Here is a 60,948-nt window from a genome sequence, read left to right on the forward strand (position 1 = left end):
CACGAAGCTTTGGGCAGCAGTTCCGCCTCCAGGCAGTCTCTTCATTCTGCCTCATTGCCTGTATCAGTGTTTCTCAAACATGACCTCTGGGGAATGAATCTTGCTAAAGTGCAAATTCTCATTCAGTAGGTATGGGGTAGGTAGGACTTGATATTGGGCCATTCTGATAAGCTCCCAGGTGATGTGGAAGTGGCTGGTCCACCCAACTCATGTCAGAGAAAAAGGCCCCACATCAAACCAGTCAGCACTGCTGTTGAGTGCCTTCTAATAGTTCACATTGAGAGTAGGTCTTACATTTCCCCTCTATCTGTTGGGAATCTTAGCTCAGGACTGTATCCATGAACACTGCTTCCTACATGTTTGGTAGGCACCATGGGAGCTCTCAGAAGAATCACAAAAATCTACCTGATTCTTCATGGACTTGAGCTAGGATCATGGGCCATTAACAGAAAACATCTTTGCCCCTCTATCAGCCCAGGCTGCCTCAGTTTTGATCCCTGTGTTGAAATCCCCTCTTCTTACCTGGTCTTTTTGCCCTTTAGTCTTAACTTCTGTAGAAGGATGGAAACTAACAACCTTTGATTTTAAGTGCTTAATTTCCTCCTTGCAGGTTTTGAGTTATCTGCATGACTCATCTCTCCCTCTACTTTTTGAAAGTCTGCATCTCCCTGTCCCCTGCTAACCTCTAAGCCCACTCACTCCTGGGATGTGTCACAGTTTGGTGTCAGTTTCCCTGAGAGACTCCCCACCTTGCTTTTGTCATATCCCCCTTCTCCCTGGGGTAGAGAGACTGCAGATGCCTCCCCCATCCACACCTTGTTTACCCCTTCTTGGTTGTCCCCACACACTCCCTCTGCTGTTACTCTTAGATGACCGTGCTTTCGGTAGAGGATCCACACAATCTCCAGAGTAAAGAGTGTGATTCACAGGTCATGGAGGCTGTACCCCTGGGCTGGGACCCAGAGGCAGTTCAGAAACTGGTGGGTTGTGGTCACCTTGTTGCTCTTCACCTCTGCCTAGGTCGCTGTGTCATAACCAACAATGTGGATGAGTGGGGACTCACCTAGAACAGGGGCAGGGGAGTGGCTGGACTGCTATTTTGCACCAGAAGAAGTGTCCCATGGTGCATCCTACACAGGCTCTAATGGAGTATCTTGACCCAGGTTCTGATTCCATCCAAACAGCTCAATCGGTGGGTGGGGCTTGGTGGTAAAGCTGCAGACAGCACCTAAATCTGCTTCCAAAAGCCAGGTGATGTGTCTTTCAGAGCCACACTACAGATCAGGAGTATAAAGAAGGCTGCAGCCATCCAGGGCCAGCAGAACTTCCTCTGCAGCTCGGCAGGATTTCAGGGCCAACATATGTGAACTAGAATTTACAGGGGTACTGTCAAGCTAGAGTCAGGAATCAGTGCTCCAGAGATTTAAATGGTGCCCATGTTTCTCTTTCATCCACAACCAAGGCAGCCTGATATGAGATGTAAGAGTAGCATTTGAGGGCATACGATTTTAGGTGGTGATGGTGCAAGGGGACTTTAAGGGAGGCTGTAATCTGATTGTCAATCTGACACAGTTTCCTTTGCTAGAAGCAACCATTTTGAGGGGAAGCTTGCTTTCTGCGGTATAAAGTTTAGTTCCTTATCTCATCAAGGTGTGACTTTCAACACTTGTTTATAGTGGGGTTGTTTGTCTTTTTCTTGCAAATGTGTAAGAATTCTGTATATTGTAGATATCAATACTTTATTGGTCTTCCAGTTATTTTTATATTGGGTTTGCTGTGGTCTATTCCAGTGGTCCTCAACCTTTTTGGCACCAGGAATCGGTTTTGTGGAAGACGGTTGGTTCTTCCACAGACCAGGGTGGCGGATGGTTTCTGTTTCGCCAGCTGTTTACCTTGTTCTGTGCAGCCCAGTTCCCAGGAGGGTGTTGACCGCGAGGTTAGGGACCCTTGGTCTCTTCTGTCCTACAAAAAGTGGAAAAGTGTATATGTTTACCTTTTCTTTTATAGCTTCTGAATTCTTATGCCATATCATTAATATAAGGAAACACTGTTGATTAGTATGTGTTCCAGAAGTTTCTTTCTCTTGAATTTTCTAGGTGTATGAATGTCCAGAGTTTTATCTGGACATTTATCTGGTGTTTGTTAGACCTTCTAAGGTAATACTGAATTATAATGAGGGTAGCAAACGTTGATAGATGGTGCCTGAGTTATTTGGCTAGTTTGGGGTGATACATTTTGAGGACTTTTGGTAACAGATTTCAGCACAGATAGTTTCATAATTTCCCCTATTTTGGAGATAATTGCTGAGCTTTTATCAAATAATTTTTTAGTATCTATTAATGTAGTTATGCGGTTTTTGTTCTTTAGTTTGTTAATCTAATGCATTAAGAGAAAAGAACTCCTAATCTGGATACCTTTTCATGTTTAGCTATCATCACTTGACCACAGTATATTATTTTTTTCCCCACAGTATATTATTATTTTGATGTACTACTAGATTTTATTCCCCAATGTTTTGACTTTTACTTATAAATTTATAAGTGAGATTGACATATAGTTGCACTTTCTCTCTTTAAAAATAGACTGACCTCACAAAATTAAATGGGAATTTTTCCGTAGTTTTCTATGAACTACAACAATTTAAATATCACAGAAATTGTCTCTTCTTTAAAAAGGTTAGATAGTACTTAGCTATGAGTATATCTGGTTCTGATATTTTTAAAAAGGAGATATTAATTTACCTTTCTAATTTTCTATGTTAATCAGCCCATTTATATTTTCCACTTCTTCTTGGGTGAATTTTGAAAATTAAAAAATTTCTAGTCATCCTCTCCTTTCTTCACAGTTTTCCAATGAGTTGCCATAGTGTTGCATGTATGTAGAATTCATCTATAATTGTTTATCCTTCCCATTTTTGTGTGTCTGTTTTTTTTATCTAATGAGTGGACAGCTCATGGAAGACCAAATCCAAGTGGCTAAAAAATATAAAATATGTTCAAACAAGCAAATTACATTCAAAGTGAAAATCACTCTATGTCCATCATACTGACCACATTAGGAAGAGTGGAAATCCCTGGTATAATGAGTTGGTGAAAGATAGGAAAAAGTGAGGGGTTTCTTCATATGCTGTCTGTGGAAAAGTAAATTATTATTATTGTTTTATAATATAATTTGCCAGATTCTTTAAACTTTAAAACATATATCCTGTGCCCCACCAACCCCATACCTGGGAAGCAGTGCCATAGAATTGAAAGTACCAGTGACTGGCATGTAAGGATATGTAAGTAAAAAAGAAGAATCTTGAAAAGTGACTAATGCTAAATACTAGAAAGGTTCGGGCTTCCCTGATGGCTCAGATGGTAAAGAATCCACCTGCAATGTGGGAGACCTGGGTTCATTCCCTGGGTTGGAAAGATCCCCTGGAGGAGGGCATGGCAACCCACTCCAGTATTCTTGCCTGGAGAATCCCCATGGACAGAGGAGCCTGGCAGGCTATAGTCCATGTTGTCACAAAGAGTCAGACACGACTGAGCGACTAAGCATACACACAGCACAGAAAAGTTCAATAAATTATGGCCCAGCCACACTCTAGAATATTATTATGCCATTAAGCAGAAAGAATTAGAGCCAAACCAGCTGATGAGGAAGAACTTCCACAAAGTATTGTTGTGTTCGAAAGTAAGATGCAAAGAACAGTGTCTTGTGTATTGTAAACAAGAAAAACAATGGCAAAAAAGAAAAACAAAACCCCAGACAACTGTGTATGGATGTGGTGCATTAGGACAGAAAACATGGGCCATTTGTGAGACTTGGGGATATTAGATAGGAGAGAGCAGAGAGGAGATGAAAGGACTGGTAGAAAAAAAGGAGAGAAACAAAAAAACTGTACTAAAAAGATACCCTCAGACATGCATGTATAATATCATTCTATAAAAGTAAAATTGTATACCTAATGTGTGTTTTGGAGGGTAGCCCAAAGTCATCAAGTGCTGCATCTAGAAATGAGTTCCTGAGTTCAGTTATCCAAGCCCATGCTCTCCCAGTGATGTTAGTTTCTTTTGGACTTTCACTTCAGCCCAGCTGATCATCTGTAACCTGTGAACCAAATGTTAAATTTAACCAGAGCCAGCATAACTCAAACACAATAATGGGAGAAGTAAAGAGGGATGAGAACTACAGGCAGAAACAATACTTATTTTTGCACCTGGATTTTAAGACCTCCATCCTCCACTACTATTTCAGGTTCCCCTTTTCTATGGCCACCACCTCCATGGATGGAGTCCTTTGAGGTGGCCCAGTCTATCATTCCTCAGTCACCTGAGACCATTCATAGATCTGTCTGTATAGGACTGGGGTTGTTTCTGTTAGTTCCTACTTTGGGGTATAAGGCAATGCACAAAACATTCCCCTATGTTTCATATATTATACGTACCCTTCCAGAATATATATATACACATGTATATGCATCTATATGTTTTTCTTTTTTCTGTTGTTCACCATTTCTCTGATTGTGTAAGGAAATGATAGTGGAGTCAGGTGGCATTCTCAGTTTCCAATTAAGAACTTTTTTGGGTCACTTGGGTTCTAAAACCTTGAAACTACTGGAGCTTAGAGGTGTGAAGACCGGAAACAGTATTTATGAGTGGATCATGAGGTAAAAACATGAGATGTGTCACAACCTCCTGTCTCTCCACCCATCTTCACCTTGTGGTTCGTGGCTCTGCTTCAGAGGCTAAATCATCTCAAGCTTCAAGATGCTGTCTCAGCTGGTAAATGAGTTAAATGTTTACATAATTTAAAAATCATTTGTTGACTTTCAGGCACAGTAAGAAAAAAGCATTACACCAATATATCTTTAGGATTCTTATAAGACTTCCTGAAATAGCTATGGTTCTGGAAATAACTACACAGATGTTCTGTCTTTTTTTCTCTTTTAACTTCTCATGAATCACAAGAGACAAAACATAGATTTTGACCAGTACCCAGTTTGGGTTTGGGCTTCCCCAGTGGTTGAGATGGTAAAGTGTCTGCCTGCAATGTGGGAGACCTGGGTTCTATCACTGGGTCCAGAAGATCCTCTGGAGAAGGAAATGGCAACCCACTTCAGTACTCGAAGGAACCTGGTAGGTTACAGTTCATGGGGGTGCAAAGAGTCAGACATGACTGAGCGACTTCACTTTCTTTCTTTCTTTCTTTTCAGTATGGATATAGTTGATGTAAGAATTAAATGCCATCCAAAAATATGGTTGAGGTAATATGAGGCAGGTAAAAAAAAATATGGCTTGAAAGAATCTAATTTGGGCTTCAGCTTTGACCTTAGTTTGGTAGGGCAAAAAGCTAGTTGCTGCATCAGTGTTATTTTTGGGATTTTGGAACTTTTGCGTGATCAATGGTCATATGATTATGCAGATCCACATCATATGAATATATGAAACACAAGCATAAGTTTATTATAAATAACTGAATTCAGTTCCAAAGATACATAAGCATTTAGAAGTAACTTAAGAGTGAAAAGTGACCTTATTTACTTTTATATGTTGAAATTCAGTCAACCAATTAAAATGTAAACATTGAATATTCCAAGGGTAAGATGGCTGCAAAAACTGATGGTAATAAGCTGTCAATTTTATGTACAAAAGTAAGATATTTCTATTGGTTAAATAAATAGGCAGACTTGTTCAGTCACTAAGCCATGTCCGATTCTTTGTGACCCCGTGGACTGTAGCACACAAGGCTCCTCTGTCCTCCACCATCTCCTGGGGTTTGCCCAAATTCATGTCCATTGAGTTAGTGACACTGTCTAACCATCTCATCCTCTACCATTCTCTTCTCTTTTTCTTTCAGTCTTTGCCAGCACCAGGATCTTTTCCAGTGAGTCAGCTCTTCACATCGGGTGGCCAAAGTATTGGAGCTTCAGTTTCAGCATCAGTCCTTCCAACGAATATTCAGAACTGATTTCCTTTAAGATTGACTGGTTTGATCTCCCTGCAGTCCAAGGGACTCTCAAGAGTCTTCTCCAGCACCACAATTCAAAAGCATCAATTCTTCGGCATTCAGCCTTCTTTATGGTCCAACTCTCACATCTGTATATGACTGCTGGAAAAACCATAGCTTTGACTAGACAGACCTTTATTGGCAAAATGATGTCTTTGCTTTTAATACACTGTCTAGGTTTATCATAACTTTTCTTCCAAGGAGCAAGTGTCTTTTAATTTTGTGGCTGCAGTCACCATCTGCAGTGATTTTGGAGTGCAAGAAAATAAAGTCTCTCACTGTTTCCATTGTTTCTCCATCTATTTGCCATGAAGTGATGGGACAGGGTGCATGATCTTGTTTTTTGAGTGTTGAGTTTTAAGCTAGCTTTTTCACCCCCCTCTTTCATCTTCATCAAGAGGCTTTTTAGTTCCTCTTCGATTTCTGCCGTAAGGGTGGTGTCATCTGCATATCTGAGGTTATTGATATTTCTCCTGGAAATCTTGATTCCAGCTTGTGCTTCATCCAGCTCAGCATTTTGCATGATGTACTCTGCGTATAACTTAAACAAGCAGGGTGACAATATACAGCCTTGGTGTATTCTTTTCCCAATTTGGAACCAGTCTGTTGTTCCATGTTGGTTCTAACTGTTGCTTCTTGATCTATGCATAGGTTTCTCAGGAGGCAGGTAAGATGGTCTGGTATTCCCATGTCTTTAAGAATTTTCCACAGTTTGTTGTGATCCATACAGTCAAAGGCTTTAGTGTAGCCAATGAAGCAGAAGTAGATGTTTTTCTGGAATTCTCTTGCTTTTTCTGTAATCCAACAGATGTGCAATTTGATCTCTGGTTCCTCTGCCTTTTCTAAATCCAGCTTGAACATCTGGGAGTTCTTGGTTCACAAACTTTTGAAGCGTGAGTTGGAGAATTTGAGCATTACTTTGCTATCATGTGAAATGAGTGCAGTTGTGCGGCATAGTCAGTTTTGTTGACTATGAGGGCTACTCCGTTTCTTTTAAGGGATTCTTCCCATAGTAGTGGATATAATATTGTCACCTGAATTAAATTCACCCATTCCCATCCATTTTGGGTTTCCCAGGTGGCTTGGTGGGTAGAGAATCCACCTGCAATGCAGGAGAGCAGGAGACGTGGGTTCGATTCCTGGGTCGGGAAGATTCCCTGGAGGAAGGCATGGCAACCCATCCAGCAGTCTTGCCTGGAGAGTCCCATGGACAGAGGAGCCTGGAGAGCTCGAGTCCATGGGGTCATAGGAGGCAAACATTTCTGAAGCAATTGAGCACAGCCCTCATTCCCATCCATTTTAGTTCACCGATTCCTAAGATGTTGATGTTCATTCTTGCCATCTCCTGCTTGACCATGTCCAGTTTACCTTGATTCATGGACCTAACATTCCAGGTTCCTATGTAACATTGTTCTCCACATCATTAGACTTTACTTTCACCCCCAGACACTTCCACAACTGAGTGTGATTTCTGCCTTGGCCCAGCCGCTTCATTCTTTCTGGAGCCATTCGTAATTGCCCCCCACTCTTCCTCAGTAGCATATTGGACACCTTGCGACCTGGGGAACTCATCTTCCTGTCCCATGTTTTTGCCTTCTCATACATTTCATGAGGGTCTTGAGGCAAGAATATGGAATGGGTTGCCATTTTCTCCTTCAGGGGATCGCGTTTCGTCGGAGCTCTTCACAGTAACCCGTTTGTCTTGGGTGGCGCCGCACAGCAGGGCTTACAGCCTCACTGAGTTACACGGGTCCCTTTGCCGTGACAGGGCTGTGATTCATTATGGGGAAGTGGACAAACAGACTGGCCTTAAAAGCAGGAAATAAGGATTTGTTTTATTTGTGTACTATAGCAAGTGTATTGTGTCAGTTTTAGCCTGAGAAATATTTATAAGCATATGAATAGCATTAAAAGATAGATTAGAAAAAAGAATAAAGATTTTGGAGAGTCAGTTATAATTTTGATATTTATAGTTGCTTGACCTGCTAGAATTATTTGTAAAATTAAACAAAATGACCTTTAAGAACTGTAATTGAGTCTTAGTCTAGTCAATTCAATTTTAGCCAGAAATCTTTGGATAAAGTTTTCTATTTGAGATTTCTTCTCATCCTATGAAGATGAATTAAAAGCAAAATGTGAAGATTTTCACCTTAAAATTTTCCAAAAGGATGTCAGAAGACTATATGAAAATTTTCATGATAAATTTTCTTTGATCCTGACATGAAAAAGAATATGAGGTATTTTTTAAAAAAGAAAATATTGGGGAGAGAAGGGAAACATTTTGCTTCATTAATCAAACTTTGAAATAGTCTGCTTCACGAGAGTGTTTTACTGGGAGGGAGATTCAAGAGGGAGGGGAAGATGAATACCGATGGCTGATTCATGTTGATTTTTGGCGGAAACCAGCACAACATTTTAAAGCAATTATCCTCCAACTGAAAAATAAAGAAGTTTAAAAAGGAATGTTTTGCAAAGGCAGAATCTTTGTTTTCAAAAGACAGTTGAAAACAGAGGCTAAAATTGAAACAAAAAGCTTGTCAAAAATATTTCTAGAAGTTCCCAAACATTTTCAGAAGTTGAAGAGTTTTGAAATTTGTCCAGGCTACGAATTCTAGATGCAAAGATTCTTCTAGAAAACATGGATTACTTACAGTCCTAAATGTGCTGGTTTTGTGTACAATGCACCTGCTATTTGGACATGCAGAGACAACCAGGTATCTTTTTTAAAAAACATTTTGGAATCACACAATTCTAGTATGCCTCTTATTTTGTTTGTCAAGAGATTTCTGGGTCTCATGCAGATAACAACTTAGTGAATCTGAAGGAAAGAAAAAACATGTATGGAATGGAAAATCAACAGAATGTTCTGTAATTGTCACTGATAATGGAAAACACATGGTGAGCCTGTGAGTGATTTAGGGATCACAAGCATGCAGTGTTTTGTTCACACCTTTCAGCTGTGTTTTCAGAAAGTACCTATGACACTGCATAATGTAGCAGATTGCTGGTCATAAGCAAAAAGGTAGACGGCCACTTGTATTATTCAGTGTTTAGCCAAAGATAAAATGTGTGACATATATGAGATAGTGAAACTGCTTTGATACATATTTCTCCAAAATGCTTAGACAAATGAAATAGCATCCTTGATGTGTTAGAAAGGCTGCTTGACCAAAGAAAGTGAACTAATACACCTTACAGTTAATGGTGCTATCACAGGAAAACTTGGTAACAATCAATAGTTGCTTGTGGAAAAATAACTGATATACTGGCACCTATTGAAGAAGCCATCTTGAAAGCACAAGTATTTCTGACCAGGTACGGCTGTGAAGATCCTGCTGTCCTTCCTCTCCATAGGTGTGCCTGTGATGACAGCTGAGATGCAGGTGGAATCTGAGCGAGTTTTTTAAAATGTTTGGTGCCATTTGGATTACTTATGGCATGTTATTAGATTCAAGACTTAAGTACAACCCTTTCTCAAGTGCTTGTATGAAACAAGCATGGGAAAATACTACATATTTAAAATGAAAGTGAAGAAAATAATTATCTCTTGTCTTCACTTGGGTTCCCAGAAGGCAGAGCCTAAGATCAAGATTTATGTTCCAGAACTTCATCAGTGCATGTGATTGCAGGCAGTGGAAGTGAGGGTTGGGGTAGTAGGCAGGGAAAGAGTAAGTGCATTGTGGCCACTGCCACATGCTGGATGCTATGAGATGCTTCTCAAGATTGTCCATCTCGAGGGGAGGAGGCAGACACATTTCCCTGTCAGCTTTTGTTTCCCATTGGACATAAAGTTACCTGCACTTCCAGCCTTCATGAACATGGTGCTGAGTGTCAGTGGAGGAGTCCTTTGGTAGGTGATGAGAGGCATTGTACCAGCCCAGACCAGGCGCCGTCAGGCTACACCTGTGCGAAGCTGACTGGAGCCCCAGAAGAAAAGGCTGAGAGGAATGGAAGTGACTCCTAAGAGGCATCCAGATAGTCAGCTTTTAAGAACACTCTTCAGAAGGCATCCTCTTGAAGCTGTGCACTAATATTGAGATTGCATTAGCAACCAGTGATGGTATCTTTAATTCCAGGAGTTAAAGAGGAGACAAACTGTTACTTTAGTTGATTACCATTAGAGATAAGGAAAGGAAAGCTTAGTAAGCCCACGACAACATCACTGTGAGCACTTTCCCACACTGGCATGATAAGCCCAAGCCCTTGCTCCTCAGCCACCCTCCGCAGGAAGCCATCTATGTAAGACTTTACATGTGGCACGTGGTGACCACAGGAGCTGCTGAATGTTGACAGTGCAGAGAAGTGATTATCTCTGCACCACAATGTCGGACTTTAAAGATGAGAACACTCACCTTTAATGATACAGTTGAAATTATAATTATATTTTAAAGTAAGGTTTCAGATTGTTTGTAAATCCCAGCAGTTTTTTTCTCTGATAGTGACCATCCATTTTGGCCTTAGCTATGGCCAGTTATTTTAAGTAACATTGGGCCATTCAGCGTTTACCCAAAATGTGTAATTGATTAGCCTCTAGTTTAATATAGTTCTGATACTCTAAACATGTTTTAGTTACTGTTTTGGACAGTGTTTTGTTAGTTAATCGGGTTACTATTAATAAGAAGCCAGCACACAGTCAAGTTTGAGCTTAGGTTTTCCAGTTGTCAGAACCATAGAGCATATGGAGTAAGGGATTCTGCTTATGGCTTAATCTTACTTTCCTATTCTTATTTTCTTTTTGCACTTATTTTCGCATATAGTGACATCAAAATTTTAAAATTTATTTTTATGAAAGTTGTAATAGCGCATAGTTAATAAAATTAGATGCTGGCCACAGAGGACAGAAGAAAAAGCAATTACAAATAGCATCTTTGGCTGCACTTCTCCCCACCTTCGCCCCACTCCTCCCAGGCAGCCGTTTTCATCTCTGCCGGTCATCCTCCTGCTGCTTACCTACATGTGGTTAAGTCATATGCTTCAGTTGCTGCCTCACAGTCTAACACCTTTAGGCATTACTTACTGATTTCCTGTTCTTGTAGGGGAGGACTAGCTCACTCACACTTCCTTCCCATCTCTACATCTTCTCAATATGGTTGTTGTCTGGTTTCTGGTTAAATCCGCGAGTTAGTGTTCACGCCATGATAACTGCATAAATAGTATTCACTGTGGAGCCAATGTATTGTGTTCCTGCAGTTGATTGGCTTCCTCCCATCTACTTTGTTTTATATCCGCATCACCGGTTTTCCAAAATGCTTCAGTTTGACCTATCAGTTATTGCCCAACAGTAATTTTTCAGAATGTCCAGACCCCACATCTTCTATGTTTTGTCTTCAGGACCTGTCTGGACTGTGTCTGAGGGTCCTTGAGTCCCCTTTGTAGCTTTCCTGCATTAAACTGTGTTTTTAGGATCCTGAGACCCCCTCTTTCTTGCTTAGTCCTCATTTTCCTGAAGCCTATCTTTTGTCTTCTTCCTGCTGCTGCTGCTAAGTCGCTGCAGTCGTGTCTGACTCTGTGAGACCCCATAGACGGCAGTCCACCAGGCTCTCCCGTCTCTGGGATTCTCCAGGCAAGACACCGGAGTGGGTTGCCATTTCCTTCTCCAATGCATGAAAGTGAAAAGTGAAAATGAAGTTGCTCAGTCGTGTCCGACTCTTAGCAACCCCATGGACTGCAGCCCACCAGGCTCCTCCATCCATGGGATTTGCCAGGCAAGAGTACTGGAGTGGGGGGCCATTGCCTTCTCTAGTCTCCTCTTGAGAGCAGGTAAATTGGAGGTAGATTTCAAAGTCCTTACATACCTAACAGTACCCATACACCACCTTCACACTTGACCGAAGCTCTGCCTCTGTACAGATCTCCAGACTGAATGTGGTGGTTTCTCAGAACGGCGCACCCACTGCCCCACTGTTGTTTATCAGTGTTGGGTCCTTACTCGGGCCATTTCTGTTCTTTCCTGCTACCCATTTTTCTCCTCCTTATAACTCCCAATATACTTATTTATTTCTTCTTATAGTTTATAAGGATGTGCTGTGGAGAGTATCTCTACATGAGAGAACTGTTATGAGAATTAAATGAGTTAATTTATAAAACCCTTCGACCAGGTCCTGGGAAAATAGTAAAAATTGTTACTATGGTCTATTTCCTATTAGTTTTTCTATTCTACTTTATCTTTCAACTTTGACTTCCCTGGTGGCTCAGATGGTAAAGCATCTGCCTACAATGCGGGAGACCCAGGTTCAATCCCTGGGTCGGGAAGATCTCCTGGAGAAGAAAATGGCAACCCATTCTGGTATTCTTGCCTGGAGAATTCCATGGACAGAGGAGCCTGGTAGGCTACAGTCCATGGGGTCTCAAAGAGTCGGACACGACTGAGTGACTTCACTTTCTACACTTTTATCTTTCAAACCTTCCATTAACTTTTCTTTAAAATTTATATTTTTAATTTCCTCTTCTCTGAATGTTCTTGCTCTCTTTTCCTTTTCTCCTTGCTTCCAGAAGCCATACTTTTTAATCTCTCTGAGAATTCAGAATGTATATTACATGTTTGGCGGGGTTTTTTTTCTTTTGTTTTCGTTTTTTTTTTTTCTCATTTTTTTCCATGTCCTCATGTTTCCCTTGCCTCTAAGTTCCTTTTCTCCTAGATTTTCATTCCAGATGCTGTCTTCCATGTAGGCTATTGTCCTCAATGTCTTGCAGTCCTTGGTATTCCATTTATACTTAAAAGTGAGACACCAAAGCTGGTGGGGAGCATTGAGTGGGCAGAGCTTGTCCACTGGTGGTGTTATCATAGATGTTTAGATAGTGAGCTCATCCTTCTGTTGAGGGACCCCTGAACTGTAGCACAACCTGTAGGTATCTTTCTCTGGGATCATTTGTTTCTGCAGAGGAGAATCTCATCTCCTGCTCTTCCTGGCTAGAGAGTTTTTAAAAGTTGGTGTTTTGAAGTGGGGCTAGCAGTCTCAATATTTGGCATGAGACGCTGTGCTCTGATCTCTTTGGTTTGAGTCCAGCACTCACCCCTGCCCTCCACTGTGTGCCTCTGAGTGTGGAGAACCTTGAGTTTATTTACTCTGGAGACACATGAGGGTCTCCTGTGGGGATGGGTAGGATAATCACCTGGTCTTTGAAGGGTGAAGAAGGGTGTGGGGACTCCTTTTGCAGATTTTTAACTTACTGCCCTGTTTTCAGCCTGGAGATTCAGTCCTAGCTTCCACAATACTTGATACCCCTGAGTCTCAAGAATGGCTGAAGTTCTAAAGGGCTCAAGTGGCTGCTTCTCGTTGTTCTTAGTAAATTCTTCAATAGGCCTTCCCACCATTCTGCAGGTTCAATTGATTCTAAGTAAATGTGAATTTATAACTAGAACCAAGACAAAGAGGCCACATTGGGCATCAGCCTAAACCCTCCACTTTATGCTGTGAAAAAACTCTTTGCCTTTGGTTAGGATACTATGATGATGTATAAGGCCTTCAGGAGGTATAAGGATAGACAGAGTTAGCAGAGGCATGAGTAAGGGAAACAGTCCAGTTACAGAATATTTAGCCCACTGAAGACAAATCCTATCCTGCTCCATAATGCAGCTGGAAGCTGACTGGTTTGCTCTGAACATGGTGCCATATTGGAGTTTAGGTTGATTTTTTCCTGAAGGATAATTGGCACACAGTCATGATAGAAACCAAGATAACCTCAACAAGTAGAAGTTCATGTTTTTAAGTACCATTGTTTACTTTGTTCATGAGCCCCATGATAAATTATCTGCATGTTACAGGAGGGCAACAAGCACACCATATTATCAGAGTCTCTTTTCCATTTGTTGAGCATTTATGTGAGATATGAATGTTTTTAGGTGTTCCCATTGTCCAAATTCCTGACTCTAAAATAATGAGTGCTGTTGTTCTAAGCCTTTGTGTTTGGGGTAATTTATTTTACAGCCCTAGATAACCAACACAATGCAACAACTTGTCCTTCAGAAATATTTGCCAACCCCTATTCTAGATGAATATCTACATGGTAATTACCAGGACTGTAATGATTTGCTTCAGCAGTGGAACCAAACTTAAAAGAACATATACAATTAAAGGCACTCTCTGATTTAGTTGTAATATTTTACTGTTCTTCTCTAAGACCAATCAGTTTTTTATGTCAGCCAACTGGAGAATTATAAGGAGGTACTATTATAGGAATCAGTGTGTCTGCATCTTTCTTATCTGTGATGGGGCACTGATTTCTGCTCTTTTCTTCATAGGATGGTGTTCTGGTCTTGATTGGGAGAACAGGAAGCCTGCGATTACTTCCACTTGAACCTTCCTTTCATAGTAACCATTGTCTACTGTCTGAAAGCCAGCGTGGGAATCCTGCCTTTTGTGTATATCTCTTCCTGCACAGCACTTGAGGTCTGGGGACAAAAATCACAAGGTAGACTCGGGGCCCTATCCAGTCCACAGTGATACAAAATCCATCAAAACTCTATCACCTGACTCTCATGAGCATTACTCTGAGGCTGACCTCGGTGATTCCTTGCTGCTGCTGCTGCTGCTAAGTCGCTGCCGTCATGTCCGACTCTGTGCAACCCCATAAACAGCAGCCCACCAGGCTTCCCCATCCCTGGGATTCCCCAGGCAAGAACACTGGAGTGGGTTGCCATTTCCTTCTCCAGTGCATGAAAGTGAAAAGTGAAATTCAAGTCGCTTAGTCGTGTCCGACTCTTAGCGACCCCATGAACTGCAGCCTACCAGGCTCCTCCATCCATGGGATTTTCCAGGCAAGAGTACTGGAGTGGGGTGCCATTGCCTTCTCTGAGTGATTCCTTGGGTCTTTTGAAATTACTGTACTCTACAACTGGCATCTACTAAAAAGTGTATTTCTTTTCCTGGTAGTGGTAGAGTTAGTCGCTCAGTTGTGTCCAACTGTTTGTGACCCCCATGGACTGTAGCCCACCAGGCTCTTCTGTCCATGGGATTCTTCAAGCAAGAATACTGGAGTGGATTGCCATTCCCTTCTCCAGAGGATCTTCTCAACCTAGAGATCAAATCCAGGTCTCCTGCATTGCAGGCAGAGTCTTTGCCATTTGAGCTACAGGGAAGACCTTGTTTGATTGTTTCTTTTCTTTTCCTAGTGCCTGTTATTCCAGAAAATTAGCTGAGGGTCCACTTGAGAAAGGTTAGGGTTAAGGTTTTCACAAGTGGCAATTTTTTAAAGCTTTTTCTCAAGGAAGTGTAGTTTTCTTATCATTCAGGCACCCCTGGTTTTATAAAATTACTCGCATCTGAGAATTTGGAGAGGATACATTCTCAGCTAAAGTAATCAGCTAAAGATCTGATTTTTGCCAGACTTGAAATTTTCTTGAGTAAGAGTTTTCTGGGTGTCAGATAGCTCCTTGGGCCCAGATCGCTATCCTTTGCTTATTGACTTTCATAATGACCACATATATTGTCTCTTTGGATGGTAAAACACCCACACTTAATATACTCCCTACCTCACTGAGATCAAGAATTGTATTATATTTTAATTATAGCCCATCCTACCACCAGTGCAGATGACCTTCTCTCTCTAATCTTGTCTTCCCTGCTCTAAAGAGAAAGGGAGTGAGGTAAACAAGTCAGAATGCACATGATAGAGGCAATATAAAGTACAGTCTTCCCCTGGGTTCTTCCAGGGGATCCCTGGCCTAACAAAACACTCACCTAGCATGGATGAGCATTTGGTCTAAGTCTGTATTTGCCCAGTCAACAAGCTCACAGAACCTCAGCCATTGAGTTTAGTATTTCTGATGAGTGCACATATAAGTAAATTCAGCCCAATTAAAATTCTACTCACTTTTGTTAAGTACTCTCAAAATCCAAACTCAGAGTTTTGATAATATGTATTGAAAATTTTCTGTAATTCCTTATGGAATTTTCTTCCCTACTCTGATTCTGCATTTTATCTTCTGGGTTGTGTTGAATTCAAACTCTATTTATTAGGTAAGCAACCTTAAAGCGTGGACATAGGGTGAACTGTTAACTTTGTCATGCTAAGGAAAAGTGGCTTTCTTTGGAAAGAAAGGTGTAGAATGAGGGTGTGCCAGAGGGCAGTGAGGGTCAGGGCTTCCCAGGACCTCTGCATCTGTCCAGGTAGTCTGATTCTTGGTCTGTCTCAATTACTGCCTTGACATTCATTCATGCTTTTTGGTAAGTGTGTGAATTCAATTTACATTAAGACACCTGCCAATTCCAGCTCTGAGTTGGTTTCCAACAGTTGTAACCTGGCGACTTCAAGTAACAAGATTCCCACCCCGCCTCTCCAACATGGTCACAGAAACGCTGTTTCACTCTAACTTGAAGGTGAAAACTTTTGTGTCCGAGTGTTTTTTTATTGCTCTAAGTTTCTCAGTGCCTTCAGAAGCAGCCATTCTACCCGCTGGTTCTGGCATCCCTCACCCTTCTAGGTTGTTGAATAGCATCACCTTCCTGCCACCTGCCCCATCCCTGGCCAAGCTGTGTCCTCCGTGGGCCCACAGTGCAAGGTGATAGCCTGACTCACTGTTCACTGCTCTGTCCCATGGGCTGCCATTTTCCCTTTCTGGGATATGGATGTGAGTCTCATCTCTCTGAAAGTCTTTGATGCGCCTGCAGCCTGCTTTCTAGCACTCATTTTTAAGTCACTTTGTCTTGATTTATAAATGACCCAACTTGAGTCAAGAATGACTGTATGCCTGTGGTTTGGACAGTTCGCGGAAGGTGAGAACAACCTCAGAAGAGGTCATGCAGCCCCACTCTAGGCCACAGCCACAGGAGCAGTCACTGCCACCCCTTTCTTTGTGTCTTCATTAGAGTTTTCAATTCTGATTGGCCTGGCTTAAGTCAGGCTAGGATCTATCACTCTTGGATCAAACAAATTAAGGAGAACCTGGGAGGAGCCTGGTGATGGTCACTGTAGGCGCCGTTATGAGCCAAGCCACCCCCACCCCAGTTTGAAACTGTAGCAGTGTCACTCCCCGTTGGCAGTAGGGTACACCCAGACCCTTAGCGTCAGCCTACCCTTGCTTCCTCACTTGTTGATTACTCCCATTCACGTTGACAGTTAGTCTCTATTCCTTGAACATCTGCTGTTCATTCTCAACTTTGCCTTTGCAAGGCTAACTCCTTCCTACAGCTCTCCTCAGAGGTGTAGTTTCCTGTACTTAGGGCCCAGCTTCACCCTCCTCTTTCAGGAGGTCTTCCCTGAACACTTAACCTGCATTTTCCTTTTTTTTTTCATTTTATTTATATTAGTTGGAGGCTAATTACTTTACAATATTGTAGTGGTTTTTGCCATACATTGATATGAATAAGCTGTCCATTTACGTGTGTTCCCCATCCTGAACCCCCCTCCCACCTCCCTTCCCATCCCATCCCTCTGGATCATCCTAGTGCACCAGCCCTGAGCACTTGTCTCATGCATCAAACATGGACTGGCGATCTGTTTCACAGTTGATAATATATATGTTTCAATGCTATTCTCTCAGATCATCCCACCCTCGCCTTCTCCCAGAGTCCAAAAGTCTGTTCCATACATCTGTGTCTCTTTTTCTGTCTTGCATATAGGGTTATCATTACCATCTTTCTAAATTCCATATATATGCGTTAGTATACTGTATTGGTGTTTTTCTTTCTGGCTTACTTCACTCTGTATAATGGACTCCAGTTTCATCCACCTCATTAAAACTGATTCAAATGTATTCTTTTTAATGGCTGAGTAATATTCCATGGTGTATATGTACCACAGCTTCCTTATCCATTCATCTGCTGATGGGCATCTAGGTTGCTTCCATGTCCTGGCTATTATAAACAGTGCTGCGATGAACATTGGGGTACATGTGTCTCTTTCAGTTCTGGTTTCCTCGGTGTGTATGCCCAGGAGTGGGATTGCTGGGTCATATGGCAGTTCTATTTCCAGTTTTTTAAGGAATCTCCACACTGTTCTTCATAGTGGCTGTACTAGTTTGCATTCCCACCAACAGTGTAAGAGGGTTCCCTTTTCACCACACCCTCTCCAGCATTTATTGCTTGTAGACTTTTGGATAGCAGCCCTTCTGACTGGCATGAAATGGTACCTCATTGTGGTTTTGATTTGCATTTCTCTGATAATGAGTGGTGTTGAGCATCTTTTCATGTGTTTGTTAGCCATCTGTATGTCTTCTTTGGAGAAATGTCTGTTTAGTTCTTTGCCCTGTTTTTTGATTGGGTTGTTTATTTTTCTGGAATTGAGCTGCAGGAGTTGCTTATATATTTTTGAGATTAATTCTTTGTCTGTTGCTTCGTTTGCTATTATTTTCTCCCAATCTGAGGGCTGTCTTTTCACCTTGCTTATAGTTTCCTTTGCTGTGCAAAAGCTTTTAGGTTTAATTTCTTTTGTTGCCAGCTTGTTTTCCTGTGCCATATATTGTCTTCTCATGTCACTCAGGGTCCCAGCACGAGATGACACACTCAAATTGGGCAGTTTGAGAGGAATTTAATTAAGGGACCATTTACAAGTTAGCAGGGTAGAGGGAGAATGCAGTCCCCTGAGATGGGTAAATTTGTTACCAGCTCTAGGTCAAATTGCCAACATCTGTTGAATCATAGAAAAAACAAGAGAATTCCAGAAAAACATCTGCTTCAGGGACTACACTAAAGCCTTTGACTATGTGGATCATAACAAATGGTAGAAAATTCTTAAAGAAATGGGAAGCCTACCTACCTCCTGCAAAGCCTGCATGCAGATCAGGAAGCAACAGTTAGAACTGGACATGGAACCATGGACTGGTTCCAGATTGGGAAAGGAGTACGTCAAGGCTGTATATTGTCACCCTGCTTATTTAACTTATATGCGGAGTACATCATGAGAAATGCTGAGCTGGATGAAGCACAAGCTGGAATCAAGATTACCGGGAGAAATATCAATAACCTCAGATATGCAGATGATACCACCCTTATGGCAGAAAGTGAAGAGGAATTAAAAAGCCTCTTGATGAAAGTGAAAGAGGAGAGTGAAAAAGTTGGCTTAAAGCTTAACATTCAGAAAACTAAGATCATGGCATCTGGTCCCATCACTTCATGGGAAATAGATGGGGAAACAGTGGAAGCAGTGTCAGACTTTATTTTTTGGGGCTCCAAAATTACTGCAGATGGTGACTGCAGCCATGAAATTAAAAGACGCTTACTCCTTGGAAGGAAAGTTATGCCCAACCTAGATAGCATATTAAAAAGCAGAGACATTACTTTGCCAACAAAGTCCGTCTAGTCAAGGCTATGGTTTTTCCAGTGGTCATGTTTGGATGTGATAGTTGGACCATAAAGAAGGCTGAACACAGAAGAATTGATGCTTTTGAATTGAACTGTGGTGTTGGAGAAGACTCTTGAGAGTCCCTTGGACTGCAAGGAGATCAAACCAGTCAATCCTAAAGGAAATAAATGCTGAATATTCATTGGAAGGACTGATGCTGAGGCTGAAGCTCCAGTACTTTGGCCACCTGATGCAAAGAGCCGACTCATTAGAAAAGACCCTGATGCTGGGAAAGATTGAAGGCAGGAGGAGAAGGGGACAACAGAGAGTGATATGGTTGGGTCGTATCATTGATTCAGTGGACATGAGTTTGAGCAGGCTCTCGGGGATGGTTAAGGACAGGGAAGCCATGCTGCGTGGACAGGCATGCTGCACTCCATGGGGTTGCAAAGAGTCAGGCACAACTGAGCTACTGAATAGGAGCAACAGGTCAAAAGGGGCGAGGGGTGGGAGGATCTGGCAAGGTCCAGAACTAAGACATGGATCTGCTGTGCCTCCAGCCTCCAGTGCTGCTGCAGGAAGGGGGTTGGGGGAATAAGTACTCTGATCTCACTCTTCTCCCATCTTCCAGCCTCCTGAAGGTATTCCCCATAGACCTAGTCCAGAGAGCAAGGGAGAAAACTGGTGTGGTCCATTCAAGGCAGCTTTTCAGGCACAGAACAGGGTGGAGAGTGGATCTGGATGGGGCAACAGAATATCCATGGACTCCCTAATTTGATAAATTCTCATCTTCTTGAGACAAGTTACCATGTTTTTTTGTTTTGTTTTGTTTTAGCCATCCCCTTTACCGCCTTGCATAAAGACTAGGACGATTATAGATGTTCAGTGAAGTGACCAGTTGAGGTTTGACTGATGAACAGCATCTTGATTGAACAACAGTAGGATGAGCAGAACATCTGTCCATCTCTCCCTTCTCACGTGTCCTGGGTTAGAGGAGTTGCTGTTCGACTTACAGATTTCAGAATATAGATTGGGCCACACTTACTAGCAGCTGGGGCTTTTGTATGTTAAAAGGTCCCATACGTGCCCTAGCAAGTCTAGTCTATTTCCATCCTCCAAGAGGTTGTATGTGGAATCAGGATGGGCCCCATGAAGGCAGATTTCTGCCATCCTGCTACTCTCTTCTGGCCGCACATGTTTTCAGCCTACCCGTTGCTTGCATGTGATCTTTGGAATTCGATCTGAATTTTTAAGAGGAGATAGTGTAATTTCTTAGAACTCAAATGATAACCAGCTTTATCAAAGCCCTACACCAGGGAACTGGGAATTAGCCCTGGTAATAACAAAGTGAAACTGTGTTTCTATCTGTCCTCTGTTTCTCCCTCTTATGGTCACTGCATTGCATAATTCCTAATGATATAAATGATATCTCCTAGAGTTTTGCAACTTCAGTCGAACAGGATCAGATATAGGCATTCCTGACTTTCATGCTGTGACATCATCAAAACCTCACCTCCCACCTAGCCATATGGGCGTTTTTTTTTCCGCTTCACTGTTTTCTTGAGTGACTGCATGGGGCTAGCAGCAGCTCTGGCGTTGACGAAGGCCCCCTAGTGCTCACATTTCCCACTGCGACTAAGTGAAGTGGGAGTTAGCAAGTAAGGGGCAACCTGAGACCAGGGGTCAATTTCCCGGGACCCAAACTAAGCCAGGAAGAATCTTGTCCTGTTTGCAAACTGAGAGGCTTTCCTCAATTCAGAAAGTCTAGATTACAAGAAGCAACCAGTCTTCTTCTTTTTTTTTATTGTTTTTAAAATTTATTTTTAAATTAGAAGATAATTGCTTTATAACATTGTGTTATTTCTGCCCTACAACCATGTGAGTGAATCATAACTATATATACACATTCCCTCCTTCTTGAGGCTCCCCCAGCCATTCCCACCCTTCTAGGTCATCGCAGAGCTCCATTGGGAAGTGTCCAGGGGATTAGCTCCTGCTTAGCCACGAGGCAAAAATCTAGGTGTATAGAACTGTAAAGGCATTATTAAGTATATCTCTACTTAAGCCTATATTAACATGTATTTATATCTGTCTATATGTATTAAGTATCATTGCTTTTTTCCTCTCTCTGCCTTATTTCTTAGCCAGGATCTGGGGGCTCTAACATCCATTTAAGTCCTGCAGATCAGTCCTGCAAATTCATGTAAGCCCTCTGTGGACCTCAAGAGCTGAAATTTGGGGTCCTTGAATTTACCGCCAGTATGTTGAACCAACAGGGCTTATGAGATAGAATCTACTTTCATGTCTCACATCCCTTTAATTAGAGGCTGAACTTCTTCCAGCCCCAGTGAAAACTTGCGCCTTCCCATGACTTCTGTCATCAAGCTTAGGTACAAAAAAATCCCATGATCATTTGAACTCACTAAAAGGAGAGGGTTCCAATTCAGAAATTGAATGGTTGATCCCCATATGAGTAGCAAAGGTCAATTTGATTTGACTTTTAAACCTTCCTCCACCTCCCAGCTGGCAAGGGATGAACCACGCACAAGGGCTGCCAGCCTACTTATCTCTCTCCTTCCTTGGCATTCCTCCTCCTTCACCTGCTTGCTAAACATGGTTTCTGGTCCTGCCACTGGTGGGCGCTGGGAGAGGAAGGAAAGTTCTTGCTTGACTGACCCTATCATCAGGTGATGACTTCACCCCCAGCTCCACCCGTGGGACTGGCAGATGTAAAGGTTGATTCTTTATCCCATGGACTGCTTTCATGGAGTCATTAAAGACATCCCTGGGAATATTCATCTTCAGCATAACAGGAGTATCCTGTTGTTTTGGCTGTCCACTATACACATATTTTTCTCATCCTCCAGACAAACTCCATCCAGGCAGTCTTCTTGGGCAAGATTAGAAATCCCCCAGTCAGCTTTTTCTCATTTGGTCTGTGGAAAACAATCCCATGCTCTTTGCCAGGATCAACTCTGAAAGCATAGATCTGTCCCAAAGTAGTGGCGGTTTTTCTCTACTCCAGCCCCAGAGCAGATGACTGGCCTGTCTCTGGTCTCCCCATTTCCTGAGTGAGAGTCAGATCTTCTTTAACCTGAGTGACTTGTGTCAGTCTCTTTGTGTGGCCCCATTGGCATAGCTCTTAGCAAGCTTCGGGTGAGAGATGGCACCCACCGTGCATTCCTTCCTCCCCGTCCCTGATAGAGAGGTGGTCCCAGCAGACTTCAACAGAGAGCTTCTTTCTAAGTGTCTCCCTAATTTTAATCAATTCAATTTCTTTGTCCCCAGTAGAGGTGAGGTGTCTCAAGAGTTGTGAAATATGTTTTAACAGTTCCTATGTCAATTCTGCATATAGCCTGCTTTAGAGTACCGCATCTGTGGGCTCTGGCTGCCCCAGTTGAAACTTTCAACTTGCTGTCTTGGTATAGACTGTTAGCATTTTTGCATTAGTGACCAGCATTTGGCTACTACACAATCTAACCCTATTTTGACTGTTTAGAACTGCATCCATGGTCAAGCTGGAACTAGCCTGGGGATCTCAGCAGCTTGTCTACAAACCTCACATGCTGAGTAACCCCCTGCCCTGCCCCAAATCTAGCCTCTCTTATCTTGGCTATGCATATCAGAGCCCCAGATCCTGTGGGACATGAATTAGCCAGGTTCAGGAAACTTCTTCTGTAGAGACAAAGTAAATGGTTTAGGATTTGTGGACTGTACGGTCTCTGTCACAGTCACTCAGCTCTCTTACGGTAGCACAGCAGCAGCCGTAGACAGTTTATAAACAAACGAGCATGGCTCTGCTCCAGCTCTACTCACGGAGCAGGCAATGAGCTGTGTTTGGCCCCTGGGTCACAGTTCACCGACTCCTGGATTGGATCAGTGAATTGAGAAGAGAGATGGCGACCTTAACTAAACTGGGGATTTATCTGGGCAGAAAGGGGCGAAAACCTCAGTGATTGAAAGCCCATAGACTACCAAGGACATAAACCTGCTTTGTTCAGAAGGTGTGAAGATTAGAAATTTGACTCTGGAATTTGAAGAAAACTTCAAAAACTCAAGCTGGAAAAGGATCGTCTTTTTTAAACCAGCAGGATATGATGCTCAGCAAAAGAAGAGGAGCGTCAGGAAAGTCAACACTGAGGTGTGTTCAAGGTCACCTGCCATTGTCAAGGTCACTCTAGTCTTCACCACAGTAGACTCTCTCTAGGGCACTTTTGTGTCATTGTGGCTGCCATCATATTGACCTACCTGCCTGGATATTACTCTTGTTTCCCCTCCTTTGGTTCGTGAAAAGTCGTTCAAATATGTAGCAAACTTTATCCCTTAAGCCTTGACTTGAGTGTGCCCAGCTGGCTTTCAGCATCCGTATCTGCATCTTGTTGCCGTGGAGCTTTTCCCAAAGCTGCAAGGGCTCTGAGAGCCCGGCAGGCTGGAAGTCCTGGAAGATTAGTGCCAGTCAGCCAGTGGCCAATGGGAGTGGAATGTTAATACCCCAATTTTCTTCCCCCTCACATGGGATAGTGGAGGACTGTGAGTTACACTGTTTCTCAACAGTTTTCTAGTAGTTTTGAGCTCCAGTTACCCCTCAGTGGAAGGTACTTTGTAATGTACCCTTTTTTGGCATCTTCCTCTCCTGTTGAACTTCCCCACCCACTCCTGGAGTTTCTTTTCAAATAAACTCTTTGTTCTCCACTTCCTGCTCAGGAATTGCTTTGGGGGGAACCCAGCCTAATCAGAATATCATTTGCTCTGTGTACTTTTCTTCAATGATTTCATTCTGTTTCTGCTGCAGGGGCTTTTGGGCACCCGTCACATTTCATTATAGTCACTTGAGTCTGTTCCATGGAATGGTGAGTTTTCCAGAAATGAATCTTATTCATCTTCGCATCACTGGCATTTTCCCTAGCCTGTCACACAGTGTTCAAGATGTGATTGCTGACTACAGGAGGCTTGATGTAGAGGCAGAGCAGAGATGAAGAGGCAAGTTTGAAGGGGCTAGGGCTGCACCACTAACCACATGAAGTAGCCACTAGCCGCATGTTGGCTATTTCAATTAAAGTGGAATGAAAATGAAAACTTCACTTCCTCAGTCTCACTAGCCACATTTCAGGTGCTCAATAACTGCATGTGATCGGTAGTGATTACATTGGACAACACAGATGTAGAACTTTTCTATCGTTGCAGTTGGTTCCACTGGACAGCATGGGGATGGGGAGCAGGGTGGAGCACACTGAATCTGTGATTTGGCTTTGTGCAACTTTGTATGGGTCACAGAACTGAAAGCTTTCAGGATCAAGGGAGTATGAACAAGCACCTATAGATCCTGCACTTGCGGTTACCTAAGGGCAGATACTTCACAGTGCAAGAGAGAATCAGAGGTGTATAGTTTTTAAATGATTGCTTCATTTACATTTTGGCTGAACCACAAAAAAGAGAAAAAGTAACTTCAAAGTTTCCTAGCCGAATTGAGATTCACGTTGTGCGGTTTAGTGTTCCAAAGTTCACATCCTGTGCTGTCCATTTAGGGTTGGACTGAGGTAAGACCTTTTAGACATGGTCACATGAAGGTAAGAAACCTCAAGGTCACTCACCAGCAGTTGAGGCTGGATTGCATGGATGGATAAGAGCACGTACATCATTTCTCCAAGCATTTGACTAGAATGTGAAATGTTCTGGAGTTGGAGTGTTTTCTGGTCTTGAAGGCAGGAGAAAGGGCTGACAGAGGATGAAATGGTTGGGTGGCATCACCAACTTGATGGACATGAGTTTGAGCTAGCTCCGGGAGTTGGTGATGGACAGGGAAGCCTGGTGTGCTGCAGTCCATGGGATTACAAAGAGTCGGACACGACTGAGCAACTGAACTGAACTGAACTGGTCTTACAGTGGAAGTCTCTGTCATTTGGATTGAATTTAGGCATTGGTAGTTTTTAAGACATGATTTTGAATGTCGACAGCGTAGGGCAAAGCAGTGTCTAATTCAGTCTGACAGTAGCTTCCTGAGGTGCTTAGTTAAGAACATGACGTGTGCTCAGCAAATGTTTATTGAATGGATGGATAAGTGACCAGATGAATGACTGTACATGTGAAACCTGAGTGTACCTTAGTGAGCACAGGGACTGCACTTGGTGTCATGGCCAGTAGGAGGTGATGCTGTAGAACTGTTCACTGCGTCACAACCTCCTTTTAAAACAACAACAACAACAATGTATTTTGTAGACTTTGAGCATCTACTTCCTAAAACTTCATCAAGATCAGTTTGCCTTGGCTATAAAGGATCTTAGGAATAATCTAACCAGGTCACAAGGTTCATTCATGGCAGAGGACATCTAATCTCTTTATGGATAGTAGAATGGATACCACATGTGAATAGTAGCCTAGTCTTTCATTTTTAAAATATAATTCTAAAATGTTTACTTTTTTTGAAAAACACGTTCCCATGTTTCAGAGTCCAAAAGATGCAGAAGAGTGTTCAGAGAAATATCCTTCTTCTCTTCTCTACACATGCCTCTCCCTAAAGACAACCATTGTTCCTCTTTTCTTTTATATCCTTTTAGGAGGATGGTCAGTGCATCTAAGCACAATGAAAAATGTGTGTGTCTCTCTTTCTTTTTTTAACATTCTGTTTTGCACCCCCCTTTTTTTTTCCGCATCAACCATATACTGCTCCTAGTGTTTTAACTCTTCCTTCATACTGTCTCTTGGCCAGATTCTCCTCAGGGTGCTCTTGGCACCTCTCTTGCTTGGTCGTTGATCTTTTCTTGCCTCCACACTTGCACTTGTCTCCTAACTTAGCTCCCTGCACAGTTCTGGGGCCTCTGCTCCATCCTCCATGTGATACCAGAATTATCCTCCTGACACCATTTTGATTGCCTTGCTCCCATGCCTTCCCAATAAAGCCTAAGGTGCTCTGCCTGAAAATCATCCCCATCCCAGCGTCCCCACCTCACTCTGCCATCCACCCACATTTGTGCCTTCCCCTCTCCTCACTGGCTTACAGTGCCTTCCCCTCAAACCTCCCCTTTCATCCTGCTGCTCCTTCAGAGACCTGCTCGAAAGCTACTTCCTCCATTAAGTCTTCCTTCCTCAGATTCCAGTAGAAATGGCCTTTCTTCCTGACCCAGGTGTAGCATTGAGTGTGTTCCTCTTTGCACTGGAGTTATTTGTTTCTGTCTTACATCCTCTACTATAGGGAAAGTTTCATGGGGGCAAGGATTGTGTTTGTCTAACACAGTTTGGCATCCTTCACTTAACCTAAGACAATGTTTATGCATCCTGCCTGTATCACCTAACACACACTTACTGGATAAACAGTGAGAGTGGTGTAAAATAAGACAGTGTCCACACATCTCACGGCTCTGAGAAGTTTCTATGAGCAGGACCTTTATTCTCTGTACTGCTGCTGCTGCTAAGTCGCTTCAGTCGTGTCCGACTCTGCGACCCCATAGACGGCAGCCCACCAGGCTCCCCCGTCCATGGGATTCTCCAGGCAAGAACACTGGAGTGGGTTGCCATTTCCTTCTCCAATGCATGAAAGTGAAAAGTGAAAGTGAAGTCACTCAGTGTGTCCGACTCTTCGCGACCCCGTGGACTGCAGCCCACCAGGCTCCTCCGTCCATGGGATTCTCCAGGCAAGAACCCTGGAGTGGGTTATTCTCTGTACTGAAAATGCCAAATTGCTCTTCTATTCTTCCCCCTGCCTTCAATCTTTCCCAGTGTCAGAGCCTTTTCCAATGAGTTGGCTCTTCGCATCAGGTGGCCAAAGTATTGGTGTTTCAGCTTGAGTATCAGTCCTTGCAATAAACTGATTTATTACATTTTAAGAAGAAGAAATGTAATTGATTTATTAATATTTCATTTATGTTTATTATGTTTCATTTATATCCATAACTGGCTGAAGTTAAGGTTTAAGATATAAAAAGCTTGACTAGTTTGTAGCTGCATATAGTAACCATCTAACATTCAGGTGCATTAAAATTTACATGACTCGAGTGAATCAAGCAAAGCTCTGCTTTTCAGGGTTCATAATAAGTCATTGCCCAGACGTTGACCTTTGGGGTGCATAGATTTTGGGGTGCATAGATATACCATCACCATTGTGTATATATTTTAATGGCTTCAAGGGCTTCAGCCATTGTGCTGATTTTGGGGTGCATAGTCATACCATCACCATTGTATATATATTTTAATGGCTTCAAGAGCTTCAGCCATTGTGCTGGAAGTTCAAAGGACTGGTGAAGAGGTCAATATGTTGGCTTCATCTGGTCTCTGCATCTTCTGTAGGCAATGTTCTGCCTCTGACCTAGAATACAGCAGAGAGTTCCTGCTCCCCTGTTGATGGGGAGACAGAGCTGGCTCTTTCCAGGTTCTCACTGGGAAGAAACGGCATGAATTTGCCCAGGTAGGTGGCCACGTGCCTGTAGAAGAAGTGGCGGAGGTGCTTCCGGAACCTCTCGCCAACGAAGGCGTAGATCACGGGGTTGACACAGCAGTGCGTGTAGGCAATCACCTCTGTCACCAGCATGGCCAGGTCCAGCTGTCTGCTCTGTTCACAGTCGGCCTCCAAGTGCATTTGAAAAGCAGAGAGTAGGACAACCAGATTGTAGGGTGTCCAGAAAATAAAGAAGACCACCATAATGACAAAAATGAGCCGAATGGCTTTGTATTTTTTTTTACTGGGGCATCTCAGCAGTGTTTTAATGATTCCTGAATAGCAGATGGCCATAACGAGAAGAGGCAGAGCGAGACCCAGGATATTCATTCTCAGAGCATGGAAACGCTTCCAGGCATTTTCATTATCCTCTGGGTAAAGAGGACTGCAGATAGTCTGTCCAGCCTCCTCTTGGGACTCATGAAAGAAAAATTCAGGGAGGGCTGCTAGCAGTGCCAGGCCCCAGGTGAAGATGCTAGTGATGATACCAAAAGTGACTGTACGGGCTCGAAGGGCAAACACGGCATGGACGATGGCCAGATACCGGTCTATGGTCAAGAGGATGATGAAGAAGATCTCACTGTACAGTCCCATGTAATAGAGCCCAGAGAGCAACTTACACATGGAGTGGCCAAAAACCCACTCGTTCCACCTAACATAATGAATCCAGAAAGGCAGTGTGAATAGGAAGAGCACATCAGAAATGGCCAGGTTGAGCAGGTAGATGTTGGTCATAATACGGAGCCTCTTGTATTTTGTGAGGATCACCACCACCACTACATTGCCCAGCAAACCAATCACGAACACCAGGGAATACAGTGGGGGCAGGAACTGGGCCCCCAGCTCCTTGACATTGCTTTTCTCGCATGGCAGTGCCCCCTCATAGTCGTAGGGTGTGGTCCCAGCAACTTCACCCACGGCTTCAATCCCATCAACTGAGGTCACCATTTTCCTTGTCCCTGTGATGGAAGAAGGCAGAAGTAACCCCACAGTTAACTATGATCACTCCTTGTGACCCACGCCAGTCAGTTTATTCACTTACCCACTAAAACCACATGGAATGAATAGCCTGTACATTCTTCAGCATATATTTCCAAAGGTGTATCAGATATGCCATGGGGCGGGGGGAAATGTTAGGAGTGAAAGATGCAATGTTTTGAGAGTCAGCATTACCCATCACGGGAAAATAAGCAAACATTGTGGATGGTAGTGAAGAGCGGAGATGTTGATCCTCAAAGCATTGGAGGAAGAAATACAAAACAGGAAGGGATAGGTTGGGTAATGATAACAATAATCTTATTATATTATCACTGTATTTTTAAATTTTGTATTTTATGTTTTATAGTTTATATATGACCTTCAAAATCATCCATTTAAAAACCAAATGCTAATAATAGTGATTATTATTCTAGAAATAACTACCCACCTCCATGGCTCCATAACATAAAATGCAAAAATTAAAAAATACAGTAATGGGGAAATTGAACCTTAAAGAAATTTAATAATGAGGCTAAAATCCTTCAGTAAGCAATTTCAAAAGTTCAGGTTAGATCTCCAGTATCTATGCTTAATGCTGTCATCACTGGATTCAAGTACAGTGATTTTTAACTTATAATAATTATTACAATTCGCTATTATAGTAGTTATGAATTGTTGTAACGATTATAAGCAGCGTCCCCTTTTCCTGTTCCTGACAATGCTGACATAAGCCAGTCACGTGCCTACAACAGACCCCTTAGAGCTTTTCCCTCATAAAGGCGCTGAGCATGCCCCAGTGGGACTACTTCTTAGATTTTGAATTTTTTAGACCAGGATCCCTAGGGTCAGTGACTGCTTTTCTTAGAATTACAGACTTGGCTGGAGAAGAAGGAAAAAGAGACAAGGGAGTAGTCCTTGAAAGGCAGCTAATCCCTACCCTGCTTCCTCAGGAGTCCTGCTAACTTTCTCTTTTCTGAGAAAGCACAAGTGTGAGGTCATGAACCTACGCCAGCAGGTATTTCTCAAGGCAGGCCTTAGAAATGCAGTCATTGGAGCCAATAGCAAGGATTGTCTTTGCTTTCCTAAGAAAATACTGGGATCCTAAAGTCGGCCCCTGTCAGGGTTCTGTGTAGTCCAAACGACTGTAGAGCGGGAAGACATAGGAGCTGTTCCTGGCCATTCTGCTTGCCAGTGAGAAGACTCAGACAAGCCTTTAACTGTGAGCCTTGTTTACTCATCTCCAAAATAAGGATCATGATAGCCATGCAAGGTTGTAGAAAGAAAGAAAGTAAAGTCGCCCAGTTGTGTCCGACTCTTTGCGACCCCATGGACTGTAGCCTGCCAGGTTCCTCCATCCATGGGATTTTCCAGGCAAGAATACTGGAGTGGGTTGCCATCAGAGAGTCTACATGAGATCATATTTTAAACTAGAAAAAGAAAAAACTGTAACTTGGTAGAAAGCAGAAATGAAAGAAAGGCAATGAGAAGTGGTTTCACATGAAATCAGGAAAAAGTAGAGGCTCTTGGATAGAACTTGATCTATTTTCATAGCTCTGGCCTGGTCCATCATCTACTGATCAGTGACACATTCAGGCTTTTGAGGTTAAAAATGGAATTGAGTAGCAACTGACTTATATGATCTTATCAGCTTTTTTTATTCCCAATGGCATAATACACAGCAGCTGAGAAAAAATACCCATCATTTGGTCTGTTAGGCATTTTCAGTCATGAGAGTATCTCTCTAAACCTTAATGTTTAAGGCAAGAGTGGAAAGAGCCTCTACTCATCATTAATTATTTATATTTTCTTTCCTTTTCTCACAGACTGATCTGAAAACAAGTCAAACTTTAAAAAAGAATTTCACTGAAGTGTTGTTCAACTTGAAGATCATCTTTAATTCATATGTTATTTCCATAAATCCAACATGATGAGTGTAAGATTATAGAATCTTGGGAGGGGGAAGGGGCCTAGACTGAAAAGCACTGGAAAACAAGTAGAGTTAGAAGTCAAGTTTTTGATCCCTAGTGAGATCAGAGACACAGAAGCAGATAGAGTTTTTACCTGTCTGCACTCCTAATCACAGTTCTTGCAGTTTGGAAAAATGAAATAGTATAGAAAACAAACAATATCAGTCATAAAGAAAAGGAAAAAAATAGTAAAAATCACCCCAGATCTCACCATGATGAGTTTACTACCATGAACATTTCTCTATTTATGCATACGTGGATACAAAGTTTTACATAATTTGAGATCATACTCCTTTAGCTGATTCACTAAAATTGCCCATAGTACAATTCAGTTGTGCAGTGTAAATGAAGTTTCTTTAGTTTCCAAAACTGTTTGACTCTCTTGTTACCAGCTTCCCACCTGCTGGGTAGAAGAAAAAAGTATTCACAAATTTTAGTCCTAAGTGGTTTAAATTTAGTCTTATCCTTCCATTCATTTGAATGATAACTTTAGGTTTTACTCATCCTCTGTTAATCAGCTTATAATTTCGGTTCCTTGTCTCCTCTCATTGGTCCTTTCTAGGATGGCAGTAGAGATATGGGGGAAGGGCCAGCATGACTCGATGCATGTGCAGAGGGAGAAGAGGGTACTCTAATCTCCTATTGGTTCTTGATTTACGTGACTGGTGTCTGCTAAGGTGGGGGTCGACCCAGTCCCAACCCTGAGTCTTTGTGCTGGCATCTGCTGCAGTGTTTGTAGTAATGACCTCAGGATCCATTCATTCTCAGTCCTCCCCAGGCACAGTGATCTCTCCAAGGTGGTGGAGCCTTCACTCAGCCCTGTAGAATGGAGAACTACACCGCCATCGAGTTCCTGGCCCAAGTTCCACTCTTTGTTCTGAGCCGGCAGGCGCCCGGCAGACATGCCCCTCCTTGACTCCATGCGTGTGTCCTGTACAAACCAAGGGACACGCAAGACTGCAAACCAGATGTTTTTCTGCCTGACCACCAACCTCACTGCTCTGGCCACCCCATGTGGGTAAGGAGGTGCTTTGCAGAGAGATATCCTCTTGAGAGCCCCCTAGTTTATCAAACAGCTCTCCAAACCCCCTAACTCTGGTCAAAGCCTGGATGGGAGAGATAGGGACACACAGCTGTGACTGCTTCCTTCCAGGGTCTCTTTTCTCGTAATTTCTGAAGTCAGAAGGAGGGTTGCCCTTTCCCTGCCATTCTTGTCTGGCCGACTCCAACAAATATATATGCAGCCTCCATCTATACTATGATAAATGGGATGAGGTGATGGATATCTCATAACTTCATAAATTCACATTCACCAGTGTAAAATTTTAGTGAGTGTTGCAAATTTGAATTGAAAAAAAAATATTTAGAATTGGAGATCCTTCTTTAGAAAATACATTCAAGTTTGAAATGTCATTTCAATTATATATAAAAAAAAATCTAATGGTGATGCTCAATGCTGGTGAATTTGCAGTGAACCTTATTCATCGCTGGAACACTTACTCATTGCTGGTGCTATGTAACTTGTTTTAATAAATTTTGTATCTAACATGAGCCATCAAGATACACATGGCTTTAATCCATTAGTTTTAGTCCTATGATTTTACCCTAAGGGGAAAAGGTTGAAAAGGTATTACCAATACATAATGTGCACAAAGATGTTCATTGTGGTGTTGTTCTCATAGTAGAAAACAAGAAATGGTAACAATATAAATGTTTGACACATGAAGGATGTTTTGAATAAATTGTAGTCCACTTAAAGAATAGATTATTATGTAGTCACTAAAACTACTTTTGGATACCGGATAAAATCACAGACAGATGTTTATAAGAATGAAGAGAATGTAAAATGTGTAAACAAAGATTGCAACAACGTGAAATTATATGTACATATAAAAGGCAACAGGCAAATAATCAAAATAGTTGTGAGAGGTAGGTGGATTATCATTTTTTTTTTTTGGATTATCATTTTTAAAACTGAAAATTTTTAATTTTTCTGTATTTCCTTATCAGTTAAACTGTCACTGAAAGCTAATGTTTTTAGGCAGGCACTGCTAGATTTGGCAGACCTTTTCTAGGGTGGAAACCTAGGCAAATTACAAGATGAAGGGTTTACTCATCAGAACTTGAAACCACAAACTGAAATCTAAGGAACTTGAAGAAGAGGGCACACTAGGCAAAGCATTTGCATTTTGTTTTCAGATTAAGAGATCTTAGGGGCTAGGTTCTCCCCTTTGATCCTGGGTCGAGCTGGCATACAACCACCCAGACTTGGGGAGGGGAGGCGTCTTTTCCCGTCTTGACACCTGTGTTGGCAGGGGCTCGGCCGGCCCCCACGGGAAGAGTGAGAAGGCCGTTCAGATGACCGCAGTGGGCAGCTGCGTGAGGACAGGTGGGCCACGGGGCACCAGCTACCTGGATGCCTCCAAGTTATTTGTGCCCACATTTTCTCTTCCTACTTCACGGTTCTTAGTGCCTTTGGCAAATTCTGAACCTGGATGATATTCGCAGGGCCCCTGCTCTCTTCTTGCTGGGCCAGTCCTTCAGCCTGTGTACTGGACTCTGCTTAAATATCCGGAGTGAATATCAGAAGGTCACCCCCTGGGATTTACAGTAACTCAGACCTTCCTGTCTTTGAAGACATGAAAACCAGTTCCCTGGACTCTCAAATACCTCCCCAAACGCAGGCCAGAGCCCCTCCTTTTGAGAACCCTCTCAAAAGAGTCTTATTAAACCCTAAGGCCATGCCAAATCAGACCAGTGCCCTGGACCTCCAGCTCCTTAGTCCTGAGTCCCAGCCAGCGCGGTGCCCCTGGATGGGAGAAATGTTTATTTCTCAGTATGGATCAAATAATGCAGGATATCATCGATTGTACGCTGTGGATGTTTTTCCTGCTTATTTTCAACAACCACCTGAGAAGGAAAAAATACTGAGAAGAAAATGGTCTGTGAGTTCAGAAAGTTTACATTCTTTACATATAACCAGTGTAAGATGAGTCAATACCAACCATGTCTTTCTTAGCCCAGCACTTTATACAGCCTTGCTTGTCCTCACAGGTTTGCAAGGTGGATTTCTATATCCCCATTTTATAGATGAGCAAATAGAGGCTTGGCAAGGCTCTGTCATTATTCCATTAGCACACAGCAGAGCTGAGGCTCTGTGTCTCCAAAGCTCACAGTTATTTCCTTAGGGTTCCATTTATAAGGGCCTCCACACTCCCAGATTACATGAGTGTTTATATATATTTTTGTATCTCCATGGTTCCATTTTTGTACATGCAGATCACTAATACATTTTAGTTTGGTTTGATATATGGTGCAAAGTGCACTTCTATTTTATTTCTCTCTAAATTGTTGACCAATTTGAAGATACCATATGTTTAATAATTACCCTCTCCCCCTTGAGCTGGAAACATCACCTTTGCCATATATTCCTTCATGTTCCTGATTCTGCTTGTGTCCTTTGCACATAGAAATCATTGATTTCTGTGCTAGAAACACTCTTTTAATTACTGTAGATTTATTAGATTATTTATGTATATTATCTAATTAAATAATTGCCTTTCAGTATTCATTTCCAGTATGTCTTATCTTTTAGAACCATTTGTCCTATTAGATAAACTTTTGGATCACGTGATCAGTTACTTACAAAGACATAATTTTGAGTGAACTTTTCTTACATTTGTAAATAAGTTTAGAAAGAATTGATAACGTTCCATGTCAAGCTTCTATACTTGGGAACACACTATGTCTCCTTACTCTGCTTACCATAGGGCTTTAAGTTATTGGTGTTGCATGTTTCTTTTTACATTTTTATCATCTGCCTTTATATTTCTCAGGTTATTGTGAATGAGATGCTTTCCCTAACCAATTTTCTAAACAATTGTTGGTAGTATGAAACAAAATCACATGTTTTAAGCTGATTACCTTACTGACTTTAAAAAATAAATACCTTTAGAACTACTGGATAGATTGGGCTTCCCTGGTGGCTCAGAGGGTAAAGTGTCTGCATGCAATGTGGGAGACCCGGGTTTGATCCCTGGGTCAGGAAGATCCCCTGGAGAAGGACATAGCAACCCCACTCCAGTATTCCTGCCTGGAGAATCCCATGGACGGAGGAGCCTGGTGGGCTATATATATAGTCCATGGGGTCGCAGAGAGTCGGACACGACTGAGTGACTTCACTTCCACTTTTCACTAGATAGATAGTCATATTATCTGTGAAGCACTGACAGAATTATATCCTCCTTTCTGGTATTTCTCATTTGTTTCTCTCACCTTATTGCTTTGGTGGGAACTTCCACAGTGATGTTAAATAATAGTGGTGTTTCTGGATCCTGACTGTAATTAGACATCCACCCTCCAACCTTTCAAAGTCCCCAAAGTACAAAAAAGATACTATTAATTTGAAATCTGTTTTATTCTAAAACTTTACTAAAGTGGAAAACTGCCATGCATATGATGAAGAGTGCTGATCCTTGACAATAGTGGGAATTTGGTTAAACCAGTCATGTCTGAAAGAGGGCCACGTGCTGAATGATATCCCAGCTTAGTAACATCACTAATCTGGTGTGTGTGTGTGCGTGTGTGTGAGTGTGTATTTAAGTGTTTAGTCTCTTTGGGGGGATCAGCCTCTCAGGTGAACTTGATGAATCATCTAAAGCATATAACAGGAGAGGGTGGGACGAATTGAGAGGGTAGCGTTGACTTATATACACTAGATGTGTGAAACGGAAAGCTAGTGGGAAGCATATGTATAGAACAGGGAACTCAACTTGGTGCTCTGTGATGACCTGGAGGGCTGGGATGGGGTGGGGGAGGCTCAGGAGAGAGGGGACGAATGTACACTTAGAGCTGACTCACGTTGTACAGCACACACCAATACAACATTGTAAAGCAGTTGTACTCCAATTAAAAAAATTTAAAACAAAGAACATAGAGAAGAGAGCAGGTTGTGAAGTCACTGCCTACCATCCTGGATCTGCATGTCCATCTAGAAGAGCTCTGCCCACAGACTCCAAGTGGTCAGCATTCCTGCAGGACCACCTGCTGTTAAGATCAGATTCCATGCTTAAGGCCCTAGATCCTTTTGGTTTCATGGGTATTGGTGCCAGGGAATCATAGTCATTAGATTTTCTTGCTTATATATCCTTGGTCCTCTTCAGTATAGGATAATGATTCAGTTCCTGAATTTGAAGAAATGTCTGTGTGACATAGAGCAAGTAAGTTACCTTCCCTGTGCCTCAGAATCTTTATGTGTAACCTAGTGAAAGAAGAGTTACTGCCTCGTGGGGCTCTCCAGTCGTTTATTCAGCAAATAGTTAATGGCAACCTATGACATGCCAGCCACTGTTCCAGCGATACGGCACATCAATGAATGGAATAGACAAAACTCTTTGACCTCATGAAGCTTATATTCCAGTCAGGGAATAATAGATAGCCAGAAGCTACAGTGTCTCAGATGGTCATGAGTGCTACAGAGAAAGGTAAAGAGATGAGAGAAGGCAACAGTAGGGTGGCATTGGAGAGGTGAAGTTTAAACTGGAGAGGGTCAACAAGAAACTCATGAGATGACATTTGAGAAAAGTCTGGAGGGAGGTGAGAGAGTGAGTTGAACAGGTTTCTGGGGGATAAGAGGAACACCAACTGCAAATATCCTGAGGTGAGAGAGTGGCTGGACAGGTTCTTAGAGGAGCAAGAGGATTTAGTGTGGCCGAAAGGAGTGAGGGGTGGGTATCAAGAGAGAGAGTCAGAGAGATATGAGAAGCTGTGGGCAGGAGTTCCGTGGAGCTGTGCAGTCAGGAAGAACTTCAGCTTTTTTCTAAATGGAGTAGGGACCGTAGGTAAGTTTCCATTAAACTTGAGGTTATCCTCCTCATATTCTGTAAGGATTGTTCTGGCTGCCACGTGGAGAATAGACTATAGAAGCACAATTAGAAACAAGGAACCAGTAAAGAGGCTGAAGCTCCAATACTTTGGCCATGTGATGCAAAGAACTGACTCCTTAGAAAAGATTCTGATGCTGGGAAAGATTGAAGGCAGGAGGAGATGGGGATGACAGAGGATGAGATGGTTGGATGGCATCACTGACTCGATGGACATGAGTTTGAGCAAGCTCTGGGAATTCGTGAAGGACAGGGAATCCTGATGTGCTGCAGTCCATGGGGTTGCAAAGAGTTGTACACAACTGAGTGACTGAACTGAACTCAAAGAGGCACTTATGATAATACAGGGAAGATGTGATTCTGGGCAGGGCATGGTGGTAGAGGTAGAAAGGGTGAGAATAGATGGATTCTGTACAAATGTGGAAGATAGCCACAGGATTTGTTGACAGATAGTGTACGAGTAAGTGAGAAATAGTCGACGACTCCAAGAGTTTTGTCTGAGCAACTGAAAGGATGGCGTTGACACCAGCAGAGATAAAGTCTGGGGAAAAATAAGCCTGAATTGGAGCAGGCAAGTCTGAGATTGATTATATGCCATCCAAGTGGAGATGTGCAGCAGGCAGTTGGACATACGGCTCCAGGGGAGAACTGTTGGCTGAAAATACAAAAGTGACAGTTGTCATCACATAGATGTAAAGCATTGATTCTGGAAAAGAGCACCAGAGACATAGGTATAGACAGCAAAGGACTGCATCCCCAGGCATGGCCAAAGTCGGAGGTGAGAGAAATGAGGACACAGCAAGAGAGACTGAGAAAGGGTGGACAGCGAGATCGGAAGAAAAGCAGAACTGGTGTCCCTGAAGCTGTGTGAAGAAAGTGTTGTAAGGAGTGGGGGAGTAATGTGAGGATTACGTGAACCCACGTGAGAACATCAGGACACAGTGCCAGGCAAATGCATGCTAGTTCTTCTCACTCTCCCTCTACTCACTGACATTCTCTATTTTCTCAAGTTTTCAGCCCTTTCCAGAATTTCTTAGATCTTTTCCAAAACAGGATAGTATGACTCTAGAGGAGGAAGTATTTCCTCCATCTAAAGAGAAATTCTTGGCTTTCTGCAAATAACCAGTCTGTAGCCCATTACTCAAAGTTACAGAAAACACAGTGATTGGTGTCCAAAATGTTTTAAAAAGATATTTCAGCTTTCATTAAAATCTGTAGTTACAGTAAATGAGTTTGAATTTATACAAATGGTTTTGGATCTGTACCAAATTAAATTGCCTAATAGGAACCCAAGAATACATTAATCCATTTATTTACTGACATTCCAATGAAGAATTATTGATAATTCTTTCACAAAGAAATAATTATCTTTCACAAATATGACAGGAATAGAGAGAGAAAAATGACAGGCTGTACCCTCCTAAAGTTTTTGAATCTCTTTACTATCTCTGAGTTACATCCCTCCAACCTCTTTAAGTTGAAAGAAAAGAGGAAGTTTAAGGGTTGAACTAAGAGTATCCTCAATTGCAAGCACTTTAGAAGCCAATCCCAAGAGCTGGTTCAGTCTTCATCAATATTAATAGATCATCCAGAACAAAGGAAATCTACCCATCTGATTTTCCATCCACCTCTCTTCTCAGCTACCCCTTCATGTATTCATCCAATTATCTGTCCATCTAGCACCTTGAATTGCTTCCCACTTACACCGTTTTAAGCCAGTTCTCCTCCCCTTTCATTTCTTTCCACAGAAAACCTGGGTAGTCAGAAAAAACAATTATTTGGCACAGCACTATCCTGTAGACCTTTCTTACAGTGATGGGACGTTCTGTGTTTGCGCTGTTCAATAAAACACCTACTAGCCACATGGCTATCGAGCACTTGAAATGTGGCTACTGCTGTTGAAGAACTGAGATTTTCATTTTATCCAAATTTATTAAGTTAACTTGGAATGGCTACATGTGGCAAGTAGCCACCATCTTGGACAATGCAGGACTATTGCCCAGTACAATGCCTGGCAAGTAACAGCTGCCTACTAATGCTTCTTAAATGGATAGAAAGATGGAGCAGAATAATTTTACCTTTTTTCACTTTTCAGATTATGCGTTTGAAATGTTAGGTTCTCTTCAGGTACCACATTTCATGAGCGTTGGTATCCACCTGCAGCATAAAACAGGCTAGGATGATAAAGGTCTAGAAGCATCAATAGTATTTGGCATAACTTGGAATGTTTTATGTAAAAAATAAAAGTCTTCAGGTTTATTTTAGTTTGTTTTCTTTTTATCCCAATATTTGTACATCTTTGACCTGGAGCAAAGTTTTCTAAGCTTTTTTAAAAAAAGAATTGGATTAGGCAATGTCCTGGGTTCCTTCAAGGTGGGAAAATCTATAATGTCATAGCTTCTGCTGTAGAAAAAGGAAGCAGACTCTACAGAGAGCAGAAATTTGATGGTAGTAGAGGAAACTAAATTCAGTCACACATGGGAAAGAACTTGGTGAGAACGAAGTTGTGCAGGAATGGAATGGGCTGCCTTGTGAGCCAATGAGCTCCTTCCCTGGAAATACAAAGAACCTCTGAAGGTTGAAATCTTGAATAAATGCAGTCTTCTTCCCAGCTGCAGGCATCTCCCAGCCTTTATATTTTAGGGCGGCACATGGACTTCCTCAGCTTCCAGTCATTAATATTATTAGAGCAAAGATTATATTCCATTCTTGGAATGTAGTCAGTTAAGTGACTTGGTTTCATCCACCTGCAAAGTAACTTGGAATAGTTTTACCAACTTCTTTGTTCAAAGAGTAGATTTACTCACTATGTTCTAATACCAGGTGTTTCCAGTGTGGCTGATTTTTAGTGTTTGTATGCAGGCTGATATGTGTTTAAATTGAAAGAGATGATCCTGAAAAGTGTTTCATGGGGAAATTATGCCTGTGCAGTCAAAGCACATGTGGCAGAAGTGTTCAGTGTCCTGAGGGTCAGTTTCCTGGCCTCTGGTGTTGCCACCTCCACCTGTGTCTTGGAGAGAGAACCATTGCCTCTTTTCTAGGCATGTTTGTTACAACTGATATCACATTTGCACACCCTTTTGTATTCTGGTACGTAAAATTTTATTGTTGTTGTTCAGTCACTGAGTTGTGTCTTGAATCCTTTGCGACCCCATGGACTGTAGCCCTCGAGGCTCCTCTGTTCATAGCATTTCCCTGGCAAGAATACTGGAGTGGGTTGCCATTTATTTTTCTCCAAGGAATCTTTCCAGCCCAGGGATCCAACCTGCATCTCCCTGCATTGGCGGGTGGATTCTTTACCACTGAGCCATCAGGGAAGCCCCACCCTGCATCTAGTTCCATGTGGTTAAAAATTACATGAAAATATAATTTGGAACGACTCAGCATACTGTATATTTATGGTTTTTTAATCATTGTCTTACTGTCTTGTGATTAAGTTGTTCCTAATTTGCACCTTTACAAATAATGCTGCAGTAAACATCTTTGTATTTTTCTTAGTTCCTTAAAGTAGATTTCTCAAAGGACAATTTCTACCCCTAGTCCTATTTCTAAGACTCTTGCTGCATTTTGCCAAATTGTTTCCAGAAGTTGTATAACAATTTGTATTCTATTTCGTATTGGTGCCAGTCTCAGCAAGTACCCATCAGTGCCAAGATCTAAAAGAAAAAATTTACTTGGCCAATTTTACAGGCAACAAGGGTGTCATTATTTATGTAACTAATACTTAATTACTGAGGGGTTTTTTTTAAGCTGTAATTATTAGTCATTAGTGTTTCCTTTTCTGTGAATATCTATTTATGCCTTTTACCCTTTTTATTGTGCTGGATATATCTGTTTTTTTCTTATTGAGTCATGCAGTTCCTCCCCTAGAGAAATAACTCAGCCTACATAGTTCATGGTAATCATCACCATTTTCTGAAATGAGTTGCAGATATACTCCAATTCCTATCGCTTCCATGTACCAGTGACCCCATATTCCCACTCCCTCCCCTCAAAACTCTTGTTGAACACAGTTAACTTTCATCTCCAACCGGTTGAAGGTTTCCCAAAAGATTAGAAAGACTTTCTATCCCTACCCTCTAATATAGATCCAAGAAAAGCAGTCAACTTTGTAGATCCAAAACAGAAAGACACCAAATCAACTGATCAGCTGATTCATCTGACAGCCTGACTTAGAGTGGATTTTCAGTGAAAAATTGAAATATAAAAATTTGTATATATACAAATGTAACATACGTGCATGTACACACATATGTCAGTTATACTTTCACTGCTTCTTACTAATCAGTATTACTAACGCAAAACTACTCAAGAGAACCCTTTTGGAGTGGCCATCCTCTCAATAGCTGAGAATTTATGAAAGTACAGGGAAGGCAGCATGGGCACAGCTGTGGACGTGTTGACTGAAGAGGGTAAAAGCCTGAGTTCAGATGAGTGGAAAGGCAAACACATCATGATACAGGTGAGAGAAAGGCAAAGTGGGAAAAGGCGAGAAGAAAACAGACGTATCTCACAATCAGCTCTCCCACTTTGGCTCCATACTACCTACTGCAGCCCAGCCGGCCTCCCTCTACGCCCCGTCCATCCAAGAGCACTCCTGGGAGGTGTAACTTCCACCTGCTAAGACTCCTTGCTCCATCTCCTTTTTCCTAGAAACCTGACTGTCTTCCTGGAAACCCCTCCTGAATAAACCACTTCTGTTGCGTTCAATAAGTTCTCGCCCAGATGAGAGCAAAAAGAAGATGATGGTACCTGCTAATTTAGCAAAGTCCTTCATGCGTCCAGTGATAGCTTAGGTCTTGCCACTCATGAAACGGAGATACCATCTGATACCACCAGAGACATTAGTAAGGTAGGAAACAACACAGCTTCCTGTTTCAAAGAGTCTTAGCTTCTCAGGTTTTGCAAGTTTTTAAAAAGATAATCAAGTCTGGAGCAGTTCTTCTTTTCTATGATTGAGATCACACACTAAACAAGCACTCAGTTGAGTAATCCTTGAGAAGAATGCTGTTGATGTCACCAACTGTTTTGGGGGTTCTGCCTTCCCTTGGAATTGCTCATTGTTTTGGAAGAGGGGTAAATTCTTGAATAAGCATGCATTGACCTGTCAGGAGACAGGCTAAAAAATGAAATCTGGATTTCCTTGTAATTACTCTGCAGAGCTCAATGGGAGACTTTGATGAGGTGACTTGTTGTACGGGTTTAAACAACCCAAGACGACTCGAGCTTGAATTTCAGTTAGGGCACCCACAGCCGCATGACCTTGAGTTAATCGTTTAATCTTGCTGGACCTCAGCTTTCTCATCTGTCAACTGAGAATGATAATAACTACATCATTGGGTTGCCATGGAACTAGCTAAGATAAATATGCAAAAAGTCTCTGAGGTCTGTCCAAAGCTAAGCAAAAGTAAGGGATGAGAAGAATACCACTGAGACCTAAGCCTCACAGGGACGAGTCATGTGCCTGCTCCATGTGCTCATGTGTCCATGTCACCCAGGATAGTCCTGGGCACAGAGCGGGTGCTCATCCAATGTTTTGGGAAGAAGTCTGACCATGGATGGTGTGATCTGTGATACACTGGCTAAAGTGGACAAGACAATGAAGTTCACCAAGCGTTCATCAGACATCTGCTGTATATGTAGGAATGTGCTTTATACTTCAGATGATAAAGAAAAGGTAGGAAGGAAAGACAATGACTTTGCTGGGAGGGCTCACGGGCATCCTGGGGCCCCAGTTTGAGGGAGCTTGACAGTCAGCATCTCGGCTCAGGTGGTCAGCAGAGACAGTCAGAGAAGAGTTAGGAGAACTGGAAGCCTCTCCTTTGAATATGAGAAAATAAGGAGTCACCGTTGCTTTCTGTTATAGAATTGGCCTTTCCCATGGGCCAGTTATTCTCTGAGAATCATGAGCACATAGGATTCTTGTTAGAAACATGACTCGGGAGCCTGTGTAGACTCTGGAAGGGCACTGGTGACTCTGGAAGATCTTGGTCAGATTTGTCATGTATGTTGGGAATTTCTCCTGTGGTGTTTTTGTTTTTGTTGTTGTTGTTTTGGTATCAAGAGTATTCCTTCTTCCAGGTTGTAGCTCCACATTAACCCTTCATTGGTTAAATGTACTCATTTGTCTTTCCAGTCTCTTGTGACCCAGGCATTAGCGTTGGAGGTGACACCGAGCCTGACACCTTCCTTCTCCTCTCAGGGATCATTGTGTTATCTACCACAGCATTCCAGCAGAGGGTGTGGTGTGGGAGCCCTCAGGTCCTCTCGGACCCTGTGTGGAAAACACTGATGGAGATTCACAGGACGTTAAAGTGTCTGAGAAAGCCTCAGTGAGGAGCGGGTTTAAATGTGGTTAACCGTGCATTCCTCAAAGCTTGTGTTAAGGTAGAGAAAACGTTGTTGTTGTTTTTTTTTCAGATAACACCTGTCAATATACTTCGAGACGGGGGTTGGGTAGGAGGATGCTGCGGGTGCTTGTCTGATGACTGGTCGGCATGAGGGTACAGCACAGTGCAGTGGCCAGCCCTCTTCTGGCCCCGCTTCTCGTTTTGACAAGAGTCCCCTGAGCAGCCCCTCGAGGTGTGTGGGGATGCTGTTGTAGACAAGGAAACTGAGATTCAGCAAGGAGCTTGGCAAACACCAGAGACTAAAGGACAGAGCTAGGTTCCACCTTAGGGTTTTCTCCTATTTTTTTTTTTTTTTTTTAGATATTTTTATGTGGACCATTTTTTTAAAGTGTTTACTGATTTTGTTTATTTCTGTTTCATGTTTTGAGTTTTTGGCCATGAAGCATGTGAGATCTTAGCTCCCCAACCAGAGATTGAACCTGTACCCTTTTCACGGGAAGGCAAAGTTTTAATCACTGGACCACCAGGGAAGACTCTTACCTCAAGAGTTTAGACTGCTCACTGGTGCTCATTTTTCCTGCCCTGCATCAACATCTGAAGGACTGGTGCTTTCAGCTGAAGATAAGGATGGCAGACTGTAAAGGTAGAACCAGAGTGACTTCCCTGAGGTCTAGAGTGGTTTGTTCTGTCTGACTTTTCCCAGGATGGGCAGGAGATTTTTGGTGCTTCTTTCAGGCTACTTGAGGCAGTCAGCTCATGAGTTTCCAAGGTACACAGGAAAACCTGACCCCAAACTCTAATACCTCTGATCTTTTCAGATTCTTAATGTACATAAACTAAAGCAGAAGCATTTTTGAGAAAACAACCAAAATAATGACATCAACAACAAACGAAACAGAAGACAGCTTAGGAATATGGGAACATCTGAGGGAGAAACAAACAAACAAAAGATGTTAAGGAGCTATATGAAAGGGTCAGAAATTTCTTGCAGGCAAGCTCAGGTCAACTGTGGCCTTGAGCGTGTGAAAGGAAGTGTTGTTGAGCAGCAGGAAGAAGTACTTGGGTTCCTTTATCCTGTCTTCAACACCAGCTCCTGGCCGCAGGGTCCTGGGGCAGGAAGGTGGGTTCCAGCCATTTACCTCCTCTTACTGACATGTTTCCAGGGGAACATTAACTCCTAGGGGAGGTAATGGAAGGATTCATGCAGCCAGTGATGCCTGCCTCTGGCACTTGGTGGTCGAGTGTATTTCTGAGTTCTCTCCATTGACAGCACCCTGCCCTTCTGTCAAGCCCCCAAATCAACAGAAGCAAGCCTTGACAAAAAGGGCTCTTCCCCCATCATAGACTCTTAATACAAGACAAGTTGGAGTGACCATGTGGAAGCTGTGTTATTTGGGGAGGTAGTGGACATCTCAAGATTTGAACAGAAGAGCAGAGTCTACACTTAGCATTGGCCTGCAACTCAAATCTAGAATTAAACCAAGGATAAAATGAGCCACCCACTGGACAGCTGTGAGCACCTGGCACGCTTCCAAGTGCAGGGTGTGTGGTTGACCAAGCCCTGCTGCTGGGCTCTGAAACCAATGCTCTGCTTTCTGTGGCTTGCCCCTCCCCTGACCCAGCCAGCATGCAAACTGAGGCAGGCCCACTGCTGCAAGACAGGGCTTCCACTGATGGCTGCCTTTAGCTGGAGAGCTCCCAAGTAGACATACCAAACTCCCTTAGTCTACACAACAGGCTGGGAATCGTCTGTCATCCTCCCCTTGCTCCCTGCTTCACTTGAAGCCTGACAGTGCGCGCCCATTTCCCCTCATAGGTACCTCCTCTAATAAAGGTGTAAGACCTGCTGGGTGTCTGCTTTTCACTGTCACACCCTGCATATTCACACTAGCTTCAGAATAGAGCTCAGGTCCCTTTAGTCCATTTCCAGGAAAAATTGGGTGGTTGTTGATCTAACTATTCTGTATGTTTCGTTTTGCACTTTTTCTTTCTTTCCTGTCAACACTGAAAAAAATCTAGTATCAAAATTAGAAAATCAATATAATGATGAAGAAAAAAGTGAACAGTGATTTAGAAATGATGCAGAAAATACAGTTTTCTCCCCAGGATATGCGAAGAACCTCTCAATGAGGTACAAATACAATGCATCTCTGCATAAATAGAAAACTCACCAGATGTCTGTCAAGTGGAGTAAATGACATCTTTTCTTCCACAATATCTTGAACTATAAGATGGGCCCTTGGAAATGTAAAAAGAGAAGAGAGAGCAAGAGCACAGATAAAAAGACAAGAGAAATAGAAGATATGAGGGATGGAGAGATAATAAGATATTTAAGTTAGTCTCTTCCCTTTTTCCAAATGGCAGCCAGAAATTTTCTACCAGATGAGAAAATTTAATTTCTGCTTTGTTCACAATTATGTAATACAGTGTTATAGAGGCTTCTATAAAGCCCAATGGCTAGAAGGACACCTAGAAATATAACTTGGGATGGAGAAGACTAGATGACTTGTTTTCCTATGGGATGTTGCTTTGCATCTCATCTCTGTAGACACAAAAAAATGTTCACAACCTAAAAGAGATTTATGTTTTATTTTGTGGTAACTTTTAGGACTTCAAGCCCAGGAAGCAGCATCTCAAGTAACCCTGAGAGAACTGCTCTGAGGAGGTGATGAGGGGAGCTAGGTTATATAGAAGTTTTGCAACAAAGGGCAGACAGTTGGTACATCAAAAGATGATTGTTAATTTAAAAAAACCCAGATATTTCCAAGTTAAGGACTTTAGTACTCTTCTATGTATGGGCAAGTGCAGGAGTCTGGGCTCGCATCCTGGTTCCCTCAGGGCTCACCATCAGGAGTGGCTGCAGTCTGAAGACTGCTAGACGGCAGGTATTCTTTTCTTCCTGAGTTTCCTCAGGCCTCAGTGGCTCACGTTCGGGGGTTGCAGGGCTGCAATTGCTGATGACTGTGACATCCTTTGTTTATTGATATGGCAGGAAACATTCCGTTTCTCACCCCCAAGATTAATCTGGGTACTTTCTAAACGTGTCAAGCCTCTGTTTTGAGCTGTGCAAATCCTCAATAAATTTTCAGATGTGCCAGTGCATCTACTCTGGGAAAGATAAGAGAGCTAGTGAGGGGGTTGGAGGAAAGGCGTATCAGTCCTGAGCTCCAGGCGGCATCAGTGAACTCAGACAGTGACCAGGAGTGGCAGGGTGGGGGCCGCGCTGGGAGTGGGCAAGTTATGTGAGAGAAACCGTTCAATAATGTAAACACTTCCTGCACACTCGTGTCACATGTCACACCAGGGATCTGCTAAGGGCTTTATGTACTTTGTCTCTTTTTAGCCTCTCAGTGACCCTGTAAGGTAAATGAGTTTGTTTTTTTTTTTAACCATTTCTCAGAGGAGGAACTGAGACAAGTGGGTTAAGCAATAGCTCAGGATAACACAACTAGAAAATGGTGGGGCTTATTCTGGAACCCACCTCTGCATGCTTCCTCCCCTCTCCTCTGACCATCATGTCTGCTATTTCTCTAGGAGTCTGTGGATGAGGCCCAAGGGGTGGGCAGTGGGTTGGTTAGTGCTGGCCCTTCAATTCCCTCCAATGGTCCATGCCCAGGATTCAACAGGTGATTTCTATGTCAGAACACCTTTGCTTTAATTCAACATTAAAAACCTGAAGAAAGCAGGCATATTACACTTCATTATAATAAGGAACAAGTTCTCCTTCTAGGAGAATATGACATATGTTGGCAGAGCTCTGCTGGGTCCCCTTGAGTCCCTTTCCCATTTCTGGCTGTCCTTCCTCAGCCTCTGTGCTCTTTTGCTTCCAGCCTCTGCGCCTGTGATTGGCTGTGGAGGGCTATCCTAAGGCTCAGGAACCATCATGCCCCCGGCTCCCCCAGCCCCACTCTCCTGCATGCAGCCAGGAGGAACCCCTCTCACTGCCTTGTTCTAGGGAGTGCACACTGTGAGGTTCCTGTCCCAGGGCCTGCTCAGGATCCGGCGGAGACCCCGGGGGATCTTTGCCTGAGACCACACTCTGCTGCTTGCTTCCTCCCTTCTTGCCCTGTTCCCTCACTCTCTTGCTGGTGTCTTCTGAGAGCACCCACTGAATAAATCACTCACACATGAATCCTCCCCTCAGGGTCTGGGCCCTCGTAAGATAGGGCATTTAACATAGATGGAAGTTCCTTTATTTTTCAACAGTTTATTAAGATGTAACTTTTGGACAATAAAGTGTATCCATTTGATGTCTACAGTTTGATGAATTTTGACAGTTGTATACATTTGGATTACAACACCCATAGTCAAGATATGAGTGTTTCTATCACCTCCAAGAGATTCCTTATGCCCCTTTGAAATCCATCCGTCCCTCCAGGCAATCACATCTTTCCACTTCTTAAGATCAGTTTCTTTGCAGCCTGCTGCCTAAACTTTAAGCCAGTGCTATATATTTTTGATTTTTGTATTGCACTACTTAAAGTTACCAATTTCTATTTTAGCTTAGAAAATGCTAGCTGACACAGAACTCCAAAGTGTACAGTGAGCTTGAACATCTAGAAGTGTATTTCTTGATCATGTACAGCAATCAGGATTATTTATTGGTGGCAGTCTGCCTTTAATCATTAGTTCAGGCACCTAGGCATCTACATACAGTGTCTACTATCACTGACGTTGGCATTCAAGACCCAAATGTATACAGCTGCATCACCCGAGAGGAAGGAGAAGAGTATGAAGGAATGCTCATGGAAGGATTTTATGAGCTGGTGAAGAAATCATTCACATCATTTCTGTCCACATTTCATCAGCTAGGACTCAGTCATGTGGCCACCCAAGAATGTGTCAGCAGCTAGAATGTAGTCTGTCTGTGTGTCCAGAAATTAATGATACTTATGTGTATGCATGTGTTAATTAATAACTATCTGACCAGAAAAGAACAAGCTCAAAAGAGGAAGATAAAAGACATACTGACACTTAATGCCATTTTAATCATTAACAGCAACAACATAACTATGAAGTGACAAACAATAAGAGTGACTATCATCTTTTGAGGAATTTGGTGCCACGTGCTTTATGACGTTTATCCTCACAGTTCTACAGGTATGCAGTTTCCTTATGAAGATTAAAGCAGTAGGAGATTATAAAGCTGTGGTTGCCAAATGGCTACCAAATGGCAGAGGATAAATTTGTGCCCAGGTCTTTCTTGATGCCTAAGTTTCTGCAGTTAGCATAAAGCAGAACAAATCAGTTACAGCATTTTCCCACTTCAGTGAGAGCTATGAATTATCAGCAGCAGATTTTAACATAATCCAGGGCATCAAGAATCTATAGTTATTCAGAGATTCTAGAAGGAGCAGTAAATAAACTTCCCACAACTTAGACCTCAGGGCAGATGGCCAAGCAGGCACCTGCCTCGCAGATACAAGGGTGGGGTCACATTCAGCCCCAGGAGAGTTGAGAAAGCTCTTTGCTGTTTACCACCCCCTCTGGTTCTAAGAAGCCTGGATCAAGAAGATTCTTAATGTGATGATGGCAGGGGTTCAGGGAAGAGACACTTTTTTTTTTTTTTTAATTTGAGAGAAAAAAAAAAATTCTCTAGGTAAGAAGAGACAGGGTGGAATGCAGAGTGGGTGTCACATGAGGTCTAGGAAGAAAGATGAGGCTGGCACCAGGGAGACTGAAAGGGCTGTGTGGGGCCAGGAGGGAGAAAGATAGATGCCAAGCAAAGGGGCAGTAGATGAGAAAGGATTTAGGAAAAAAAAGAAAGTTCAGCAGGATTTGAAGGTGGTTTTTGTGTAGTGTGGGATGTAACCTTCCTATATCAGTTAGGGTTTGGTCATGAAAAAGGCTTCTCTAGGTATTTTGACCAGGAAGGGAATTAATGTAGATTATAATGCCTTGACAGCTAGTAAATATTTTCAAGTACTTATGGAAAATTCACCAAGATAGACAATATCTAGAGCCTCAAAAAGTTTTTAAAATTTGCATTATATAGAATATATTCTCAGATCAAAATGCAATCAATTAAAAATTAAAAACAGAAAGATGACAAATATTTCTAAACAAGTGAAAAATTTAAATCACACATCTATATAATCCACAGATCAGAAAGGAAGTCTCAAAGGAAATAAAGATGACTTTGAACTAAGTGAAAACAAAAATACAACATCAAGATATGTGAGGTGCAGCTAAAGCCATTCTGAGGAACATATTGCCACACTGAATGCTTACGTTAGAAAAGAAGATCGGAATCAAGTCAATAATCTAAGTTTCTTCCTCTAGAAACTAGAGAAAGGGCAAAATAAGCCCAAATTAAGCAGAAAGAAGGAACGACTAAGATAAGAGCACAAAGTAATAAAGTTTAAAACAGAGAAGAGATTAAAGCACTGAAACAAAAAGCTGATTCTTGAAAAAGTCATTGAAAATGAGTGATAAACATTTAGCAAGATCTGAGAGAGAGAGATGACACAAATCAACAATGTCACGAATGAAAAAATGTCAAGAATGAATACAGATTCTTCAGTCATTAAAAGGGACAGTAAGAGAATACTGGGAACAACTTTGGGGCTTCCCAGTTGGCTCAGTGGTAAAGAATTTGCCTGCAATGCAGGAGACATGGATTCATTCCCCGGGTCAGGAAGATCCCCAGGAGAAGGAAATGGCAACTCACTCCGGCATTCTTGCCTGGGAAGTCCCAGGGATGGAGGAGCCAGGCGGGCTACAGTCCATGGGGTCGCGCAGGATTGGACATGACTGACCAACTGAGCTCACACACAGCACATGAACAACTTTATGCTTATGCGTGCAACAATTTAAAAGAAACAGACCGATTTGTTGGTTATTAACAGAGACAAGACATCTGACAAAGTATTTCACCCACTGGTGATAAACACCTCTCAGTGAACTGATCACTTAATAAACAGCATCTACAAGGAGCCTAGAGATAGCATCATGCTTAATAATGAAAGATGAATGCTTTCCTCCAAGATCATGAACAAAGCAAAAACGTTCGTTCAGTCACTCCTCTCCAACCATAAGTCCTAGCTAGTGCAATGAGACCAGAAACAAAATATAAGGCATATAGATTGAAAAGGAGGAAATAAACTGCCCTTATTTGAGGATGACATTGTTGTCTACATAGAAAATCCCAAGGGATTCTCCCCAGAACTGTTGAAACTAACAAGTTCAGCTCAGTTACAGAAAAAATCAACAAACAGAAATCAATCACATTTTTATGTATCCGTGAATACTTAGAAACCAAAATTAAAATACCATTTATAATTGCTTCCAAAATCTTTTAGACTATACCTAGGTATAAATCTAACAAAACATAGACAAGATTTGCAATGAAAACTACAAAATGAAATTAGAAAAAAAAAGACCTATGGTTTAGGCAGAGGGATATACACATAGAATAATGGAACAAAATAGAAAATTATAGAACCAAACTCACAAATACATCCAACTGCTTTCTGACAAAGGCACAGTACCTTTCAACAGAACAGTAGCCTTTTTCATAAATAATGCTGGAGCAATTAGATATCCATAGACAGAAAAAATAAATAAACCTTAACCCAAACTTCACATAATCTATACTTCAATAAAATTTTTTTAAAATAAATATCAACTATACTTCAATAAAAAACTTAAAAAGACACATACAAAAATTGACTCAATTTATCACAGACTTCATTGTAAAATGTAAAACTATGAAACTTTGAAAGATAGCAAAGGATAAATCTTTGTAATCTAAAATTTGGTGAAAAGTTGTTAGAGTTGATGCCAAAAGCCGTATCTATAAGAAGAATAGTTGATAAATTTGGCTTCATAAAAATAAAAAGCTTCTCTCTCTGAAAGACTTTTAAAAAGCAGATGAAAACACAAGCCAGAACCTCAGAAAAAACATCTGTAAACAATATATCCAATAAAATATTCATATCTAAAATATAAAGAGTTCTCAAAGTTAAAAGGTAAAAAACCAATCTGATTAGAAAATAAAGATTTTTTTTTTCCCCAACAAGGTAGAAATTTTAAAAGGACTTATCTCAAGTGAATAAAGAAATCTACAGATGATTAAAAAGAAAGAAAAAAAATGGGCAAAGGCACGAACAGATACCTCACCGAAGAGGACATACATATGGCAGCTAAGCACATGAAGACATGTTGAGTATCATTAGCCATTAGGAAAATGCAGATTAAAACTGCCATCACACTTATCAGAATGACAAATAAAAAGTAGTGACAACACCAAATGCTGGGGGAGATAAGGAGGAAACTGGATCACTCCTACATTGATGTTGGGCATATAAAATAATACAGATACTCTGAAAAAGAATATGGCAGTTTCCTGTAAAACTAATGGTTCCTTGCGGTAAAGAACCCATCTGCCAACGCAGAAAGCCTAAGAGACTTGGATTTGATCCCTGGGTCGGGGAGATCCTCTGGAGAAGGAAGTGGCAACCCACTCCAGTGTTCTTGCCTGGAGAATCCCATGGACAGAGGAGCCTGGCGGGCTACGGTCCATAGGGTCACACAGAGTCGGACATGCCTGAAGCAACTTAGCACGCAAGCAAAACACATGCTTACAATGCAATCTAGCCGTCACATTCCTGGGCAGATATCTCAAACATTTTTGAAGATTTTAAAATTGAAATGTGGCACGCATGTAATAAAATGCCTAAAGTATACTAATCCAAGTTTTCGCATGTATGCACACCTGTGTGATCTCCGTGACTGGACAGTGCCAGAGCCCCAGACCATTGCTTGGTGTCTCTTCCCAGTCTGTATCCACAGAGGCAACCGCTGTTTTGTTCCTGTTAACTATAGTTTAGTTTTGGCTGTACCATATGTAGTCATAGTAGATTGTTCTTTTATGTTGTCGCATAGCATTTTATTGTGTGAAGACACCATAGTTTGGGGCTTCCCTGGTGACTCAGCGGTAAAGAATCTGCCTGCAGTGCAGGAGACCCAGGTTCGATCCCTGGGTCAGGAAGTTCCCCGGGAGGAGGGCACGGCAACCACTGCAGTTCTCTTGCCTGGAGAATCCCATGGACAGAGGAGCCTGGTGGGCTACAGTCCCTGGGGTCACAAAGAGCAGGATATGACTGAAGTGACTGAGCACACAGCACATAGCACCCCAGTTTACTTGTTTTATTGTTTTATATCTTGGGGGTTTGCAGTTCGAGATGGTTATGAATAAAATTAGTAGCTACAGTCTTGTGTATGTCTTTAGAGTTCATATACATTTCTTTCTCTGCAGTATATACTTTGAGGTAGAATTTTGGGGTCATAGAGAAGGCACTGCTTAGCTTTACATGCTACTAAATGGTTTTCTAAGTGGTTGTACCAACTTATTAGGCTTTTGCCAGCAGTATGTGAGAGTTCAAGTTCATCTCCATTCTCGTCAATAGTTGGTATTGTCTATTAGAGATTTTTCTTGTTTTCTTTTTCATTTTCGCTCTTCTGATGGGTATGAGCTGCTATATCATTATGGTTTTAATTTGCATTTCTCAAATGATTAATGATATTGATTATCATTTCACATATATGTTGGTTATTTGGTTGTCATCTGTGCAGTGCCTGATCAAATCTTTTGGTGGTCTAAAAATAATTAGGTTGTTTGTCATTTTCATATTGACTTTTAGGAGTTTGTAATCTGTTCTGTATATGAGCCCTTTATCTAAGAGAAGTATCTCTGATCTGTTTCTGGCTATAGGCACTTGTGCCTTTTTCTCCCAGTCTTCTGGTACACCCTGATCACTCCTGATAGTGATTCTGTTTGCAAACATCTCTAGGCTTAAGGTTCCAAACCCTGCTGCAGTCACCAACCACTTCTGCAGTGCTTCTGTCAGTGTCTCAGATTCATACCAGCATACTGCTTGCCCCTGCCCAGATTCTGGGCCAGCCATAAACGAAATCTCTCTGTCTTTGATCCCTTCATCTCTCACTTACTTCTTAGAAGCAGGAAGATTTCTTTTTCCCTGAGATAGAATGAAGTGAGGAAATAAGTTTATTCAAGCAGGTACATGATAATATCATACTCTGAATAAAAGATGTCAAGCTATACTCTCACCTGTGGTTACACACACATCAAGGCATCAAACTTAATCAACGTGTCTCCATATCAGCTGCCTCTTATGCATGCAGCTCGATGCTGGCCACTGTGGGAAACCCACAAAGGAGGACTGGACACGGGTCCAGCTGTTGAGAAGCTTACAATCGAGTTGGGAAGAAAAGGCATAATACCGGTTATGTGATTTAGTGAAATAAAGCATGTTAGATAGTACATAACATAACTGCAGAATCAAAGAGTTTTAGAACTGGGCATGCAAGACCATAAGTGCTAATTCAAGCTGGCCCTGGACGGGAAGTTTTTAGAGGACTTCCTTAAGATAGTCTCTCCTTCCCCTTTTCAGCATGGGGGTGGGGAGAAGGGGTTTCTTGGACAACTTTTTTGCATGTAGGAGATACTCAGCATATGTTTGCTGGTTTGAGTGAAGCTTAGGTTGCAGAAATAAATAGCTATATAACGCCCATCTGCCAAATACCTACCAAGTACCAGGCATGTAGTAAATCACAGTTAATTCTTGCCACAATTCTGAGAAGGGAATCACATTGCTTCTGTTTTACAGGTGGGAAAATGGAGGCTCAGGCAAAGAAAAGACATAGCATCTGATAGAACCATGATTCAAAGCAGGTTGACATACTGGGGCGCTTGTTGCTTGCTGTGAGACACCGCCATTTCCTGTTGCTTGAACAAAGGGAAGGGGACAGTGGGCCTAGCCACTCACAATGTCAGAGATTAAAGCCCAGGTCCTAGGGTACTAGGTCTCTGAAGCAGGGCCCAATAGAAGAGGCCATCCCTTCAAGGGAGGCCAAAGGTGGCCTGACTGGTGACTTTGGATAGCAAGGCAGAAGCGAGAGGGAAGCAGATTAGATAAGAGAAAGTAACACAGCCAGGTGGTCTGTCACCCCTCCCCCCTTCCTGTAACTTCCCCAAATATAATGCTCGATCCCTCATGTGCCCAATTTAGCTGGATGTCCATCTGTCCTGTGAAACCCCACTTCCACCTTGCCATCCAGGAGTGCCCTAGCTATGCCATACCATGGAACCGTGGCTGCTGGGCTGCCGTGGACTGGTAGTGGCATGCATTCGTCCTTCCTCTCGTCTCATGGTTATGAAACAGGAATTCAGACATTGGTGCTTAAATCTGCCAGTGTTTCCTTCCATGGCAGCCCAGTGGTTTAGAATCCACTTTGTGATGCAAGGGACACCAGTTTGATCCCTGCTCCAGGAAGATTCCACATTTCTCGGAGCAGCTGAGCCCGTGCACCACAGCTGCTGATTCTAGGGCCTGCGAGCTGCAACTTACTGAAGCCCGTGTGCCTAGAGCCCGAGCCCCACAGCAAGAGAAGCCGCCGCAGTGAGAAGTCCACACGCTGCAATGAAGAGTAGCCCCTGCTTGCTGCATCTTGAGAAAGCAAGTCTGCAGCAACAAAGACCCACCACAGCCAAAAAAGAAGTAGCTCTTTTTTAAAAATTAAAAACAGAAAAACTGAATCACTTTTCTGTACAGCAGAAACTAACAACACTATAAATCAACTATACTTCAATTTAAAAAAAAATGAAAGCCAGAAAACAGAACAGAATACCGCCAACCACAGCTTACTCCCCTCAAGAAAACCCACAGAGGGAAAAGGAAGATAGTAACGAGACTAGAAAGTTCAGAAAAGGGAAGTATGAACTGCGTACACGATGCCTCACCCCATAGGCACAAACCCGTGGTTTGAACTTCTGTTTGTGTGGCATGAAGCAGAGCCCACCCAAAGATGGCAGTGGGGGCAAGACCCCTGCCTCCCTCCAGAAAGAGGACTGATCTAGCAGTGGCCTCATGAGCTGGTGCATCCCAAGTGTAAGGGAATTCCCCTGCAAATAGGAAATTGAGCGCCAGTTAGCTGTACAAAGGGCAGGCGTTTGGTTTCTGCCCAAACCAAAGATTTGTGGACTCAGATGCAAAATCTGTTATCACATCCCTCTGCCCTTGCAGATTTAAGATGAAAGAGATGCAAATATCTTTCCTGTACATTCATGGTGTGTAGGTAGGAGTAATGTGCTGGTAAGTGTTCTAACAACCCACAAGGAAGAAAGAAACAAAAAAGGCATTGACATGTTTGCTGGTTTCCAATTTCCCTGGTGTAAAGAGTCTCCTTGTGGCCAAGTTTAAGCTGCTGACTTAAGGTCACTGAAGTGGAGTTGGGTAACCTGAGCCTACCACAGGGTTAAACAGCCATGGTGTTGCATTTACCTTATGTGCTCAGTGCTTTATGTGCATTGCTGGATTAATGTTCATTCATGAGAAAAGTGAGGCTCAGAAAAATAAATGATTCACCCTGTGTCATTAGCTACTTGCTGGTGGAAAGAGGAGTTTAAAATAAATTAAAATTAGTCTGCTCTAGATCAGTAGTTCTGAAGCTTTTTTGATATTGGCATGAACAGCCTTTTTTTCTTAATCTTATGAGAGGATTTTATGAGCAATAAATTGGATAGCCTGTATAAGACCCCTAGAACATATTTATGCAATTGATGATCAATAAATAACTTATTTATTACTATCATTATTATTATCATTATTATCATATCCTTGTTATGTATGAGGTAGAGGCTCCTTGCTTTGATGTGGAAAAAGTGAAGCATTTGTTGACATGAACCTAGTTAGAGAAGAAGTTGGCTGTGCCCGCAATTTCAATAAAATTCTTTGAAAGGCATTTCTTATGGCACAAACCTTGTCAGAAGCAGAGCAGGGCTCAAGGCCATAATTTCTCCATATATCCCAAAACAGATTTCACTGACTTCTCTTAAACTCTGCTGTTTAAGCCAGATCATAGCATGTGTTGAGGTTAAGATAATACCACACCCATGGGCTCCTAAGGGCAGAAACCTTGAGCAGGAGAGAATACCTTGCTGCCAAAGGATATTGCCAAGCCAAGAAGTACATCTTCATGAGGCACTCAGTGGCCATAAACTCAGCTTCATTCCATGTTTTCCTCTCACCCTTATGTATTTTGACTTCAGAACACTGTGTACACGTGGGTATTGGTTTTATTCTCAGTGGTTCCCAAAATAGAAAACAGATAATAAACACCTATTGAATTGTGGTGTTGGAGAAGACTCTTGAGACTCCCTTGGACTGCAAGAAGATGCACCCAGTCAAACCTAAAGAAAAGCAGCCCTGAATATTCATTAGAAGGACTGATGCTAAAGCTGAAGCTCCAATACTTTGGCCACCTATTGTGAAGAGCTAACTCTTTGGAAAAAAACCCCGATGCTGGGAAAGACTGAGGGCAAGAGAAGGAAATGACAGAGGATTAAATGGTTGGATAGCATCACTGACCCAGTGGACGTGAATTTGAGCAAACTCTGGGAAATAGTGAAGGACAGGGGAGCCTGGTATACTGCAGTCTATGAGGTCACAGTGTTGGATACGTTTTAGTGGTTGAACAACAGCAGCAAGTGCCTAACAGATAATTTTGTGAAAGTACATTATGACTCTATTTTCACAATAACTCAGACCAAACTAAAATCTTTATAGTAGAAAGTGTTACATGCCTCACCCTTGAATAAAATACTTACAGATTTAGCAAGTGGGCTCTGTGTCCTAAAACAATGTTTACTTGTAACTACTGTTGTTGTTTAGTCACTAAGTCATGTCCAACTCTTTGGGACCTGGCGGCCCGCCAGCCTCCTCTGTCCATGGGATTTCCCAGGTAATAATACTAGAGTGGGTTGCCATTTCCTTCTCCAGGGGTCTTCCCAACTCAGGGATCAAACTCATGTCTCCTGTGTTGCAGGTTTGCTACTGAGCCCCCAGGGACTCATTTTCTTATTTAAATATGTGATTTTGAGTCCTGGCTCTATGACTTTTTTAACTGACTTGACTCTGAAGCTTTATGGCATTGAAACACGTGAGCCCAGAGGTTCACAGGGCAGGTTGGTTTTGGATTTTGTTTCTGTATTACAGTTTGTGGTCATTTTAATTTATTAACATAAAATTCAAACAAATGGATATCCCCAGAAGTTCCCCCTGGGACAGTTACTGGGAAAATGCCACGATTTCCTAAAGTTTAAGATTTCCTGCCTCAGAAAACCCCAAGCTGCACACATACCAAAAATAATAATTTCAAACTCATTGAAAAAGAGGTCAGTTTTGTGGTTACCAGAGGTGGGAGTTGGGAGGTGGGGAGAAGGGGAAGATGGAACTGGATGAAGGTGATGAAAATGTACAGACTTCCAGTTACAAAATAAGAAAATACTAACCATGTAAAACATTTTGAATATAATTGACACTGCTGTTATATATGAGAGGTATTAAGCGAGTAAATCCTGAGTTCTTATCACAAATTTTTGTTTTCTATTTCTTTAATCTTATATCTATTTGAAATGATGAGTATTCACGAAACTTACTTCATGATGTATGTAAGTCAAATCATTTTGCAGTACACCCTAAGGTTATACAGTGCTGAATGTCAATTATATCTTGATAAGACTGGAAGAAAAAAATAATAAACTATTTTTAGAAGAATGACTTACAATACCACTTTTAATGGCTGGTAAGCATTGTATCATGTGCATATATTTACTGATTTTTCAGGTGGTCAATTATTATTAGACACGTAGATCATGTAAAATATTCCTGCATCATTAATAAGGCTGTGATACACATCCTTATTAACAAAGTGCTGTGCACATCTCTCATTGTTTCACTAGACTTGCTACTAAAACTTTGAGCCCTCTGGAAGCTTTTGATACATTATTGCCAGATTTCTCTGCCAAACAGTTGCATTTAATGTGTAACTTTATTCCCAACAGGAGTTCACCAAAGTGTCCTTTTTTTTTCACACTGTCAGCACTTCAGAATATTGCCATTCTGTTTCTTTAAGTTTTTTAATGATTCTCAAGTTTATAGGCAAAAAAGTTCCAACTTGGTTTTTTTTCAGTTTGTACCTCTTGGGAAAAACAGGATTTTTTTAAAGTCCTTTAAAAAAAAGCCCTGGATTTCCCTCCCGTTTTCGAGCATAATGTTGGTGGCACCACGGTCACTGCAGTGGGCCTCCGTGGACAAGTGACTCACCCTGTCAAAATGCTAACAGTGTTTCCTGCCATCAGAGGGTTCTGTCAGAACATTACGTGGCTTAATTTTGACCCTAAATACCAACAACCTTTGTTCTGAGAGGAGGGGAAGAGAAAGCATCAAGTAAACATCCTAAGAGAGGGCAGCAGCTGGCAGGAGCATTTCTGCTTTCATTTGTCTGGATTGTTAGGTTCAGACTGAAGGGCAGATAGGAAAGCCCCTTAACAGGCAGGGAATCTGACTGTAAGGAGACTTTCTTTTGACGCAGATCACTCTCAATTTTTTAATGCACTCACAGCAATTTCTCCTTCTGGTATGGAGTTGAAATGATCTTGGACTTCACAGAGACATGGTACCCTCCTTGTAGACTGAACAATTCACGTTCTGTCACTCCTCTGATTGAGGTTCTGCATAGGGTACATTTGCTCTCATCTTTTTTCTCCCCTTCCGTTAGGAACAGACTGAATCCAATATTATGTTCTTAGCATTTGTTGAACTTAGTGAACTCTGTGATTCCCATGAAGAGGCTCGAGTGGAGAAATGCCAGGTCTTGTAATTAAAGGCTTCTGGAAGCATCCTTTAGACCACATGCCATTGGCTTTTGTACCCTGTTGTCCAGCCAGAGTCTTTTCTCTGTGTATTGTAGTGTAAGTGTGATGTGGCCAAACAGAGCTGATGCTTGAGATTTTTCATTGTGACAGAGCAGAATAGCAAAGAAGGGAGGAGACATTGTTTTCATTTTATTTTTAGGTTAACTTTGTATTGACCTAGCTTCCATTGCTCTGAGAATTACTATGAAAAAAAATTTTTTTTATAAAGTCTGTACTATTATATCATTATTATTGATGTAATGGGTTAAACATTTCATATTGATTTTCATTTTTAATCAGTCTATTATATATAATATGGACTTCCCAGATGGCACAGTGGTAAAGAATCTGCCTTCCAGTGCAGGGAGACACAAGAGATGCAGGTTTGATCCCTAGGTCAGGAAGATCTCCTGGAGCAGGAAATGGCAACGTATTCTAGTACTCTTGCCTGAAAAATTCCATGGACAGAGGAGCCTAGTGGGCTACAGTCCAGGGGATCGAAAAGAGTTGGACATGACTGAGCACAACACACACATATAATATATATTAAATATTAGTTTTATATTTGGTCAGCCTCAACTCCACCCCCTCCTAGTTTTAATGCTTTCTTGTACTTTATTCCAGACTGCAGCAGCTTTTCCCTAAGCTCATATCAGGTCCTCATATATAGAAAAGTGCTTTGTTTCTTTGAATAAGAAAAAGTTTGAGACTTCCAGAAGAACCTTAAAAAGCTACATACATACAGAAACAGAATATAGAATATACATTTCTAATCTAACCTTGGTATAAGTCACAACTTCTCTAGACCTGTTTTTACATTATGAAAGGATAGTTTGTCATTAGAAGAGAGAACACGAGTAAACCCTTCTCTATTTCAGACATGTCAGGGGAGTCAGGCCCCACGTCTTTCACAAACCATGAGCTGTTTCCCCTTCTCCTCCTGAATCTTAGCTCGATTCCCCTCAAGCTCTCTACCTACTAACAGAACCAGACAGCAGGGTTAACAACCACCACTGATTCCTATGCTGGACCCGGAATAGGTATAAGGTTCAGAGGGTGGATTCACTTGCTCCGTGAGGCACACATAATCCAGGAGTGATTGAACTTGAAGTTAAACCCATGTTTTCAAGCTCCAGAACTATAATCTCAACCACTGAACTGTGCTGTCCCAAAGCAGCCCAGTGGTTCTCAAACCTTTTTTCAGCACTGAAACTTTTAAACTGGTATCTTCCATAAAATTGCAAAACTAGGGCTGCCCTGAGTAAGAAGGAACCCAGGTCTCGTTTGCTTGGCCTCATTTACAAGCCCGGGTTGGCCCCATGGTGCGTTCACAGAACACTGAGCTGCAGGGAGTAGGAGAGGAAACCACCACATTCCTATGACTACAGTGGCCTTGATGGAGCAGAACCTACCTTTCCGCCTCTCCAGAGTCTCTGGGTGAAGACCAAGAAGTCAGGGTCCACAACAGCAGAGGCCCAAGACTGGGAGTCACAGCTTAAGTAGCAGTGTCAGAAAAGGGCCAATAGAACTGCCCTATTTTAATACTTCCGCAGGGCTGCAGAAGGGTTATCAAGAGACAAGCAGTGTCTGCATTTTCTCTGCCTTGACAATGGACATGATAAGGGATTTGGAAACTCATTTCCCCCGTTCTTCTCTGCCAAGTAAAAACCAGAGTTATACTGAATAAAAATTGAACACCCTATGTGGCTGCTTTGGGAATCATTCATGCATCCTTAATATCTAGCCATGTCTGCTAGTCATACCAAAATCTGCTTTTAGATCTTTCAGTTCAGTTCAGTTCAGTTGCTCAGTTGTATCCGACTGTTTGCGGCCCCATGGACTGGAGCACACCAGGCTTCCCTGTCCTTCATCATCTCCTGGAGCTTGCTCAAACTCATGGCCATTGAGTCGGTGATGCCACCCAACCATCTCATCCTCTGTCGTCCCCTTCTCCTCTCATCTTCCATCTTTCCCAGCATCAGGGTCCTTTTCAGTGAGTCAGTTCTTCGCATCAGGTGGTCAAAGTATTGGAGTTTTAGCTTCAACATCAGTCCTTCCAATGAATATTCAGGACTGATCTCCTTTAGGATGGACTGGTTGGATTTCCTTGCAGTCCAAGGGACTCTCAAGAGTGTTCTCCAACACCACAGTTCAAAAGCATCAATTCTTTAGCACTCAGCTCTCTTTATGGTCCAACTCTCACATCCATACATGACTCATGGAAAAACCATAGCTTTGACTAGACAGACCTTTGTTGGCAAAGTAATATCTCTGCTTTTTAGTGTGCTGTCTAGGTTGGTCATAGTTTTTCTTCCAAGAAGCAAATGACACTTAATTTCATGGCTGCAGTCACCATCTACAGTGATTTTGGAGCCCCACAAAATAAAGTCTTTCACTGTTTCCTCATCTA

At 42.1% G+C, this 60,948-nt stretch overlaps 1 protein-coding gene across 3 annotated transcripts; it reads right to left on the reverse strand.

Moving 5' to 3' along the window:
* Nucleotides 1-27,322: 27,322 nt before the first annotated feature.
* CCR3 (C-C motif chemokine receptor 3) lies at nucleotides 27,323-60,023 on the reverse strand. Of its 3 annotated transcripts, XM_065935401.1 has the most exons (3): nucleotides 41,223-41,318; nucleotides 38,549-38,627; nucleotides 27,323-28,602 (listed from the first exon to the last, which is right to left on the reverse strand). In XM_065935401.1, exon 3 carries the CDS (start codon nucleotides 28,589-28,591, stop codon nucleotides 27,515-27,517), a length of 1,077 nt encoding a protein of 358 aa, XP_065791473.1. In that variant the 5' UTR covers nucleotides 28,592-28,602; nucleotides 38,549-38,627; nucleotides 41,223-41,318; the 3' UTR covers nucleotides 27,323-27,514. The 3 variants fall into 3 exon arrangements, with proteins under 3 accessions (XP_065791473.1, XP_065791472.1, XP_065791474.1); XM_065935400.1 differs by lacking the exons at nucleotides 38,549-38,627; nucleotides 41,223-41,318 and adding an exon at nucleotides 59,951-60,023; XM_065935402.1 differs by lacking the exon at nucleotides 38,549-38,627 and having other exon boundaries at nucleotides 41,223-41,244.
* Nucleotides 60,024-60,948: the final 925 nt, after the last annotated feature.

The sequence above is a fragment of the Muntiacus reevesi genome, chromosome 4, assembly GCF_963930625.1.
Source record: "Muntiacus reevesi chromosome 4, mMunRee1.1, whole genome shotgun sequence".
Taxonomy (NCBI): Eukaryota; Metazoa; Chordata; class Mammalia; order Artiodactyla; family Cervidae; genus Muntiacus; species Muntiacus reevesi.

Bases quoted from the DNA above. Each gene is read 5' to 3' on its own strand.
- CCR3 (XM_065935400.1), bottom strand. From the start codon at position 28,591: ATGGTGACCTCAGTTGATGGGATTGAAGCCGTGGGTGAAGTTGCTGGG.